We start from the raw sequence: 72,089 nt of genomic DNA, 5'->3' as shown, positions 1-72,089 counted from the left end.
GAAAGAATTAAGCTGAAACGAGTACTGACAATGATCATGGTGATTCACTCAGATATAAAAACAATGATAATCCAGGCTCAAGAGGAAGCATTGCAGGATATCAGTGTAGAAAAAGAAGGGTTGCGTGATCTAGATCAGCAGATGGAGCGTAAAGAGGATGGAGTATTGTACTTTGTAGGACGAATATGGATTCCACTTGCATGTGGATTAAGAACAGTGATTTTGGACGAGGCACATAGTATGAGATACTCCATTCATCCGGGAGCTGACAAAATGTATCACGACCTTAGGGATTTGTATTGGTGGCCAGGAATGAAAAGGGATATAGCCAGTTATGTCAGTGGATGCTTAACATGTTTGAAGGTCAAAGCCGAACATAATAAACCACCGGGTTTATTAGTTCAACCACAACTTCCCGAGTGGAAATGGGAAAGAATAACCATGGATTTTATTACAAAGCTGCCGAGAACTAGTAATAGACATGACAAGATTTGGGTGATAGTAGATAGATTGACGAAGTCTGCACATTTTATAGCCATCCGTGAGAGCTATACAATGAAACAGTTGGCAAGGATTTATATAAAGGGGATAGTGGCAAAGCATGGAATTCCGGTGTCTATTATATCTGATCGTGATAGTCATTTCACATCACGATTTTGGCAGTCATTGCAAAAGGCATTGGGAACACGTTTAGACCTGAGTACGGCTTACCATCCTCAAACCGATGGCCAAAGTGAGCGTACTATTCAGACTTTGGAAGATATGCTTAGGGCGTGTGTGATGGACTTTGGGGGAAGCTAGGATATTCACCTTCCTCTAGTTGAGTTCTCGTACAACAATACTTATAATTCAAGTATTAAGTGTGCTCCATTTGAAGCTTTATTTGGACGAAAATGTCGCTCACCTGTTGTTTAGGCTGAGGTTGGAGAAAGTCATTTGATTGGTCCGGAGATTGTACAAGAGACAATAGATAGGATTTTTCAAATTAAAGAAAGACTGAAAGCAGCTAGAGATCGCCAAAAGAGCTATGCCGACAAACGACGAAGGCCTTTGGAATTCAGTGTTGGTGATAAAGTGTTACTTAAAGTGTCGCCTTGGAAGGGCATGGTTCGATTTAGAAGGAAAGGAAAATTGGCACCAAGGTACGTTGAACCATTTGAAATTGTTGAACGGATTGGTCCGGTATCTTATCGTTTAAGACTACCAAAAGAACTAAGTAGGATACATGAAATATTCCACGTGTTAAATCTCAAGAAGTGTCTCGCGGAAACAACTTTGCATGTACGGCTAGACGACATTAAGATTGATGACAAGTTACATTTTGTGGAAGAACCAGTTGAGATCATGGATCGAGAACTTAAGACATTAAAACGTAGTAAGATTCCAATCGTAAAGGTCCGGTGGAATTCAAAGCGTGGGCCAGAGTTTACTTGGGAGCGAGAGGATCAAATGAAAACCAAATATCCACATCTATTTGATGTTACTACTTCTAACTATAACTCCAACAGAATTTCAAGACGAAATCCTCTCAAGTAGGGGAGACTGTGACATCCGTCACCAAAACTGGTAATTTATTATAGTCTCTAACTTACATTCCAAATTTCTTGACTAGTCAATATACCTATATAGTATAACAAGCATAGAAATGTGGTGATCATTTCCAATATGGGATTTCTATTATTTGAATTTCAATAGTTTAGGATTGAAATATTTGATCTTCCTAAACGTAAATGACTATAACTATCCCCGTAATTTCTAGACTTGTAGTTGTTAGTCATATTTATTTCTAGACATTGATAAATTAGTATACGCTATTTAGTGGTGAACAAAATCAATAATTATAAAAATAATATATAATCAGTGTAAGTAGTAAGATGGTAATAGTAATAGTAAAATATCATATGTTTAGTAAAAAATTTTCGGTCATATATATATTTTAACAATTTACAGTGAGCAACGAATTTTAATTCCATTAGAATTCTTGTTATGCATTAAGTCTAATCATAAACTAACTAAAACACTTATCTCCATATATATATATATAATAATAACTATACCCTAAACAAAAAAAAATAAATATAAAAACTCTTTGGTTTCTCCTGCCGTCGAACAACAACAACAAAGCTCCATCACAAAACACAAAAAGAATCTTGATCACTTTGTCAAAGAAATTTTGGTGAGTTTAAATCACTTGCATTATTATTATAAAGATCTCTTATATAAGTTTATAGTTAAAATTCTTATAGTATTATATTTTATATTTGTCATGGTATCTAAGGAGTGATCATCAATCTTGGGGTAAATTACTTATCTTTTCTTTTTATATATATAACTATATTTTTATTTATTAATCTTTATTTATAAGTAAACTATTTGATGAATATATATTATGGAAAATTTATAATAATGAATGAAATGGTTTTTTTTAGGGTTAAATCAAAAGATTGAAGTATAAATCATATTAATGTTAAAAGTTTATGTATTTATTGTATCATAATAATTAATGTAATTAGAGAAATTCAATTATGAAGGCATGAAAATCATAATAACAGATATAAATAGGTGTTGGAAAGATTTAAAAGTTTATATATTAATATTAGTTGTAGTAGTTTTTAAAACAGTAAGTTTGGGTTATTTCAGAATCTGGACAGATTCGGTTAGTTAACTTTGAAAGGTCGTATCTTGGTCATGGAAGATGGTTAAGTCACATTTTTGGTATCTAAAATAAAGTTCAGGAAGTCTAATTTCTGGTGGAAGTGGTTTCGTGTCAAAATATGAAGTTTAAGGTTGTCAAACGAATTTTATAACAAAACTGCGCAAAGCTAAGTTTTCCGAACTGATTTAGGTCGAATTCAAATAGTCATATCTTGGTTGATTTTACGAACTGGAAGATTATTTTTTTGCCAGAAATATTTTTAAGATGTTAAGAGTGTACAGTAAAAATTTGGATTTTTTTTGAAGCTTCGAAGACCCTCAACTTTTATAAAACTTTTCTGCGCGCAAACAGTGAATTTTCTGACTAGTCTGTGATTATGTAATTTTTAAAAATAGTTAACGTGTGAAATAAATTAATTAAAAATTCAAATAAGTTTATAACACTCTAAAGTTATAGTAGTTAAGATTTGAAAACTTAAATTGGTCGTTTCATCTTAATAAAAAATAGATAAATTTACCAAAAATTTCAGCGAATATGAGCTTATAGATTTCAATCATAAATCATTAAAACAAATACTCTATATTAAGTTATGTGACTTGTAACTTAATAATATATGACAAATCAGTTGTGAATATTTTTGAAAGTAGCCATATATGTACATCATCAAATACGGGTTACAATGGACGGTTCTTGACCATGTCCATAATTGTAACTTGTTTATATATATATGTTGTGTAGATTCTAGCGATCTTGTTGGACTTGCATAACTACTTGCTTGTTGAGGTGAGTTTCGTGACCCCTTTTTATTTTATTTATTTGAGGGAAAATGATGCTCGAAACACTTTTCATTTCTTTAGTAGTTGTGCCAAAACTTATTTGTTTTCTTGAACAAATACGTGTAATTATGAAATGTGTATGCTAGCTTGTTTGTGTTGATTCTATGATGCAATAGATGTCTGTTGATATCTATTGAAGACTATTTGAAATCTATCGACCAACTATATACTCCAGCTGGTAGTTGTTGGTATTACAGTGTGTAATTGAGATGTTGGCAAGTAGTGATGTGATTGTGTTATTGGCAAGCAGTGATGAGTTTGTGTTGTTGGAAAACTATGATGGCATTGATCGGTATTTGGTAGGCATACATGCTAGTACATGTTTATATTTATACTATTGTCCAAACCTCATATATCATGCACAACAAACTCATTTGTATTCCTTTAAACCTACAAACTCACCAACGTTATGTTGACATTTTTGAGCATTCATTTTCAGGTAATAACAATGCTTAAGGAGAGTGAGCTTATGGACTTTAGGAAGACCAATAAAGAGATCCTTCATGGACTTCTAGATTGCATTTGAAACATTGAACTCTATTTGAAATTTGCTACTTCTTTTGATATTTGAGGCATGTTGCCTAGACTTTCCGCTTGTGGAATTTACATTTATTTGAATTTCATTTAGTATGACTCTATTATAAAGTCCATGTGCTATTGGTATATCTTTTCGTCATATCCTACAATTCCGCCTAGGGTGGGGTGTGACATAAACCCCTCCAAAACCTCCCTCCCCAAGCTTGTTTGTCTCTGGAAAACCACCCGCTACCTAAAGACACTGGCAGAACTACACTAATACTAGGGGTAGCCTGAGGTATGTGTCTGTTAAATTTTTGTAGTATAATTTTTTTTAAAAATGATGTATTTTAGATTGGTTCTACATGTCAAATAAATATGAGATACTAGTCAATGCATCAAATTTTAAACTTTTGAAAGATTTTCCTATCAATATAGCTTATAAAGATGCATTTGAGCTAATAAATATGAAAAAAATACTCTAAAAGTGCCAAAAACTCTTAAGAACCCACTAAAAATAGACAAAAATCCTTAAAAGGGTGCTAAAAACTGTTAAAGTCTAGGCGTTATCGTTACTTTGCGACGATACGAGGCTAACGAAAAAAATTTGTGCTACGCGTCACCTACTGATAAACAATATATGAGAATTGTGTGTTTTGTATTGCTTGAATTGAATCTTACAATGTCCAATATATCGAGATTTATACATGAGTTGATAAACTAAAGAAGGAAACTATTGGCTGTAAATTACTAGATGATAACTATGAATTAATGATAGCAATCTTCTTATTATGGAAATGATGAAGAATTCTGATCCTGCAATTTTTGTAACAACCGTCTTAGAAATGTTCTTATTAAGTTCTTAAAAATGTACATTTGCCATTAGAATGGCAGACAGTTCAATTTATCTAAGTTCTTGATGTACTGTAGACCTCCATTATGTGCTTATAAGAAGGTCAATTTGATCTAAAATCTTGATTTATATGACGGGTTCATGATAGTGTGCAATGAGATAATAAAGTTCGGTTCATAAACTTTCATGCTCATTAAGGTTCTAGTTCACAATGTCCGCAAATGGTCCTTTCAATTATGAAGTCAATTAAATATGGGAAATGTATATATTGAAAAGATGAGAACCTTAGAGAGAGAAAAACTATCACTATTCCTTCTCTTCTTCTCTCTACTTTCTCACACTAAAACACCTTGCAGCCACATTTTTCACCCAAAAATTCATCCTTTGATTTTGGATTGTTAAATCGAAATCACTTGTACTTCTAGCATCCTTGTGATAATCAAAACGTGTTTCTGGAATCAAAGCTCAGGTAACAACAACAAATTATGAGTTTTTGATCAAATTAAAAGTGAACTTTTCCAACTTTATGTTCTTGATGATTTGGTCCAATTTTGATATGAAATCGTGTTAATGATTAATGGATTCGTGTCTAAATGTGTTTAATGACATGTTTGTGAACAAATTTGGGTCATAACTTGCTTTAATTTACAAAACCCATTTTGTGAAAGTGAAAGTAAACCTGTTCTTGAGGTTATGACTTTTTCATGTGTTATTTGATCTTGAAAAGCATTAAAAGTGTTACGGGTTAATGTTAATATGCATATATGTGCGAGTGCTATGTTTTAGCAAGTCCTGAAATCAATCTAGATCCTTGTATCACATTTTGTTCTTGTTCAGCTCGTCTGGGATCATGGGACGATCCTGGGTGGGACGATCTTGTCCCAAGATCTTCCGAGGCTGCCTTCCTTGTTCATGGTTCATGTTCGTTCGATCTTGTGTGGTGTTGTGCTGTTATTGGTACGTATTATGGGTAACCGATCCTTTGGATTGGTTTAGCTCAAACATTTGTTCGTGAAACGATCTTGTTCTTATACTTGTCCTTGAAATTGGGACGATCTTGAAACCAGGAACCCAAAACGATCTTGAGCTCTGTCTGATGAAACGATCCTGACTTGGCTTAAACATTAAAACGACCTTGTACTCTATATATACCAAAGCGATTTTGGATCTCCTTACCTTGAAACGATCTTGAACATGCTATCATGGGACGATCTTGTACTCAGACTACTAGGACGATCCTGATCTTGATTCATTGGGATGATCTTGAGCTTGGAGACTATAAGACGATCTTGAGTTGAAAGCTAGGACGATCTTGATGTCCAAAACCCTAGGATGACTTTGTGCACTCATATAACAACACGTACTTGTTTTATAACATACCACACTTGATCCTTAATCATCTAATCAGTTCATAACAACATCATTACTCGATTAAACACATTTAAGGCTGATCATCTACACCAAAGCTAGATCATGGTTCGATCTAAGATAACGTACAAAGTGCAAACCCTAATTAAGTGCAAATAAAACATGTTTTATCTTAATTATCAAAGTACGAGTTCTATGATCAATTAAAATGAGTTCTAAAGACTAAAAGTTCATCATTAAAGACATGTTCAACTCATTAACACGATAAGTACTTATTTGTGAGTTCAAAGACGTTAAGTTCGAGTCCAGTTCATGTACTTAAAGTTCATTTAAAAATCTTTTGAGTCAAAACGTTCAAAGATCTTCAAAGGACCAAATCATCAGTTCATCAAGGGCATTTTGTGATTGAATAATCACATGAACTAATATACATACTTCTTTATGATCATTATGTGCTTAGGAATCCATCAAGACGTGCCAGGATTTGGATAGATATACTCATCTATCTTTGTGCTTGTTCTCTGTACTAATACTACTTGTGCTTGTACCAGATCACTGTGAGTTCACTAATCCCCCTTTCGTACATTTGTTCAAAGTTCTTTATCGGGGACTGAAAAGCATGAAAACTATTTTCGTACCTGTACATGTGTTCGTGAACTATCTTACGTACTATATTATTAGCTTGATCTTGAACTACTTATGAAATGATTCTTAAACTGTTTGAAGGGTATTTAAGTCTTGAATGGGCAGGATCTTAAATATGTTTATACTACTGTACTTGATCTTTATTATGTTCTAGTTCGTACATGTAGTTGTTCAGTTCTTGTTCACTGCAATCAATTCATATCCCACAGTTCAGGGAATGAACCGTAGGTAATTATGGACAGCGCTGTTTAGGGTAGGCCCACCCTCATTCTCCACAGTTCAGGAGGATGCATATTACTTGTTCTTGTTCATGTCATTGTTCTGACATAGATCTTACTTGACGTACTTGAGCTATATGAGCATACTATTACATTAAGGTTCAGTTCTGGCCAATTGGTTTAGCAGTGAAAACTTATAACTAAAGTTTATTATATGTTATTGTTCTATTCATACTATTATAAAGTGCTTGTGTTCAAAGTGTAGTTCTTGACCTAGTTCTTATTATCATGAAGTACTTATGTTCAAAGTGCAGATCTTGACCTAGTCCTTATTATTATAAAGTAAATTTTTTCGACGTACAAAAACTTATGATCTTGTTCTTATTATACATATATACGTATATGTAAACTAACAGTACATTATGTGAATCTCACCAACTACTTTTGTAGTTGACCTTTTGAACTTACATGCTTTTCAGGCTAGGTTCATAGTTCTTTAGCATATGAGTCTTCCTTTCTAAACTCATACTTTTGGAGATTGTTCAAGCGTACAAGTTCCGGAGCTATGAAGATCTTCCTTGCTACATCAGTGCAAGTTTTGTTCTTAAAGACAATTGTTATGTCTTCCAAATATTGACTATTCTAAGTTCATTCATGTTCTGTAATAACAATCATACTTCCGTTCTTTAAATATAGTAATGGCTGTGTTGGAACTTGTACTGTGTGCGATTGTGCTTATCTGTGCATCCCGTATATTCCGCTTTAGCGGGGTGTTATAATCTTTTTCCTTTTCAACACTCCCCCTCAAGTTGAATAGTGGGATCACCAATATTTAACTTGCATAGACACTTGTGAAAGATAGTTGTTCCCACTGCTTTGGTCAGTATGTCTGCTAGTTGGTCTGAAGACTTGACAAACGGTATAAATGGTCCCAGCTTCTAACTTTTCCTTGATAAAGTGCCTATCAACTTCAACATGCTTTGTTCGATCATGCTGTACAGGATTTTCTGAAATTTGGATTGCTGCTTCATTATCACACATGATCTGAGTGCTTTCTTTTGGTGGAAACCCAACTTCAGATACAAGTTTCCGGATCCATAGTACTTCTGCTAATCCCTTGGCTATTCCTCTAAATTCAGCTTCAGCACTGGATAACGATACAACCTTCTGTTTTTTGCTTCTCTACGTTACCAGGTTCCCTCCTACTAATGAGAAGTATCCTGATGTTGATCGCTTGTTTCCTTTGTCTCCATCCCAGTCTGCATCTGTATATATCTGTATTTTCAAGTTCCCATTTGGTCTGAACAGGACCCCATGACCAGGTGTTCCTTTGAGATATCGGATGATCCTCACCACTGCATCCATATGTTCTCTCTAAGGTTGATGCATGAACTGGCTGACTATTTCAACAGCATATGCTATGTCAGGACGAGTGAGAGGTATATCAGTTTCCCTACTATTCGTTGATACCTTTCACTGTCTGCCAATTTAGCTCCATTTCTTATGAACAAATTCTGGTTCATCATCATAGGTGTGTTAGCAGGTTTGCAATCAATCATTCTTGTTTCAGCAAGAACATCTAGTATGTACTTCTTCTGACAGATGAATATTCCTTGTTGTGATCTCATTACTTCAATTCCAAGGAAATATTTTAAATTTCCTAGACTTTTCATTCAAATTCAGCAAATAACCCTGATTTAGCTTCTCTATCTCTTCTTTATCATCTCCAGTTATAATCATGTCATCAACATAAATTATTAGACATGTCACATGACCTTTGTTGTGTTTAAGAAAAAGAGTATGATCTGAGTTACTTTGTCTGAACCCATACCTTTTCATTGCTTGTGTGAACATACCAAACCATGCCCTCGAAGACTGCTTTAAGCCGTACAAGGCTTTCTTCAACCGACACACTTCTCTTGGTTTAAAGTTTTGAGTAAAGCCAAGTGGTTCTTCCATATACACTTCTTCTTTTAATTCCCCATAGAGAAATGCATTTTTTACATCAAACTGGTGAAGCGGCCAATTCTGTTTTGCAGCTATCAAAAACAGGACTCTTATGGTATCAATTTTTGCAACTGGAGAGAATGTTTCAGAGTAATCAATACCATATGTTTGAGTATACCCTTTCGCAACCAATCAAGCTTTATACCTTTCAATCATTCCATCTGGCTTGTACTTCACTGTAAAAATCCACCGACACCCTACTGGTTTCTTTCCTTGTGGCAAGTCACATTTGTCCCATGTTTCATTTCTTCTTAAAGCTTCCATTTCACTTTCCATAGCTTCTTTCCAGTTTTCTGACTTTAAGGCTTGTTCTACGTTTGAAGGAATTATTTGTTCTAAGTAGAGACTCGCAGTGAAAGCTTTTGCTTTTTTGGAGAGAGTTCCCTTGGCTATATTGACCATAGGATACTTAGTGCCTCTGCTGATATTTTCTGAAGAGTATCGCTTTGTTGGGATCCCTCTAGTTGATCTTTCTGGAAGAACATACTTCCTTGGTAATTCTTCAGGTATTTGTTCAACAATAGCAACCGGCTCTTCATGCTCATGTTCCTGTATATTCTCATCACCAGGTTCTAACACAATTTCATTAGTGATATTATCTGATTGTTCCCCTATGAGATGAGAATTACTTACCTCAGAGACTAGGTTCGGGACAGAGACAGACTCTTCGGTGGCACTGTAATTGGGAGGAGATGAGGACTCAGATGTCATGGTACCGTGATTTTCTTTGAAATTCACGCCAGCTTTCAACCAACTTAGTGTGTCACTTTGTTCCTCCCCTTGACCACTGTGTTGGGTTGAGTAGTAATATTTGGTTTCAAGAAAATCACAATTCATGGTGGTGAATACACGACGAGTGCTCGGATGATAACATCTGTATCCTTTTTGATTATTCCCATACCCCACGAAGACGCACTTTTCAGCACATGGAGCAAGTTTATCTCGGTATGTTTTGGGAATATGAACAAATACGGTACACCCAAATACTCTAGGTTGTAGGGTTAGTAGTTCAGGAATGTTGGTGTATTGTTGTAATGTGTTCAATGGTGTTTTACTTTTTAGAATTTTTGTTGGTAGCCGGTTAATCAGATATGTAGCGGTAGCTATGGCTTCTGGCCAAAAGGATTTAGGAACTTGTGATTCAAGGATGAGAGCCATAGTTATTTCCAAAAGAAAGCGATTTTTTCGTTCAGCGACACCATTTTGTTCTGGTGTATGTGGACAAGAGGTTTGGTGAATTACTCCTTTAGACTGAAAAAAAAGTTTTCATTTGTGAATTAACAAATTCTCTCCCATTATCTGAATGAAGAATTTGTATGGTTGTTTTGAATTGATTTTGAACTAGGGTATAGAAGGCAATAAATTTATCACATACTTCACTTTTATGTTTCAAAAAATAAACCCGTGTCATTCTTGTGCAATCATCAACAAAGGTAACATAATATTGAAAACCTTGACCACCTAGTATGGGAGCAGGTCCCCACACATCAGAATGTACCAAAGAAAAGGGTACCTTAACTCTAGTATTATTAGGTCGAAAGGTTTTTCTGTGACTTTTAGCCAAAATGCAAGTTTCATAAGTTACGGGTTTATTCAATGGAAATAAATCGGGAAGTAAAGTATGCAAATAACTAACTGAGGGATGTCCCAGTCTTCTATGCCATAGCCATGCTTCTCTCTCAGTAGATCCATGTGCAAGCATCACAGTACCACCTTGAGTTACCTCATCCACATAGTACAATCCATGTCTTTCAGTGTCACGCCCAATCGTCTGCCCCGTCCTGATATCCTGTAACAAACAAAATGAGGGATACATCAGTACTGAGCAGTTCAATTCTTTAGTCACATGACTTATTGACAAAAGTTTATGTGACAAAGACGGAACATAAAGGCAGTTAGACAATTTAATTTTCGGAGAGATTTCAATTGTTCCACCGGTTTTCACATATTCTTTTGCTTTGTTTGCAACTTCGATGTGTGTTTTCTTGGGTTTTGATGTTTCGGTGAAATCAGTCAAATCATACGTCATTGTATCGGTTACTCCACAATCAAATATCCACGATCCATTAGTGTTCTGGGCTGTGTGAGACTTTGACCCATTCTGTTGGGCCACAAAAGTTGTTCCATTACGTTGGGCCACTGCTTCATTCTGTTGGGCCATAAAGTTTGACCCTCTTTTTTTCATAGCCGACCCTCCCTTTTTTATATAAGGTAAAATATTTGTTAAAATAGGAAAAGGTTTAGAATATGGATAAGAAAAGGAAAGTGGGTATGTGTGAGATATTCTCTCACGTTACCTGTTACCTTCTACCAAAAACCTTCCTCATCTCCATCGCGGCCCCCATAATTCCGACGAAGCCTCCTTCCGATTTCCGGCCACCTTAACTTTTATTAGTTTCTTTATTAACGGGGGTGATGTTTTTCTTGGGACCCGTCCACCAATCCGGATACCCCACTATTTCGAAACACCGATCTTTGGTGTGTTTTGATTTGCCACACTTTTCACAAACAAGATCAGATTTGTCGTCTTTGATTGCCCACTTCTTCTTCCCATCAGTCTGGCGGTATTCCTTCGATGCGCAGCCGATTGCTTTGGTTTCTCTGGCGAACATACAGGAACCTATGCCCTGTGGTTGAATGCTAGTTGCTCCCAGAATTTTCTGGTGAGCGGTTTCCTTGTGTATAGAGGCATAGGCGGTTTCGACGGAGGGTAGTGGGTCGATCTGAAGGATCACTCGTTTAATGGGTTCATATTTCTGATCCAAGCCGCTTAAGAATTGGAACAACTTTTGGTCAGATCTGATTTTTGCATACACTTTGATGTCATCGGGACACTTCATGGGATTCGGATCGATTCGATCAATCTCACCCCACACGCCTTGCAAAGCTATCCAGAAATCTTCAAGAGATTTGCTATCTTGTTTGAGTTCATTGGCCTTGACATGAAGGGTGAAAGCTTGGAGCTTATCTTTGCCGCTGCTATACGTAACCGACAATGCATCCCACAAATCTTTTGTAGTGGGATACTCGGTTAGCTTTGTATTGGCTATCTGATAGCCAATACAAAATGTTTTGTATTGGCTATTTAGGTGACGAGTTCTAATCCCGAGCTGTCGGTCTCGTCTACCATGGTAGGTCTCGTCTGCCATGGTAGCTTGGGTTTTGAATGATTTTTTTTTGTGTTTAATAAGTAAATGATGAGACCGAAAACTTTGTTGGCTTTGAAACCATGATAAACAAAATATGAGAATTGTGTGTTTTGTATTGCTTGAATTGAATCTTACAATGGCCACTAGATCGAGATTTATACATGAGTTGATAAACTAAAGAAGGAAACTATTGGCTGTAAATTACTAGATGATAACTATGAATTAATGATAGCAATCTTCTTATTATGGAAATGATGAAGAATTCTGATCCTGCAATCTTTTTCCTTTTCAACACCTACGATCCTGGTTCCGCCACTGCCCGAAGAATTTCGTTATAAGAGAATCTTTTTGGTCCAGTGGCATGTTCGAAATCTTTGTTCATATCCGCATCATATCCCATTTCATGTCTTCTGTGTTTGTTCCTCCTCCATAAATAATAACACACAATGATAGTGGAAAATGAAAGTACAACAGCTAATCCAACTATAAATCCTACCTTTTGACCTGTTGCCCCTTTTTTCGGGCCAGGGCCTGGTGGTGGTGCCATTCTTTCATCAACCTGTAGATTTGTACTATTAAAACTCCATGATGTAACTGTAACTTTCTCAAACCGTTGACGGCCTCCTGCTGAAAACCCAAAAATAACCCATTTGAGCAGTTCTTTCCTTAGATGAATGATGTAATTAAGGTCAATTACACCATATACATCGTCAGTGACAAAAACACTAAGGTTTTTCGACACAGAATCATACGTTACGCTAGCTTGACAGTGTGCTTTTCTAGTTATATTGATCGACCATTTCTTGTAAATGGAAGATATCAGCGAGTTACTATTGATTCCTGCATGGTGATCTTTTGGAGAAAGCTCTAAATGGATCCCAGATTTTGTTCGTGAAAGTATCAAACTCCACTGCAACAAATGAATTTAAATTTGTATAGGTATTATTATTGACCGGAAGAGCCAGGGCTTCACGTGTCATTTTGTGTAACCCCATAGGCTTAAATGATTTCCGGACATGCGTTTATTATAACGTGATCATATTCCAACATATTATTATTAACCGGAAGACCCAGGGCTAGCTCCACCAAATGTTACAACTGAATTATTCTCAGCAAGGAAGAATGTAAGGCCATCAGCATATATTTCATTAATTGTATTTGACTCAATTACGGATGAGAATTTGGTACAAAAGCTGGCTAGCTCATTAGAGGTTCTGTCCCATATATGAAGCCATTTTTTGTATATTCCCTGACCTGCTGTAAAATTTCTATCAGGAATCAATTGCATTCCATCGGTACGTAGTGATATTGTTGGGAAAAAGTGCATTTTTCCACCACTTTGGACATCAATAAATATATAGTCGTGTGACATATATTGCGAACCGTTTAGTGGGTTTTGTAGTCTCTGGCCAAGGCTACGTAACAAACTAAGATGCGTCCAAATTGGGTTAAAGGTGAATGAGATATCGAGTCTCAAAGTTGTGTGTTTGGTGCATAAGTTGGAGTTGGAAAAGCTTTGTCCCACATTGGTGTGGGATATAAACTTTTACTAGTTTATAAGTGGAGGTTTCTAAGCTATGTCAAGATCTTGTGTTGTGTTTTACTCTGGCTCCTACCCGCGCGCAGGGGGGGGGGTGCAGAAAACGGGTTTCTGGGTCAAAATTCTCTGAACCAATGCGTGTACGCGCGACCTGCGGACTCGAAAAACTGGGGCCCGTGCGGGGCTCCTTTTTGCTGCGACCCGAGATAAACCCGACCCGGTTTTTGACCCGTTCAAGAATGATCTAGACCCACTTGTTCCGTTCGTCTTTCAGAATGGAATCTCAACCCATGTTTTCTGCTATTCCCACTTCGGGTGCTTCCATTTCTGGTGTTCCCACTTCTGGTGTCTCGGCAGCTCCTGCTTGCATGAAATTCATGCTGAAGGAATGACACTGAGCGAGACATTCCAAGTTGCTTGCATGATAGAGAAACTGCCACCAAGTTGGATTGATTTCAAAAATTATCTCAAGCATAAGAGAAAGGAGATGACCATTGAAGATCTCGTTGTTCGTCTTCGTATTGAAGAAGACAACAAAATTGCTCAAAAGCAAAGCTATGTCCCAAACTCAGCAAAGGCTAATGTTGTTGAAAGTGGTCAATCTTCACGTGGTAACAAAGGCAAGGGATGGGTTGAGAGGAAAGGCAAAGGGAAAGGTCCAAATCTTGGAGCCAAAGGTGGAATTGTGAAAAAGAAATTCCAAGGCACTTGCTACAATTGTGACAAGCCTGGTCATAGGGCAAATGAATGCAAGCAGCCCAAAAGAGAGAATACTCGCCAAGCTAACATGGTTGATGTGGATAATCTGGTAGCTATGGTCTCTGATCTCACTATGATGATCTTTGAAGTTAACTTGGTTGGTTCTAATACCAAGGAATGGTGGGTTGATACTGGTGCCACCCGCCACGTCTGCTCTGATAAGAATCTGTTCAACACCTTCAAGGAGGTCACTAATTGTGAAAAGCTCTTTATGGGAAACTCCGCCACTGCTGATGTGAAAGGCGAGGGTAATGTGATCTTGAAGATGACTTCTGGAAAAGAACTCACTCTGTAGAATGTGTTGTATGTTCCAGAGATTCGCAAGAATCTTGTGTCTGGTTATCAGTTGAATAAGTTTGGTTTCAAAATTGTGTTTGAGTCTGATAAGGTCGTGTTGACCAAAAATGGTTTGTATGTTGGTAAGGGCTATGCCCTCAATGGTATGTTCAAAATGAATGTAATTGCTATCAATGGAATGAATAAGACCGGTACTAGTTCTGCTTACTTGCTTGAGTCTTCTAATATGTGGCATGGTCGACTTGGTCATGTCAATTTTAATTCCATTCGTCATTTAATTAAATTGAATAGCATACCAAATTTTCATATTGACTCAAATCACAAATGTGAAACTTGTGTTGAAGCCAAATTAACAAGGGCACCATTTAAATCGGTTGAAAGAGCTACCGAACCGCTTGATATGATACACACAGACGTGTGTGATCTAAAATCCATTCCCACGAGACATGGATTTAAGTACTTCATTACGTTTATCGATGATAACACGAAGTATTGTTATGTTTACTTACTGAAAAGTAAGGATGAGGCAATTGAGACTTTTATTGCCTACAAGAATGAAGTTGAGAATCAACTTGAAAGGAAAATCAAGGTTGTACGAAGTGATAGAGGTGGTGAATATGTCTCACCTTTTGCTGAATTCTGTTCACAAAATGGAATACGACATGAGTTCATTGCACCTTATTCACCTCAATCAAATGGAATGGCTGAACGAAAGAATCGAACCTTGAAAGAAATGGTGAATGCCATGTTGGTGAGTTCTGGTGTCAATCAGAACATGTGGGGGGATGCCATTCTATCAGCAAATTATCTTTTGAATAAGATACCTCACAAGAAAAAGGATGTGACCCCATATGAGTTATGGTGGAAAAGGAAACCATCCTATGAATATCTAAAAGTGTGGGGGTGCCTAGCCAAGGTAGCTGTTCCACTACCTAAGGCCCTAAAGATAGGACCCAAAACTGTGGATTGCATTTTTATTGGATATGCTGATCAAAGTAGTGCATACCGTTTCCTTGTGCATGAATCCAAGATTCCAGATATACATAGAGGATCAATAATGGAATCAAGGAATGCCTCATTCTTTGAAAATATCTTTCCATGCGTTGCAAAAGAATCTGGAAATTCGTCTAGGGTAGTCAATGAAAGTGTCCGAGATGAGACACCTAATGAGCCAGTCCCAGAGGAACTGGAACAACCTGAGGAAGAAGAAATTGAGCCTAGACGAAGCAAGAGAGCTAGGACAGAAAAGTCTTTCGGTCCTGATTTCTACACTTATGTGGTGGAAAGTAAACCTCAAACTTACCGTGAAGCGGTAACTTCCTCAGAAGGGCCTCAATGGAGGGAAGCCATCAAAAGTGAAATAGATTCTATTTTACAAAACCATACTTGGGAGCTAGTGGATCTTCCTCCGGGATGTAATCCACTAGGTTATCGATGGATCTTCAAGAGGAAATTGAAGTCAGATGACTCCATTGACAAATATAAGGCAAGATTGGTGATCAAGGGTTACAAACAGCGAAAGGACTTTGATTATTTTGATACATATTCGCCGGTAACTCGAATAACCTCGATCAGGTTGGTACTTGCCATTGCCGCCATTAGAAATTTGGAAGTTCACCAAATGGATGTGAAAACCGCTTTCTTGAATGGAAATCTTGAGGAAGAGATTTACATGGAGCAACCTGAGGGATTTATTGCTCCTGGGAAAGAAAAGAAAGTGTGTAAGCTTGTTAAGTCTTTGTATGGATTAAAACAAGCTCCCAAACAATGGCATGAAAAATTCGATAATGTCATGCTTGAGTCTGGGTTCAAGATCAATGAATGTGACAAGTGTGTATATGTGAAAGACATACCAGATGGATATGTCATCTTGTGCCTATATGTAGATGATATGCTCATTGCTGGAAGTAATGACAAAATGATAAAGTCTACAAAAGATCTCCTAAAGGCAAGGTTTGACATGAAAGACATGGGTTTAGCAGATGTGATTTTAGGGGTTCAAATCACACGAACCCATGATGGAGTTGTTTTAAGTCAGTCCCACTATGTGGACAAAATACTTGAGAAGTTCAATGCAAATGACTCTAATGTAGCAAGGACTCCTATTGACACGAGTCAACATCTTGCGAAGAACAGAGGAGAGCCAGTTGAACAATTACAGTACTCAAGAATTATTGGCAGCTTAATGTATTTGATGAGCTGTACAAGACCAGACTTGGCATATGCTGTTAGCAAGCTAAGTAGATATACAAGTAACCCAAGTTCAAGTCATTGGAATTGTATGATCAGGTTACTTCGGTATTTAAGGTACACTCGTGATTATGGCTTGCATTATGGCAGATATCCAGCAGTAATTGAAGGACATTGTGATGCAAATTGGATATCTGACACGAATGATTCCAGAGCAATAAGTGGGTATGTGTTTACACTTGGAGGGGCAGCCATATCGTGGAAATCGTCTAAGCAAACGGTTAATGCTAGATCCACGATGGAATCAGAGTTCATCGCTTTAGATAAAGCGGGTGAAGAGGAAGAATGGCTACGTCAGTTTATTGAGGATATACCAAGATGGCCTAGACCGGTGTCGGCCATATGTATACATTGTGATAGCCAATCGGCAATTGGTAGAGCTCATAGCACAATGTACAATGGTAAGAATAGACATATCAGACGTAGACATAATACAGTACGACAACTAATCTCTACAGGAGTTATCACTGTTGACTATGTGAAGTCAAAGGATAATATCGCGGATCCGCTAACAAAAGGCTTATGCAGAGAGTTAGTTCAGAAGTCGTTAATGGGAATGGGACTAAAGCCCATGAAAGGCTAAACTTATATGAAGGAAAACCTAACTCAGCTGACTGGAGATCCCAAGATCTGAGTTCAATAGGAAACCTAATTGTATGAGCTGGCGAGGTCACTGTGGGGGGATTTGATAAAACCCCACGCGTTACAAGGGAGTTTATTATAGGGCATAATAATCTTCCTAGTCCATTCCTAAAAGTGACAAGTTATAAGGTTAAGCCTATGGCTTTTAATGATTCGGGTAGCCTACGTGGTGAATCACCTATGTGAGAGAGAAGTGGGGTCGCTTCTTAGGGTATTGATGGGGGCACAATACTTAACAGCTCTCGCAGAAACAGGCGCATGTCCAGGACCATAATGGACATAACTATGAGGACTTGACTTTGTCAGGGAGAGTCTTGTGTGAAGCGTATTGTCGCCTACACAAATGGCAGACGAGTTCAAAGACATCGATGTCTACTCAGAGCCAGTAGACTAAGTGCGTTTCATGAGCAAAGGTTCAAAGGGTTACACCTACCTTCGTATGCAAGATTCAACTGTTGAAATTTGAATTGGACACTGTTGTTTCTGAGATCGACCTCCATTCATGTGGGGGATTGTTGGGAAAAAGTGCATTTTTCCACCACTTTGGACATCAATAAATATATAGTCGTGTGACATATATTGCGAACCGTTTAGTGGGTTTTGTAGTCTCTGGCCAAGGCTACGTAACAAACTAAGATGCGTCCAAATTGGGTTAAAGGTGAATGAGATATCGAGTCTCAAAGTTGTGTGTTTGGTGCATAAGTTGGAGTTGGAAAAGCTTTGTCCCACATTGGTGTGGGATATAAACTTTTACTAGTTTATAAGTGGAGGTTTCTAAGCTATGTCAAGATCTTGTGTTGTGTTTTACTCTGGCTCCTACCCGCGCGCAGGGGGGGGTGCAGAAAACGGGTTTCTGGGTCAAAATTTTCTGAACCAATGCGTGTACGCGCAACCTGCGGACACGAATGCAGCTCGAAAAACTGGGGCCCGTGCGGGGCTCCTTTTTGCTGCGACCCGAGATAAACCCGACCCGGTTTTTGACCCGTTCAAGAATGATCTAGAAGAAGCTTTTCAAACTCCTGAAACTGATATCATAAGTATCAGTTCTGTAACTCATGAAACTGATAAATAATTAACTCACCATTAGTGCTAGTTAATTATTTGGAGTCACAATTTTGTGTATATAAGGTCCTATCAGGGACTTGAAAGACACAACAACAACAATACATTTCGTTCATACCACACACACATTCTCTGCAATTTCGGTCACGAAACAGCAACCATCCCTGTGCTCCGTTCGTCTTTCAGGCAAGTGTTCAACGTCCGGCAGTACGCTGCTTTTAACCGGTGTACCCTGGGAACAGACGGCGAATCTGTTTAAGGGAATTGTGTCAAACACAAGCCCGGTTCTACTTATTATTATTACATTCTGTTCCTCCATTCTGTTCTTCTTTAATTCCTTTATCATTATTTAATCGTATTGTAATATATATATATATATTTAAGGAATTACATATTGTTATTATACTGTTATTTCCAACAGATATAAGCATCAGCCATATATAGTAACTATATCAGTGTTTTGATTTAGTGGATTGATATTTGGAAAATCAAAACTGAGTGAATCTGCTTTATGAGGGATGATCAAAACAAGAAGAAATTAGTATATTAAGATGGCCATATATGATGTATGACTAGGGAAGTGAAAGCTTAGTTGTTCTTATTAATTATCTAGGTAGTTTTGTTATAAAGCACTTTCTTCTTATAAACATCATATGTACGTTGCCTACTAAAAAAATATATATTTCAGTCCCTTTTGAATCTTCAGACACTTCAAAATCGTTTTCAGACTCACTACACACATGAAATTTTGACAACTTAACTATATGTATACCTTACTATAAATCAAGTTGATTTCATCTGTCATTTTTGTTTGAAAGCCATACTCTATCTAATACTCTAATTATATTCAACATTGATTTAAGATTGTGTTTCAAAGTTTACTTTTACCAAATCCAAATTTCATCCTATTTTGTCTGCATTTGTCATCACATCTTGCTATTCAAGTCCCCACAAGTTAGATGATCCATAGCTTCTTAAATTTGACGATCGATCTGCTAATTAAGTTATCTGTTTGACTCCACTAAAAAGTCCCTTCCTCAACCCATTCAAACTCATTACAAGCTACATGTGGGCTTCTTGGTCTCTACATGTAAATTGGGCATTACATGAGTGAAAAGTTCACATTTTGGAAGAGAATAAAGGATTTTATGAATTGTCAAATTAAGAGTGTAAATTTATATATATATTCATTCTTTATTAATCTAGCATGACCTTTTTTTTCTTATCTTCCTACCTATTAAAATAAACAACCTTAGTCTTAATTCTTATTTATTCCTCCAAGTAATTTCATGTTTACTGCTACTCCCATATGACAGTGGTTGAGAGAAACACAAAACAATACATATTTATAAGAATGTCGGAAAGTTGGGGAGTTAAATCTATGATACGTTAATTACTGAGAGAGAAAAACACGGGTGGGGTGGTGATGATGAACTGATGATTTTTTAAATGGAGAGATCCGGGAACAAAGACGGAGACAATTATATATATATTGACGGTCCAAGAATGCACAACTTATGTTTTAGTTAAGTAGACAAGAAAGAAAGTAAGCAAGCAAGTAAATAACAAGAACAATGTAAAGTTCAATTGTAATACATCAATGCAAGGATAATCATATGTATCATTGATTAAACGATGAATACATGGTTGATCTTACACTTGACTTACAAGAATACAAAAGAACAAAGATAATTGCTAAGTCTAGACACACAAGAAACACTTAAGCAATTACAAGTGACACACACTTTTAAGGTGGCAAAACGCACTTCATACAATGTGGTTGTGTTGCTTTATATAGAGGAAGACTTGGGGCAACACAGCTTGCTTTGATTGTGACTTGATGGTGGTTGTCAACTTCCTATTGGCTCATGGTACTTGAATCATGTGCCCATTGTCTTCTATACCAAATCGGGTAAGAGAGAGAGAGAGAGAACCCTTGCTTTGGTCCCAACTTGTACATTTGCCATTCAGGGTAAATTACAGTTGGTTAACCACCATGTGACCTTTTTGTCTTTATGTAATTTGAATATTTCGCGCCATGACAAACTTAGGTCAGAATGCATCCCGCTGAAGACGTCTCTTCATCTGCTGATGACTTGTTAGAGACTTGCTGACAACGTGTGTCAGTTTTCAAGTCTCCTTCAGCGAATCCCAGACTTAACAATCTCCCCCTATTTGCTGAGGAGACTTGTTGGATGAAAATTACTTTAGACAAAGATAAGGAAGAATGAATGTGAGCTGAAGATGTCTTTTATATCATTAAAGTGAATTACAAGCAGAGCATAAAGCTTTTACAAAAATAGACATCTAAAGATTTGCAGCCTCTATCTCCCAAGCATCTTCCTGCTTGACAATTCTAAGTACTGGATCATCTCTTCTCGCTGGCTTCATCAATTCCTCATCAATCCTGTTGATTACTGAGCAAGCACTAATCATCTTTGCAAATCTTCTTCTGATGCTGATCAGGAAACTAGTGGATGCTTGTTCAATTTCTGCCAGTCTGAAAAAGAGTTGATCATTTCTGAAGTTTTAGAAGAAAATGCCAGCAGGGTCTTCAAGTATTCTCCCTTCTTCAAAAGAACACCTGGGAGGAAGCCTCAGATTTAATGCTGCATCACCAGAAATAGAAGGAAGGTCAGCAGGCAAGGGTTGTGCAACAAGCTTTCTTTTTAGGACACGCCTGCCTGCTGAGGAGGAGACAGCTGCTAGAGACCCAAAGACTGCCCTTAGCATGGGAAGGTCTGCCTTGAATTTTGTTTCGAACTTCAGTGCCTTTTCAAAATAATTCTTCAGCATCCCCTGAAGTTGTTCATAGCTGGCAGCCTTTTTATTCTTGATGATCATATAAATTTCATACCATTCTGAAGCTCCCAAGTTAGTCAACTTTACATCTTCAATCTTAGTTGGGGCACTGTGCCCTTCTCTCAGGAACTTCAGATTGGTTTTAGTTCCCATGGCAGCTTTGTGAACTTCAGCTGTTGTGATTCTCTTTGGCCTCTTCCTATCATTCATTATTTTCAACCACCTGGCCTTTTCCACTTCAAATTTCTCTCTTTTTCTTTTAGTTGCTGCTCTACATCAGCTTGCTTTTGTCTGTAGAGAGCTTCAGGCCCACCAGTGGTTAGCAGCATTCTTTGCTCTCCATCCATCTCATCCTTCTCCAAGAGGGCCAGCTACTTGATATATTCGAGATTTTTCTTCTCATTTTCCTTGTTAGCTTTCAGCCTATCCAGCTCCTCCAGGGCCTCCTCTTGAGTTTTTCCCTCAGCAGTGATTGATAAAATATCGATGACTTGAAATTGATTTCCTGCTGGGGATGTGATGGATGCATTCTGTGCAGTCAGCGGCGAGGGACTCTTGAAAAAACCAGTATCAGTCAGCTGCTTTCTCTGAGCTGCTATTATTCTAGACACTTCAGCATTTCCAAAGAAGCGAGGATGGAAAATATTGGCACTTCCCTGGATGTGTCCCTAGCCATTTGTTGTGCAAAACCGGCTTCCCAAGCTGCCCTGACTGCACGAGGACTCATTTCCTCTTCTTCAACTTGGGGAGCTTCAGCAACTATCAGTTGTTGCTCCCCCTCAGCAGATGCTTCTCCAAACATCTCCCCCTCAACACTAGCAGGGAGAACTTCATCAGTTCTTGTCTCCCCCTCAGTGTAAGCAGGGGGAGAATCCACCTTTTCTTCACTGACGGCCACTATTGCAAGTTCATCAGTGGCCGCTACAGTGTTTTCTTCATTTGCAACCTTGTCAGCAGAAGCTTCATAAATGTCATTTACAACTTTGCTCACTGCTTCACTGACAAGTGCCATCACAGCAGCATCCACTTTCTCCCCCTTGGAGATAGTATCATTAACTACTACCTCCACCGTCGCTGTTGGAGCTGCCTGTTATTGGAGAAGTTGGGACAGCATCTTCTTGATATCCCCAACCTCTTGCTCCAATTTTTGTTGGCACTTACGATCTTCCTCAGTAAATGATACTTGAGGAGGAGGAAGACTGGCCACAGTGGTTTCCAAGGCATTGATAGCCTTGGTGTTTTCTTCAACCTGGGTGGAAAGACGAGAAACCAAGTCGGCCACTGTTTTTACTTCAGCAGCAACGGAGTCACTGCTGCTGCATGCTTTCTGTGCTGAGAACCGTACAGCAGGTCCAATTTTGCACAGCGATCGAGAGAGCCCACGAATGACCTGCTGATCCTTTTTGATAGAGTTTGTATAGGTGCGAAGTTTTTCTTGATCAGCAGCCATAGATACAGATTTTTCTTTTATTGTCTCAATGCTGGCAGTGTTTTCATTCTGCTTGCTATACCAGTTCTCCAAGATCTTCACCAATCTGTCATCTTCATGAGTTTTGAGTTGAACAGCAATTGTGGCAGCCTTGATGAGATCATTCACCTGGTGTTCAACTCTAGTCAGCCTGTCAACGATTTGAGAATCGACAGGTGTGGCAAGAGGTTGCACCTCAGTCACGTCAGTATTAGCTGCTGCATTGTCATCAGCAGCAGCTTCTTGTGCATTTTTGTTAGTCGCTGCTGCAATGTTGTCAGCAGCAGCAACTTCTACATTATCATTTATGGCTGCTGCATTTTCACCAGCAGCAGCAGCAGCCTCTTCATCAACCTCCATATCACTTGCTTCCATTTCATCAGCCTGGATGGAGGAATCCAGCTGGAATTCATCCGCCACAAACTCTCCCAAATCCAGATCACTCTCATCATCATCCCCTTCAATATTTCGACCTTCCTCTACACCACCACCTTCAACATCCATCCTTTCTTTAGAAACATTTAGAGGGGTAGGGGAACCGGGTGCCTCAGCTTCAGTGTGTTGTTTCACCAAAGCATCATCGGCCGTAGTCTTTGTTGTCTCTAGCATCACATGTGATATGGCTGCTGACAACAACTCAGAGGGTTGAGAAGAAGAGGGAATGATTAGTTCGGTTGACTCAACTCTAATGGGCTAGGGTGGCCCTTGATCTTCACCAACCTCGCCTACAGAAGTTTGAGGTGGCTGCTTGCGGTTACCCTTTTTCTCGTCAGCAGCCTCTTTTGAGGCTGCTGATGGGCTAGCTGGGTCTCTATTGTCCTTGGGCAGTGAGGACTTCTTAACCTTAGTAGTTTTGCCCTTTGATACTCGCTGCTGCTGTTTTGGGACAGCAGCAGGAGGTGAAGTGGAAGAAGAAGAAAGTGTTTTGGTTTTCTTGGGAGCTTTGGAGGTTGCTGGGGGGATTATCAGCATACCAGCTCCAGCAGGGTTGGGTCTATATACGTCAGGATATACAGAATAAAGTACCTGTTTCATTTCTGGGGTGAGCACAGCGTACTTGGAATCAAATTGCTCAGGATCACAAGCTGGAATCTTGTATACAGAGCTTGCAACCCTAGGAGAGAGGATGAATTGTGCCCCTTCAGGGAGATACCTTTCCTTCAGCTCCTTCTTGAAAATCAGAGAGAGAAAGCGAGTGAAGGGGACTGAGTTTGATCTATTCTTGATAGTAACCTTCCCCTTTAGATCTTCAAAAATTACGCTGGCAAAGTCAATGTTGCGACCATTTGCCAGCGCATAATTCATCTGCATTTGTGCAGCAGTGGCATGATCAAAAGAGCCACTATTGCCACCCAGACACTGGATTACATGGGTGAACAGCAACCTCCATACACCCGACAGATATTTCTTCTGAGGGTTGCTGTGAACAGGTTGTGCAGGTTCAGTGTTGGTCCCATATCCAATGGTTAACAACCATTCCTTCCACACTCTAATGGGGACCAACTCCACATATGGATGCTCTTCAGATTGTTTGGGAAGACGAAGAGCATCTCTCAATGAGTCTACCGACATGGAAATAGTGCGTTCTCCTTTCAGTACAGTTCCAGTGATGGTGCTACTGGCAACCTTGTAATCACATGTCCACCAAAACTCTCTAAGGAGGTGGACACTCATCTCTTTTTGGTCAGAATAGATGGCCTTTCTGGCCGGACATCCCATAATGAAATCCAACATGGAGAAGTACCCCTTTGTTTTTGATGGGATCTCTACAGATCCCAGATAGTTGTTGGCCTTAATGACCAGTTTTGATGCTTGGAAAGATACTTGATTTGAAGGATTGATGCCTTCATTGTCATATACCTTAGAGTTGAGATAAGAGAAGTTTTGTTGTTCAGATGAAGAAGTCATTTTTGATGAAAGTGAAGAAAGATTAGTTGAATGAATGTTGTAAGGAAATGAGAAAGATTTGAGAGAATATGAAGAGTTTAAGAGAATGTGAAAGATTATTAGAAAGAAATGAACGTAAGAGAGGGTGAAATGGAAGAGATTTGCATATATATGGCATGGATATGGGTCCCATGACTGCAAAAAGTAAGTTGTAGTGTGTACTCTCTTTCATACGTGGCAACAAAAAATATTATTTTGAAATAAAAGGACACTGTACCCATATATGTATGAGAGATGTATGATGTGACCATATGAATCATGATTTCAACTGTACTCAAGTTCATACGGTGCATACAGTGTACAAGTTGCCCATTTGGGAGGAAACCAAGGTAACCGTTTGAGATATATATAATATAATATTAACAAAGATATGTAGTGGAATTCACTCAGATAGCTTGAGGTATCCACTGAAGAGTTGTATGGTTTTGAAGAAATAGTGGTTACCAAGTTTTGATCAGCACCACAAAAACAGAAGAGGTGGATGCTGATGAGCATTAAACAATTTTTGGCAAACTGTCATCCATCAACGGATTTTAGATGTCTTTACCAGCAGCCGTTTGCTGCTGGACTAGATAGGGACTTTCAGCACCCTATTACTTTTGTTATGCTTTTTTCCAAAACATCAGAGATCAACGGATTTTAGACGTCTTTACTAGCAGCCGTTTGCTGCTGGACTAGATAGAGATTTTTAGCACCCTATTACTTTTTTTATGCTTTTTCCCAAAGCATCAGGGATCAACGGATTTTAGACGTCTTTACCAGCAGCCGTTTGCTGCTGGACTAGATGGAAACTTTTGGCTTTCCATTGCTTTTATTTTGCTTTTTCCCAAAGCAACAGGGATCAGCGAGTAGAAGGAAGAGCTCGCTGATAACTTTGACTTAAGAAGTCACTGCTCATCTTCATAAAAGGAATATGGGCAGCAAAACATGAGTGATCATGTTGAACTAGTAAAATCACCATTTAGCATACCCAACCTGCTGACAAGATCCTTGAATCTCTTTTCATCTAAAGGTTTAGTGAAGATATCAGCAAGTTGGTCATCAGTGGGGATGAAGTAAATTTCAACATCCCCTTTCATGACATGATCACAAATAAAGTGATACCTAATGTCAATATGTTTAGTTTTGGAATGCTGAACAGGATTATGTGTGATAGCAATAGCACTTGTGTTATCACACATGATCGGGATCTTGGAAAAGTTTAGGTCATAGTTAGCAAGTTGGTTTTTCATCCAAAGGACTTGTACACAGCAACTTGCTGCAGACACATACTCTGCTTCAGCAGTGGAGATGGAAACTGTATGATGTTTCTTACTAAACCAACTAGTCAGCCTTCCCCCCAACAGTTGACATCCACCACTGGTACTTTTCCTATCTAACATGCAACCAGCATAGTCAGAGTCAGAGTATGCAACTAAGTCAAAGGTAGAATCCTTGGGATACCAGAGACCTAAAGAGGAAGTCCCTTTGAGATATTTGAAAATACACTTGACAGCGAGAAGATGGGACTCCCTTGGGGATGCTTGATACCTTGCACAAAGGCAAGTAGCAAACATAATGTCAGGACAACTTGCGGTGAGATACATCAGAGAGCCAATCATGCCACGATAGAATGTGGGATTCACATGCTTACCATCAGGGTCAGCATGGAGATTGTTTGGAGGAGACATGGGAGTAGACTTTGTGGTGATATTAGACATATCAAATTTGGCCAGCATGTCTCGAATATATTTTTCTTGGTTTATGAAGATGCCATCAGGGAGCTGGCGAATTTGTAAACCAAGGAAGAAGGTTAGCTCACCCATCATACTCATTTCAAAATGAGAGGACATTAGTGAGCTAAATTTCTTGCAAAGTTTCTTACAGGAGGATCCAAATATGATGTCATCGACATATATTTGTACATAGAGAACATGAACACCCTTTCTATAGATAAAAAGGGTGGAGTCTATAGATCCTCGTTGAAACTCATGAGAAAGAAGAAATTCAGAGAGTGTGTCATACCAAGCTCTAGGAGCTTGTTTAAGACCATACAATGCTTTGTAAAGACGATAGACGTGGTTTGGCTTGGTTAGATCTTTAAAACCAGGTGGCTGCTCCACATAAACTTCTTCTTCGAGTGTTCCATTTAGGAAGGCACTCTTGACATCCATTTGATATACTGTGAAGTTTCGATAAGCAACATGTGCCAGGAATAAGCGTATTGCTTCAAGTCTAGCAACTGGTGCAAAGGTTTCGTCATAGTCAACTCCTTCTTCTTGAAGGTACCCTTGAGCAACTAACCTAGCCTTGTTGCGAATAACAACACCATCTTCATCCATTTTATTCCTATAAACCCACTTAGTTCCAATGGGTTCTTTGCCTAGAGGAAGAGGAACTAAGAACCAAACATGCTGTCTTTGGAATTGAGTTAGTTCTTCTTGCATGGCAGCAACCCAAGATGGGTCAACCATGGCTTCTCCAATATTCTTAGGAGTTATCATTGACAAGAAATTGACATATAGACATGTATTTCTAGTCGCTGATCTAGTCACAATGCCCTGCAGAGGATCACCAATAATTTGGTGAGCAGGATGACTTGAAGTCCATTTAAGTGATGGAACACTTGATGAACCTAGAGTGGCAGCGGAAGATATTTGTATGGGATCAGCTGGAGAAGAATAAGAGGAGAAATCAATGGTAATGGAAGGATCAAGAGAAGTTTGATCAGTGGAGCCATTTGGCTGATTTAAGTTATCAATGATGGGGTCATCAGCAGACACCATGTCTTCAGTGTAAGCTGAAGCATCATGAAACTCTTCATCAGCAGCAACTTGCTCCAACTCAGGGTCTGCTGAACTATCCTCAGTGAGCTGCTGATCAAGAGGAGGCGAGCAAGAAGCATCAACATATGAGTCAGCATCCTCCATAGGAGGGTTACTGAACTCATTGAAGACCCCTTCAGTAGAAGATGGCTGGATATCTTTAAGAGCAGAGGAACTTTCATCAAAAGTGACATGAATTGATTCATCCACTTTTTGAAGACGAGTATTGAATATTCTAAAAGCTTTGCTGACAGAAGAGTATCCAACAAAGTAACCATCATCAGCTTTAGGATCAAATTTCCCCAAATGATCCCTATTATTAAGAATAAAGACAGGACATCCAAATACATGAAAGTATTTGATTTGAGGTTTCTTTCCTCTTAAAACTTCATATGCAGTTTTGTCATGTCTTTTGACAATGAGACATCTATTTTGGGTGTGACAAGCAATGTTGACTGCTTCAGCCCAAAACCTACTAGGAAGAGAGGACTCACTGAGCATAGTACGTGCTGCCTCTATAAGAGTTCTATTTCTCCTTTCAACAACACCATTTTGCTCAGGAGTTCTGGTGGAAGAAAAGTTTTGTGAGATCCCTTGATCAGCACAAAAAGTCTCAAGAGTGTGGTTTCTAAACTCAGTGCCATGATCACTTCTGAGTTCTTTAACCCTTATGTTGTTGAGATTTTCCATTTTCTTAATGAATTTGATGATTTCTTCAGCAGCATCACTCTTAGAATTAAGGAAAATTGTCCAAGTATATCGTGAATATTCATCCACAATTACTAAAGTGTATCTGCTACCCTTTAGACTTTGGACATTTACTAGACCAAAAAGGTCCATGTGAAAAAGGTGAAAACAACCCTTAACAGAGTTGGCTTGTTTAGTTTTAAAAGTAGCTCTATGGCATTTGCCTTTTTCACAAGCACCACAAAGCCTATCTTTTTCAAAAGAGAGAGGAGGAAGGCCACGAACAAGGTTCTTTTTGGCCAGTGAGTTTATGATTTTGAAATTCACATGCGACATACGCTTGTACCATAACCAATTTAACTCAGATGCTGACTTGGCAAAGAAACAAGTCTCACTATCAGTTTTGATGGGAGTGAAGTCTACAAGATATACATCTCTTTTTCTTGGAGCTACCAAGACGACTTCCTTGTTGATGTTTACTACAGTGCCTTGATGTTTATCAAGGATAACTTTGTAGTCAGCATCACATAGTTGACATATGCTGATGAGATTATGCTTTAATCCATTTACATAAGCAACTTTCGAGAATTTTATGAGGCCATTTGAAAGAAGACCATATCCTTCAGTCTGTCCAGTAGAGTTATCACCAAACACCACTGTAGGACCAGGTGCCTTAGTATAGTCATCCAGCAGGGATTTTGAGCCAGTCATGTGTTTTGAACAGCCACTGTCCAAATACCACACTCCTTTTCCTAGTGAGCGCTGCATGGATGAAAAGAGGATAAGGATTACTTTATTCATCCAACCCTATGTCAGCGGGATTCTCTTGAGGTACTTCAGTGGAGGAAGTTGGCTCTACAGAGAGAGCCTCCACCAAAGTAAGGTGATTTCCCATAGAGACAGGGATAGGATTTTCTTCATTTGTGGGCAGGATGTTGGTTTCATTAATATGAAGGTAAGCAAAATTGCTCACAACATCAGGAGCACTGAGTTCAACCAGCATTGAGGGTTGCCCCCAAGCATTTGAAACAACCCTTTGAGAATGGGGAATTTCAATGCGCTGAGCAGCAATGTAGTCAGCAATTCTTGCATTTGTGACAGAGGAGGTGTCACTGATAACTGGTTTAGTAAAGAGGTTCTCAATGATCCTGTTAGAGGAGGAAGATGTTCCAGCAGCTGTAGCGGTTTTAGGTTCACATATAACTGCTGGAGCATCTTTTGGACAGTATAGAACACATTCAGAAGCAACATGTCCTCTGCTGCTACAGAGATAGCATTTATTGTCAGAGGAATTGCCTTGACTTTGAATGAGAAAATCCCTCAGTTGAGATGAAAGATCATTCACTCGCTGAGTGAGTTCATTTATTTGAGGAGATGAGGAAGAGGAAGCCTTGCTCTTTTGCTTAGACTTGGACTTATTCCTTTGTTTAAGCTTAGGAGGGGGCATTTGAGGAACAGGACCAAGTATAGATTCACCATCATGATTTTGAGGAGGCTGATGTCCTCTAATCATGGTCCATGCTTGCTTCCCAGCAGGATGAGAAGAGGAGGAACCCTGCTGAGGCAGATTCTCACGAATGGGAGTTGTGGATCTGATTTGACGTTTTGGAGTGATCGACCTCATTTGCCTATGAGGTAGATACTCCCTGTTGGAAATTGAGGATTGACAGTGCTGAGAGGGCACATGTCCTCTTTGAGGAGTAATAGACCTTGTTTGCTGATGAGGCAAATATCCTTGCTGAGGGGTTATAGGCCTTACCTGCTGATGAGGAAAGTGTCCTCGCCGAGGAGTGTCAGATCTATTTTGAGAAGGTTGTCTTCCCTTTTTAGGAGTAACATGCCTTAGATTTGATTTAGAGGGCATAGATTGAGATACATCATCAGCGTGTACAACCTTTGTAGGAGGTACTTGTTGGTGTCTTTCATCAGCGAACCTGACCCTTCTGTTTACTTGTTCTGACATAGAATTTGTATGAGAAGGTTCAAGTTGAGAAGATTTAGCACCAGAAAGTTGCTGACTGACATGATTATTCAGCTGAGGGATACCATAGTCATAGGGAGCAGCAATGGTGCTTCTTTTAAAAGGCTCAACACCTTTTATAGATAGAGGCTGAGGAGCAATAAGTACATACCCATCACTCGAGATATCTCCTTTAAAGGTTCTAGGTGGAGAATTTTGAATTCTCCCTTCATGTGGCATCATGCCAACGATAGGGAGATGGGAGAACATGTCAAAAGTACTGGTAGAAGTACTAGTACTTTTAGCATTTAAAGAAGAGGGATCACTGGAAGATGCTGAAGCTTTAGATTCCATCTCAGCATGATAGTCATTTTGTCCCTTGACAAAATACCACTTTTTCATTTCATCCAGTGAGATGGAAGATGAACAGGGTGGAGGAATGGAGATTTCAGGCTTTACATCATCATTAAAGGAGTCAGCGATAGAGGTAGCAGCATCAAAATTGCCACCAATTACCGCCTGTACTTGAGCAGGGACTTGTTCGCTCAAGCATTGATGATGAAATTTAGAAGCCTTTGACCAGGAGGTCACAATCTTCTTTAGATTAGAAACTTCAGCCTTGAGAGATTCATTTTCAAGTGGAAGTTTTTGAGTCATCAACTCATGAGATTGAAATTCAACATGAACATTTTTCAATTTCGTAAGTTTTTCAGATTTTTCACTCAACTCTACTCCAGCAGAGTTAAGTTTAGATTGAAGTTCAGCACGTAGACTTTCTACGAACTGAAGATCACAAGACAAAGACTCAATGATTTTGGTCTTGTCTTGATTTGAAGAAGAGAGAAGAGAGTGTACCTTTTTAACAGTGACGTTCACCCACTAACTAGAGGAGACTTGATCCTTGGTCAGAGCATCACTGTTAGCAAGAGCCATAAGGCACATGGCATAAACATAATCGTCATCATCAGAATCATCTAAGTCAGCCCAATCATGTTCTTCAGCAATTAGTCCTTTTGCGGGACCTTTATCCTCCGTTTCAGCAACCTTGGCCTTCAACTGATAATATTTGTTCCTATATTCATCAGCAGATTTGGAAGGATTAGTTTTAGAAGCAGCAGGATTGGGTAAGGAGACTCTGCACTCCTTCTGATAGTGGCCTTTCCTGCCACACCTCCAGCACTCTTCCTGTGATTTGTCAATAGGAGGTTTGAGGGGAGTAACCGTTTTGCGATTATTCCACCTTCTGGAGTATTTTCTTCCAGCAACCAGGGCAAAGCCCATGAAGTCATTAAACATTTCTTGTTTTTCTTCATCATCCAGCTCATTAATGAGAGTGTGAATTGATGCTGGAAGATTAGAGGTACTGGCACCATCATAGAGATCGATGGGCTCAGTAGAAACAAGAGCAATGGGGTCAGAAATTGGATGAGGAGAGATGCTGACAGAAGATGAAGAAGAGCCAGCATGTCTTTTGGCATCAGCAGAGGCTCGAATATTTTGAGCCAGTGCTCTTTCTTCAAATTGAAGAGTGCCAAAGAGTTCTTCAAGATCAAAGTCTTGGATTTTCTTCGTTGTACGAAGAGTTTGTCTTAAGTTTTGTCACTTAAGAGGAAGAGAGTCAATGAATTTGTGACATACCTCAAAGTTATCATGGGTAATGCCAACATTTGTCATATCATTGAGCAACCCTTTAAAGCGAGTGTAGGTGCTCTCAAGACTTTCATCGGGGAGGGAGAAGAAATTTTCATACGCTCTTTTTAAATCAATTTTCTTGATTTTAATCAGGTCAGCAGAACCTTCATAGGTGCTGACAAGTCTATCCCATACTTCTTTTCAAGAGGGATACTTGATGACTAGTTTCATGATTTCGGTAGGAAGAGTAACTATAATCATGTTTTTCAGTCTAGCATCAAGATTTACCAGCTTTCTTTCTTCATCTGTCCATTGGACCTTTGGTTTGACCAGGTCAGTGACTATCTCAAGAGCTTCAGGTGTAGCTCCTGGAGTCCTTTGGACATACATCGGTACATATGGACCCTTAGTTAATATGGTCATTAAATAGGGTTCCACACCAGCGATGTGTAGAAGCATCCTCTCCTTCCAAGAAGGCAAACAGATCTTGTTCCAATGATTTAGGAACGGTGGCTCTGATACCACTTGATGGTCCAAGAATGCACAACTTATGTTTTAGTTAAGTAGACAAGAAAGAAAGTAAGCAAGCAAGTAAATAACAAGAACAATGTAAAGTTCAATTGTAATACATCAATGCAAGGATAATCATATGTATCATTGATTAAACGATGAATACATGGTTGATCTTACACTTGAATTACAAGAATACAAAAGAACAAAGATAATTGCTAAGTCTAGACACACAAGAAACACTTAAGCAATTACAAGTGACACACACTTTTAAGGTGGCAAAACGCACTTCATACAATGTGGCTGTGTTGCTTTATATAGAGGAAGACTTGGGGCAACACAGCCTGCTTTGATTGTGACTTGATGGTGGTTGTCGACTTCCTATTGGCTCATGGTACTTGAATCATGTGCCCATAGTCTTCTATACCAAATCGGGTAAGAGAGAGAGAGAGAACCCTTGCTTTGGTCCCAACATGTACATTTGCCATTCAGGGTAAATTACAGTTGGTTAACCACCATGTGACCTTTTTGTCTTTATGTAATTTGAATATTTCGCGCCATGACAAACTTAGATCAGCATGCATCCCGTTGAAGACGTCTCTTCATCTGCTGATGAGTTGTTAGAGACTTGCTGACAACGTGTGTCAGTTTTCAAGTCTCCTTCAACGAATCCCAGACTTAACATATATGTATATACATATATATATAGGGGTGAGTTATTTTGAGAACTCTTTAAAAAATAAAACTCAGGAACCAATCTGGACCACACATTATTTTCATCTTTCTCTTTTTTCAATTAAATAATAAAATTCACCCAAATCATTCAAAATGTTCTAACTCACAAACCGTAAATCGTTAGACGAAACAAAAAGCATGGGTAGTCTTAAAATTTCGTCCTCTTTCATTAGAGATCCAATTCGGTATACTTTTGACGACTTTTTAATTTTCGTTTTTTTTTTTGTAGTTACACATAACTTACACATGGGTAGGTTGAACTTACACATGTGTAGGTTGAACAAAAATTGTAATTCGGAACGGGCTTCGCCCTTAAGGATATTCATAAACCAAAGCTAGTGGGGGTGATAGGTCATAGAGGGTGATAGGTCATTGGGTGATAGGTCATCAAGGGTGATAGGTCATAGGGGGTGACCAGTAAGGGGTGATCTACCTAACGGGCTCCGCCATGGACTGACGGGCTCCGTCCTTGGCCACCATGGCTCTGCCATAGATTGATGGGCTACGCCCTTGACCGTCATTGTTGTGTACATATGTTCATTTACTAATTTACATGTGAAAACAATGATCCTACACATGTGTAGGATGAACGTGATGAGAAAAAAAATGAAAATTAAAAAGTCATCAAAATTATATCGAATTGGATCTCTAATGAAAGAGGATGAAATTATAAGACTACCCATATTTTTTGTTTCGTCTAACGATTTACAGTTTGTGAGATAAAGCATTTTAAATGCTTTGAGTGAATTTTCTTATTTAATGGAGGAGAGGGAAAATATAAGAAAATGAATGGTCCAGATTGGTTCTTGAGTTCTTTTTTTTTTAAGAGTTCTCAAAATAACTTTCCTATATATATATATATTAAAAGAGTAAGAATCCTAGCATTTTAAAGTCCTCTTCAAAATTAAACCTATTTTAAAACATTGCCACCTAGGATTACATCATATGTGTCATCTCCATAATTTTTTACAATATTTATCTTATTTATATATGTCAAAAAAGAATTTAAATATTAAAATAAAGACTAATATACAAATACAAAATTAAAAATATAATAGTTTAACTTTGGATATACGTAGGATTTCCTACAAGTACATTAAACTAAATAAAAACTTTATATACACATAATTATAAGAAAAAATTATAAAATCAAATCCTATATCAAAATTAAAGCACGTACATTAAAAAAAATAACATAATCAAATCCTATACCAAAACTAAAACAGGTATAAACTTAACATATATTTTTAAATTTGGAAATTATGTATTTATCAAAAACATATAACTTTTTATGAAAACCTATAATTTGTGTTTTTATCCTTTTTCTTATTCGATGGGTGAGAAACTATTTTCTTTTTATGTTTTATACGGGTTTTTAATATTAAAAATATTTACAATTTTGACTTTTTTTTCAACTTTTTTACCACGCGCACATCGTGCCGGGTAAAAGACCTAGTATATATATATCTATATAATTATTAAAAAAGTAGTAATCCAAGCTTTTTAAAGACATCTTCAAAACTAAACCTATACTAAAAAGTTGCCACATAGGATTTTACCTACATGGGATCTCTATGATTTTTTTACAATATTTATATATCTTTAATCAAATTAAATATCAAATACAAAAATAACTTATTACTTTAAAGTTAAATACAGTAAATATTAAAAAAATAAATGAAACTATATAATACAAAATTAACAATGGAAATCCTGTTAATTTAAAAAAAAAAAGCATCGTACGTGTATGGGGAAAAAATATGGCATCTCTATGATTTTTTTACAATATTTATATATCTTTAATCAAATTAAATATTAAATACAAGAATAACTTATTACTTTATAGTTAAATACAGTAAATATTAAATAAATAAATGAAACTATATAATACAAAATTAACAATTGAAATCCTGTTAATTTAAAAAAAAAAAAGAAGCATCGTACGGGTATGGGGAAAAAAATGCAATCTTGGAAGTTATATCATGAAATCTCAAGATTATAGAGAATTATATATTTCAAGTTTTAGTAGTTGATATTGTTTACAAATTGCATTAATATAAAAACTATATATTTGTTTCTCAAATTTGTATATATTATTTTGAATGATACAAGAACGAGCAACACCCCATGGAATTATAGCAAAAGTATTTAAGATCAATCTAAACCAACCATTTGAAACTCTTTCGTGACATAGTTTTATTATACATTATAAATATAATTGCATAACCATAAAATATAATTGCATAACCATAAGTTTATTGAGTATGTTGTCTTTTGTTGATAATATTATTGATCTTTTACATTATAAGTAACGAGTGAGAATGACTTGATATGATTTGAAACTTTATGTTAACTAGCTTTATCACTATTTGTGATTTGCAAGTGATAGTTGTTTACCAATCCTAGGACGGAGCCACAAAGAAAAAAAATTGGAATACAAGTGATTGTCGTTAATGTTTTTTTTTTTAGAAATATCTTATGAATTGTGTATAATTTAGAAATATCTACCAAATGGTTATGTATAATATGGTGATATAACAATAAAAACAACAAAACATCATGAACCAATCATGAATGCATGTATATCTGAACTTTTATTTTTAAGTTTTTTTGGACACTAATTATAACAGCTTGCGCATCGCGCGGGTAAAATACCTAGGATTAAAACAGTAAGAATCCTGGTCTTCTAAAGCCTTCTTTTAACTTAATGTTAGCTTTAAAAATTGCCACATAGGATTTTGTCTTACGTGGCATCTTCATAATTTTTTTACTATATTTATCTTAAATTAAATACATTACTAAATTTTAAATACATAGAAACTATATAGATACAATATTTAAAAAATAAGTTACGTACGTAAATAAAAAAAGAAGCACCCTTTGTATGAAAATTTAGATCCACTAGATCTAAATTTGGTAAACATATTTGGCAAACTGTTTATGGATTGTGATCATTCACATATTTGCTATATACAACATAAAATTGATTTCCACAAGATAAACCTGTAGATTAACTATTTACTAATGTATAAAATAACTTTTTTAACTAGCCGCGCATCGCGCGGGGTAAAATACCTAGTGTGTATATATATATATATGTTTGATTTTTTTTACGATTACATTTTATTTCTTTTGATCTGACCATATATAATTAGGATTTATATTTTCTCAAATATATTAAGTGGCATCTGAGATGGAATGACTATGTAGAGGTAACAAGCTTCCACATATATAAGCCATCAATCGGGTGCCTTCGATCTACTTCGTACATTTAGTCGGGTTTTTAACATACAATATATAGTAGCTTGGTTCCCATTATAACCTTTTGACCATAATTCATTATGTTATGACAGCACTTTATGTTTTTTAATTATATGAAAAGTATCCTTTATTTAAAATATTGATCAATCATCATATACAACATTTCATTTGCAAGAAAATTTTCAAATAACTAACACTCGTACATGAATTAAAATCCAAAAAACACCTTCTACAAACACGTAAAATCTTCAAGTGACTACAAATTACATTATTTCAAATCAATCATTTATTCTAAATACATGTACTATATATACAATTACATGAACTCACATCAAACATATGCATGCCAAGTACATTGAAGATATAAATAAATACCTTTAATTAATTACATTTAACTGAAGAGCAACTCAGCTGGAGACGAATTTGCTGATACAGTGAGCTTTGACTGAAGCATGATAGAACCAGTAGTACTTGAAGAATAATCACCAAATTCTGAAAGAGACGGAGGTGCGTTCAAAGTGATTTTTGGCATCTTTAGTGGGAGTATGGGAAGGGAAGCTTCGGAGTTCAATACTTGAATGGCTTGCCTCATTGTTGGCCTTTGGTTTGCGTGAGGGTGTGCACACCATAACCCAACAATCACCAACCGCTCTATTTCTTCTGTGTAGTCTGACCCGAGAGACCGATCAAATGCTTCTAGTATACTCCCAGTCCCATAGAGATCCCAAACCCATTCTACTAATTTTACTTGTCTTTCTTGAGCCTTGTTATCAATAGATTTTCGCCCACAAGCTATTTCAAGTGCTACAACTCCAAAGCTATATACATCGGATCCTTTGCTTGCTTTGCCAGTCACCACATATTCGGGAGCCATGTAACCCAATGTCCCAGCCAACATGGTTGTCTGGGAGCCTTTCTCGTGGTCAACCAACTTAGCTAAACCAAAATCACCAAGCCTTACGTTGAAATTTGAGCCCAACATAACATTGCTCGATTTAATATCCCTGTGCAAAATACATTCTTTGCATTCTTCATGAAGATACAACAAAGCAGAGCCCAAGCCATATGCAATTCTTTTCCTCTTGTCCCATGTCAACAAGCTTTTCTGCTTAAATAGATGTAGATCTAAGCTCCCATTTTCCATAAACTCGTAAACAAGCAGGAGCTCGCTTTTCTCATGGCACCAGCCCTTGAGTTCCACCAGATTTTTGTGCCTCAATCGGCTAATTATTTTAACTTCCGCAGTATACTCCTTGATCCCCTGTTGAGAAGTCTTGGACACCCTTTTGACCGCGATATACGTATCACTATCTTTCAGAAAACCTTTATAAACCCCTCCAAAACCTCCCTCCCCAAGCTTGTTTGTTTCTGCAAAACCACCCGTTGCCTGAAGAATTTCGTTGTAAGAGAATCTTTTTGGTCCAGTGCCATGTTCGAAATCTTTGTTCATATCCGCATCATATCCCATCTCATGTCTTCTGTGTTTCCTCCTCCATAAATAATAAAACACAATAATAGTGGAAAACAAAAGTACAGCAACTAATCCAACTATTAATCCTAACTTATGACCTGGCCCATTTTTTGGGGCAGGGCCTGGTGGTGGTGTCTTGTGTTCAGCAACCTGTAGATTTGAACTACTAAAACTCCATGATAATAATGTAACTTTCTCAAACCGAAGTCCGCCTCCTGCTGAAAACCCAAAAATAACCCATTCGGGCAATTCATCCCTTAGATCAATGATGTGACTAAGGTCAATTACACCATATAGATCGTCAGTGACAGAAACACCAAGGTTTTTCAAAACAGAATCATACGTTATGCTAGCTTGACATTGTGCTCCTTTTGTTATATTGATCGACCATTTCCTGAACACGCGAGACGTAAGAGAGTTTACATTGATGCCTGCATGATGATCTAAATCGGTAAACTCTGCTGGATCCCAATTTCCATTCGTGTAAGTATCAAACTCCACTGCAACAAATAAACTTAAATTTTTGTAGGTGACGTTAGCAACCGGAAGACCCAGGGCTCCACCGATTGTTGCTACTGAATTATTCTCAGCAAGGAAGAATGTGAGCCCATCGGCATAAATTGGATCAATTGTATCTGACTCGATCACGAATGAGAAATTGGTAGAAAAGCTGGCTAGGTTTCCAGAGGTTTTGTCCCAAAGATGAAGTAAACTGTTGTAAATCCCCCGGCCTGCTGTATAACTTCTATCAGGAATCAATTGCATTCCGTCGGTAGTGATAAAAGCATCAGCCATAGTAACTATATCAGTGTTCTGATTTAGTGGACTGAGATTTGGAAAATCAAAACTGAGTGAATCTGCTTTATGAGGGATGATCAACACAAGAAGAAAGTATATTAAGATGGCCATATATGATGTATGACTATGGAAAATTGCAAGCTTTTTTGTTCTTATTAATTAGCTAGGTAGTATTGTTATAAGCACTTTCTTCTTATAAACATCATATGTACGTTGCCTAATAAAAAACTTATATTTCAGTCTCTTTTGAATCTTCAGACACTTCAAAATCGTTTTCAGACTCACTACACACATGAAATTTCGACAACTATATGTATACCTTACTATAAATCAAGTTGATTTCATCTGTCATTTTTGTTTGAAAGCCATACTCTATCTAATACTCTAATTATATTCAAAATTTATTTCTTAATACAATTTGGTATTAAAACATAAGATTGTGTTTCAACGTTTACTTTTACCAAATCCAAATTTCATCCTATTTTGTTTGCATTCGTCATCGCATCTTGCCATTTAAGTACCCACAAGTTAGATGATCCATATAGCTTCTAAAGTTTGACGATCGATCTGCTAATTAAGTTATCCGTTTGACTCCACTGAAAAGTCCCTCTCTCAACCCATTCAAACTCACCACAATTTACATGTGGGCTTCTTGGTCTCTAGTCTCTACATGTAAATTAAGGATTTTATGAATTGTCAAAGTATGTACGTGGGTAAACTTATATGTATCCATCCTTTATTAATCTACGATGGCTTTTTTTCTTATCTTCCTATCTACTCGTATTAATAAGAACAGCCTTAGTTTTCAAGTGATGACATGATAATTAATTAAATATTTAGTCTTAATTGTTAGTCTTCTAAGTGTTTTCATAGTGCATTTTTTCTTATAGTTTAATATTTAAATATTAAATTATTTCTTATGATTAATCATTGAGTGATTCTGTAGCTGGAGATAATTACTAATTATATATAAACTTTTGAGAAGTCTTTGGCGACCTCTGCCATCATGGATTTGTTGGATAATCAAAGGATTGAAACGAATTGAAACAAACTTGTATTATTGAATCAAAGTAGTATGTACAACAATCTGTTGTCCAAATCGAATGAAAAAACTGACTCCTAACGACCTATTTATACTTGTCTATTATGGCGGTTTTCTCCCAATCGACATGATCCTTCAGAAAATCATCTCTCTTCTTCAATCAGTGTGTCGCTTGGTAGAAGAGAGGCGTTGCTCTGTTTTTCGTGTCCATACCCATTGCTACGAACTGACACCCTCGTTTCTTTGTTATGGCCCAAATAGACTTACAGACTTGTACATAATTGAACGCTACATTATCATCTTATTTACAATAATTAAACTTAAACTAATATTTAGTTTATATATTTAACACTCCCCTTAAACTAAATATAGTTTAAATGAGGTCTTCATCTTCATCCTTGTAACTCGAGTATAGGAGCATTGGCTCGTCATCTTCATACTGAATCAGATTTGCCTCAACCCTTTCAGTATTTCATTTTGAACATGGAATAAGTACCTAGGAATATAATAAACTATGCACGAATGTTTATGTTTTGTAATGAACTACCTGGATGTTTATTGTATGTAATGAACTTTCAAATCTCGGTTATTGGATAAACCCGGGTGTATGTGGCAACCATATAAGCTGCCACTTGTAAGTTTTTGATTGGTCGAATACATTCAATAACTTGGATTTTGAAATTTCATTACATACAATAAATATCTAAGTAGTTCACTACACAATGTAGACATTCGTGCATAGTTCATTACATTTCTAATTACTTATCTCTTTTGGACATTCATTACTAAAATGCCCAAGTTCATTGCATTTGAAACACTTCACGTTGCTCTTGTCCCGTTGTGCTAGACCATCGCCTTGACTTCTCCCGGACCCCCGGCCTCGTCCAAAGTCTTTCTGGTTTGAGTTTCCACAACCGCAATGCTCACACTTATGGTGTTTATCCTTCTCCTTAGTGTCTTCCTTTATATATAGAAGTTACTAGACATATCTTCCTCGTTAGTTTGCTTCTTTGTGCGTTTTTCGAAAGCCTTTAGTCTCCCTACAGCCTCTTGGATGCAAATTGCTCAATTGCTGCTACTATTTTAATAAACCTTTCGGTCACCGAACTTATAAGTTTGCGAATCTGTCTTTTTTCATCCAAAGTATGTCCAAGACTGCTCGCTTGTGAAGCAATCTCACTAATCTTTCTCGCATAGACATCGAGTAGTTCATTTGCACCCATCTTTAAAGGTTTAAAGTCTGTCTCAAGTGTCTAAACGCGTGGTTCCTTAACCCTTTCAATTCCCACGTGTCGAACCTTTAATGATTCCCAAATTTCTTTTGCCAAAGTAAGGCTTGCAATTTGCAAAACCATATTTTCTGGAATTGCTAACATTGCAATTGCCATGCTGTTTTTCTTTTGATCAACTTCAGCGTCGTCTGTTGGTTCAACTGCTTCCCAGATTCCATGGACATTAAAATTTTCTCTAATTTTTACTGCCCAAATTGTGTAATTCGTTGAATTAAGAACCGGGCATTGGAAAGTCATTGATGTTCCACTGTCCTTCATAAGCTCGTTGTTGTTTTTCTTGGATCCGCTGTCTGCAATTCTCTTATTTTTCTTCATAGTTTCTTTGATTTCTGGGTGTTTCATCAAACCCGCCTCGCTGTTGAAAGTAAAATCCGCCTTGCAAATGATTGTCACTTCCGCCTCTTGCTAATGACAACTATGTCCGCTATTGACAATCAAACCCACTTCTCCGCTGTTGATCTAGATCAATCCCGCTATTCCGCAGTAATAATCAAAACCCGTTACCCCGCTATTGATTATCAATCCTGCTAATCCGCTGTTGATCTTATATTACTTTAACCCAATCTTCTAAATCCGCTTGTTTTTGTACTTTGTTTTTTTTTTCTAAATTAAACCCACTTGACAAAATAAAACTATACAAAATCGCTCTGTTAAATAGAACCCTTTAATCTCTCTCTGTTAAAAGATCGCTCAGATCAATTTTCCTTTTTCCTCGAATCACAAAACCGCTCTAATGCCACTGTTGGATAATCAAAGGATGTATTGGAATGAATTGAATAAACAAACTTGTATTATTGAATCAAAGTCGTATGTACAACAATCTGTTGTTCAAATGGAATGAAAAAACTGACTCCTAACGACCTATTTATACTTGTCTATTATGGCGGTTTTTCCCAATCGACATGATCCTTCAGAAAATCATCTCTCTTCTTCAATCAGTGTGTCGCTTGGTAGAAGAGAGGCGTTACTCTATTTTTTTGTGTCCATACCCATTGCTACGAACTGACACCCTCGTTACTTTGTTATGGCCCAAATAGACTTATAGACTTGTACATAATTGCACCCTACATTATCATCTTATTTACTATAATTAACCTTAAACTAATATTTAGTTTATATATTTAGCAGGATTAAAATGTTGATGGATTAGAGATTATTGTTGATATTGGCATGAAGGAGGTAATTTAATTGGTTATGTTTTTACTTTTTTCAACATGTACATGCTTCTAATAAAAGTTATTACACCATAAAATGGTGTCATTTACATTGGCTTCTTTCTGAAAATATGACTGCTGGAAATTATGGTCCGATGATCGAGTATTAATCATAACTTCAAGGTTAATTAAGGATATGGATACACCTTATATACTTAAGATTGGGGTCCAATGGCTTTTTCACATTCTAATCATGTATGCATTAATGCTTAACTTCCTATGGATCTGCATTTGAACTTCTCTGAAGTAGGGAGTCATCAGTCGACCGGTTTTTTATTAGATTTAACCCTATAACCTTGTTCTTCACTTGATTATTCTGTTATCAGATTGTTTATGCTTTCCAAGTTTCCAGACACATAAAGTTAGGAAGAACACTCTTAAATATCTTGAACGCTTAACACATGTATCATAGAGATCGGATCCCAAATCTGTTCTGAATGCATCTCCAGGGGTTTTGTACCATTATATTTATACCTGTGGTCAGTGAAATATTTTTATGACCAAAATAACTTAAAAATTAGACCAAGGCTTGGCCACTTGTTTTGGTATAAGCGTGTTATAATTAATTAAGGCTTTTCCGAGAACAAGTACTTGATGAAGGTAATCTGGTTGACTTTGGACAGATCTGCAGATATTGCTCACCTGAGACTTTAATTAGGACAGCTTTTTGCAATTTAGCAAGACCATAAGCTTCCTGCTGCGAATGAGTATTGGATTATCTTCAGCCAAATTACAACTTACGGCATGTATTATGGACCATGGAGCAATGTGGAGTCGTTTTAACATGCTGCAAAAGAGTCACGGTCATCTTCAACCAGAGTGTTAAATTAAGGGCCCGATTGCGAGTGTACTTAGCCTGCAGACCTTCAAACCTAACCTTTGAAAACCACTTCCGTCCTAATTTTTACTACAAGACAATTCACCTTTAAAATATACCAAAAACGACATCTTCGACAACAAAGGACTCTCTAGCAACTGCATTTAACCCCAACACAAAATGACTGACCATACCGATCTTCTTACAAACACAATCAAAATACAACATTATAGTATTTTAACAAAAATGGCACACATAACTGTAACAAACTAATCAACACAGCCATGATTCAAGATATGAACATATAAAAACCTATAACATATGTAATCCACGGCTCAGCTTTTCACCATGCCTTTTCCCTCCCTTTGGCCATCCTTAGCTTGTAGCTATATCCATAACATCTATAATAGTAAGTGAATGCACCTAGCTAGATAGGTACATAAATTTACAGCCATAAACTGCAAAGATCCATTCAGCCATATAGAATGCATCGTCTTTCTCTTAAACAGGGAAATCACACAACTATGTCGATCCTACACATATAACAAGTAATTCATACAGCAGGTAATCAGCCAAAGAACATTCATATGAGCCTCATAATCATATAAAGCCTCTTGCACGTATGTAATCTGACGCTAGAGTCTAGAGTAGACAACCACCCCATTCATTTAGCTAAGATAGTCACTTTCACTTTTACTAACATCAAAACAATCCTCTTTTAAGTCGTGACAGGTTTAACTTTTTTAAAGTAAACCTAGTTATCAGCTTCATTAGAGCAACCAAAACCGAGCAAACTTCGATGGAGTTACTCAACATGATTTTAACCACTCCAATAACATTTTATCAATCCACTTATGTCAAGCAGTCAATAACGAGTTAGTCTCGAATATGATCCGTGTAAAAATCAGGAGACTATACATATAATCAAATTTTGTATAAAACTCACGTATAACTCAAAACTTGCTTTTATACAAACAACCTTTACATCAAAAATCCATATTTCTAGTGTAAACAGCGATATCGATTGATACTAACCTCACTTGAGACTCAACTTAAATATTTGACCAGTTTGACTTAAAAGTCAGACTTCAATACTACTACTACTAGTTTACTCATAATTGATAATTTATCCTGCCATCTTACGTGTTCTGACACCAATTTAATCATCAATATTGTCATCAAATGAACCCTCTCAAACTAATTAATGTTAATCCGTATTATATATTTTATCAAATATTGAATTAATGTTGACTACACATAGAGTAAACGATGGCAACCAATGAATGACCCACATATCGAATTTATTTCGGTGACAATTTGCATCGCCACTGTCATTGAGTTCGTTGCAATTAATAGGAATTACTAGTTTGAAAAAGAGTAGTATAGTTTGAAAAACTTGTAGGTTATTGTATTGAATTGTTATTAATAGGGATTACAAGAGGTTATAGAGTAGCCTAAATCAATACAAGGAAACTAATGTTATGAAAACTTGATAAATGAAAACTAATCATATGTCTAATACGCCCTAACAAGCTAAGGCCGTTGTGCGACTCTTAACTTGGATCGCAGATAGTTTTATATAGAAAACCTACAAACTCCCAAGAGAAAACCCGTAGAGTGGGTGAAACTCCAAGAACAAGAGAAAAGACTAAACTTTCATTTAATTCATTCATTTCCAATTCAAGGCTACGTACAATAATATATAGTGAAAAGAAATGTGAACTACTTAATAACTAACTCTGCCCAATACTCTAAATAAAAGGAAAATATGCATGTAATTTAACTAAACGTGGCAACATAGAAACTAAATTTAAAGCAAGGCAAAACTGAAAAGAACGTGGGCTTAGACTTCTTCCATAATCTTTGAAGCATGGTGCAGACACGTAACAATACTCCGCGCCTCAAAACAAGCCTTGTCCTCAAGGCTTACAAGTTTGTATCTCGGTTTCCATGGTGGCTCGTGTCCGAGTTAGATAAAAACAAACTTGGGCAGTTTCCATTCGGGACCAGGAGGAAACGTCACCAAACAAGGACGATGAAGTTCCCGACCCTTGTACAATGACAAGAAACGGTTGTTGTGGCTTACATTTATGGCAGGTGAACTTTTGGTTTTAGGGGCTGGTTGGCAAGGTCGATTGGTGAGGTTGGAGGCTGGTTTTGGTGACCTTTTAGAGGCAGATTTGGGTGAGACTTTTCGCTTTGACGAGGGGATTGAAGTGGTTCGTTTGGGGCTATTTTTCGGGGAAACCTGATGTGTTTTTTGGTTGTGGATGGTGGTTTGTTGGTGTATGCTTGTGGCTCTGTTGGCAATGATGGTGGAGGTGCTTGCGGTGACTGATGGCTTGAGGGACTGTCAGAAACAGCCTCATGTTTAGGCGTAGCATTAGTGAACTTAGCGGTTAGAGCGGACAACGAGGGAGTTTGGGTGGCGTCGTCGGTGTCAGTCTTGGTGAAAACAACCACAAGTTTGGCTGTTAAGGCGGTTTGAGAGGTGACAAGTTGCACGGTGGTTTCTAGTGCGGTGTTAAGGGAAGTCATGGTAGTGTTCAACTTTTCCATACTTTCGGCTAAGGAAGCCATGGAACCTTGTGGTTGAGTAAGTGTAAGAGGCATAGTTCGATGCAATGAAAGCACCAATTGATAGGTTTACGGAGAAAACCTACAAACTCCCAAAATAAAACCCGTAGAGTAGGTGAAACTCCAAGAACAAAAGACAAGAAAAAGACTAAACTTTCATTTAATTCATTCATTTCCAATTCAAGCCTACGTACAATTATATATAGTGAAAAGAAATGTGAACGGCTTAATAACTAACTCTGCCCACTACTCTAAATAAAAGGAAAATATGCATGTAATTTAATTAAACGTGGCAACATAGAAACTAAATTCAAAACAATGCAAAACTGATACGAACGTGAGCTTAGACTTCTTCCATAATCTTTGAAGCATGGTGCAGACTCGTAACAATCGCAACAACAAAAACCGATCTGATGATAAGGCCTTCATAAAAACATCAGCAATCTAATCATGTGAATATATTAACTTTACTGACAAACTTCCTTGTGCAACCTTCTCTCATACAAAATGAAAATCAATTTCTACATGCTTTGGGTCTGTTTGGCAATGGGATTTTAAGAGCTTTTAAGGGTTTAAAAGCCCTTAGCTTTTAAAAATAAGTTTCTTTAAAAATTATAACCCTGTTTGGTAGTACATAAGAAATTAAAAGGCCCAGCCCCGAAAAACTCTTAAAAGCCCCAAAAGGTCTTTAAAATAAAAGCTCGTAGGAAAAGAGTTGAAAAAAAAGCCCCAGCCCCTAGCCCCTAGCCCCTAGCCCCTAGCCCCTAGCCCCTAGCCCCAACCTTAAGCTTCAACCCCAAATCCTTAACTACAGCCCCAACTTCAAGTTTTTGTGCCAAACATACCCTTTGTATGAGCATGAAAGACGGGATTAGTTGACAAATAAGTAGTGCCTAGATTGTCACACCACAATGTTGGAGTCACTACAAGAAATTTGTGTTTTGGGGCGACAAAGTCACTTTTGTTGTCCCCAAAAGCCTTTTGTGACGACAAGTCACTAATATCTCAAAAGTTAACCAAAAATCCTATAATATAAATAATAATAACAATAATAATAATATATGTAAATAATACTCATTGAAATCTAACAGCGGTGCCGGTTAAAGGTAGCAGTGGCAGTAGTGGTTGGCTGTGGTGGTGTTTGAGGGCAGCCGCGGTGGAGAAAAAAGCGACAGCAATGATGGTTGGCTGTGATGGTGGTTGGTTGTTGTCACTATAAATATAACAAAGATAACAAAATTAGTAACAAAACTTAATTAAATTACATATTAATACCACTATAGAACAAACCCTTACATGAAAAAGAAGAAATGAAGGTAGAAGAGGATAGGAGTAGCGGGGGAAGAAGGCAACGACGGTGATAGTTGTGGTGGGTTGAGCGGCGGAAGACAGCAAACGCGGTTAGAGGTTGTCGTCGGAGATGAGAGTCGACGTGGGCTGGAGGGCGGCAGGGGGTGGGTTTAAGGTGGGTGTGAGTTGCGACTTGTGAGAAATGAGAGGATAAGAGTTTTTGGGGAGAAATGAAAGGATAAGAGTGGAGAGAGATTTGGGTTTTTTTTTTTTTTTCATTTGTGTATGAATGTGTTCAAATTTTCTAAAGGTAAATGGTGGGAAGTTCAAAAGTTTTGGGATAAAATGGAGGGATAAAGTATAAGTAATATGAATATATAATTTGTTTTGTTAAAAAAATTTTAGTTACTTGTATAATACGGAGTATATGGTATTACTGATTGTTGATATCTATTAAAATTTTACTTTTCAAAATTTGTTTATGAATTAGTATTATTATGATTATGAGTTTATTATTAATGTTTATTAATAATACTAATATTATTTATTTATTAATAGTCAGACGGTATTCGACATCAAAAACACGTCACCGTATAGTGGTGAAGCTCTGTACATAACCTAAACTACGAGATGTAGACCATAAGCCATTAAGTGATTCAGAGAAAAAAACACACGAACTTGTCACTCCTAAAAGTTGAACCCAAAACCTATGGAAAATCAATGATGCATATGCAACTTGAGCTATTATTATAAGTTTACTAATAATATATATATATATATATATATTTGTTATTTATATATATACATTTAATCCATTAATGCATGACTATGGTACATCACTTATTTGTTATTTATTGAAAGATTTTTATCAGATTAGAAATATTATCTTGAATTATATACTAATATAATTGAAAATTTTAAGAATGAAGTAATTCATATTGTAATAGTATAATATATAGTGAAGGTTCACAACATTTTCAATTATTATTAAAAATAAATAAAATAAAAAATTTAAAGTGTAATTATTAATCTAATTATTATTTTGAGAAATGTTAAAAAGTGTAAACTAATGATGTGAGTTTATTAGGCCTTTATACTCGTTTGTTATCTCATATGGGCCCATATTGGGTCATGTGTGTTCTTCATTCGTTTGAATGGGCTTGTCGGGTCTTTAAATCTGTTTGTTATATGACATGAGCTTATTGGGCCTTTACACTCGTTTGTTATCATATATGGCCCCATATTGGGCCATGTGTGTTATTTATTCGTTTGAATGGGTTTATCGGGTCTTTAAAACTGTTTATTATATGATTTGAGCTTATTGGGCTTTTACACTCGTTTGTTATTTCATATGGGCCCATATTGGGCCATGTATGTTCTTCATTCATTTGAATTGGCTTATCGGGTCTTTCAACCTGTTTGTTATATGATTTGAGCTTATTGGGCCTTTACATTCGTTTGTTATGTCATATAGGCATTGGGCCATGTGTGTTCTTCATTCGTTTAAATGGGCTTGTCGGGGTCTTTAAACATGTTTGTTATATGGTGTGAGCTTATTTGGGCCTATTGGGCCCATTACGTTCATCAATGGGCCATATGTGTCGTCATTTACTTGAATGGGCCTAATGGGCCAATTATGTGTTCGCTTGGACCTAACGGGCCAAATAGGTACATAACTTGTGTATACGAGCATGTTGTGCCCAATACGTTTATCAATTGTGTTAATGGGCCATACGTGTCTGTCTTTCACTCGAATACGCATATTGGGTCTTAAACCTCGTTTGTTATCTCATGTGGACTTAATAGGCCCAATATGTGGGTCTAATAAGCCTATCGGCCGACATAACTTACTACTCTCTCCGTCCCAATTTAAATGTTCAAATTTGAGTTGCTGAGTTTTTTTTCTTCTAATTTTGATTGTAAGTATGTGTGTTTGTATAACATAATATTTAATGAAAATTATATCAAAGAAAATACATCGAAAAATCAATCTATTCATATATTTTACATCAAATATTATATAACAGAAACAAAAAAATACGCTCAAAATTGCGAATAATTAAAATAGGACATTTCAATTGGGAAGGAGGAATACGTATTATTCATTTTTCTAAAGTTAATAATTATTAAACGAATTAACACTTTAAAAAATGGTTAAACAAATTAATAGTTAATGTAATATATTAATAAATAATGAAAACACTTAAAAAAAATTTGTGTTATACACTTAATAAAATTATAAAGCAGCATGGTTGGATCAGTGGTAAACACCATTGTCTCTGGAGATAGAGGTCATGAGTTCAATCCTCATCCCATGCAAAGGTTGGAGGGCCTTTTCTACCATTTAGGTAGAAACTGGAAGCAGTCTCTTTACTTATGTAGAGGTAAGGTCTGCCTACATCTTAACCTCCCCCATACACCGTCGAGGTATTGAGACTCAAAACCTGCAGAAGGCGGCACTGAGCAGTTACTTACTTACTTAATAAAATTATATTTTACAATTAATACTTATTTATACTTCAATATAATTTTTAAGACGAAGTAAAAACATATTATAATTATATAACTGTTTTTGTGACGACTATGTCGTCCCTAAGCATTGGAGGGAAATATTTCGTTATGTACGGAAGTGAAATTTTCAAATTTTTTGGGAAATATATTTGGGGACGACTTTGTCATCCCAAAAGTCGTCCCTAAAAGTATGGCGGGAAATTTTTGTTTAGGCGGAAAAACGGAAAAATAAAAAAATAAAAGAAAAAACATTTGGGGGCGACTTTTGTGACGACAAAGTCGTCCCCAAATTTTTTTTTTTACTTTTTTAGTCAAAGTCTTGAAATTTTTCGGTTTCAACAAAAATTTAATTCAAAAAGAAATTCCAAAAATATTTAGGGATGACTTTTGTGACGACAATGTCGTCCCCAAATCTTTTTTTGACTTTTTTAGTCCAAGTCTTGATTTTTTTGTCGTTTAGCGGCTTTTTCGTGACGACATTTGTGTCGTCCCTAAAAGATTCGTCCCTAAAAACCAATTTTCTTGTAGTGAGTAGTCTGCATAGGAATGCGCAATTCTTGAAGAAGAGATTGAAGCCATGTAAGTTCGGCAACAGTGTTAGCCATAGCCTTGTACTCAGCCTTTGTGGATGACCGACATACACTTCGTTGTTTATTAGCAGACCAAGAGACATGATTGGATTCGAGATATATAGCAAATCCCCCCTCCCCTAGATCGATGGTCATCTAGGCAACCAGCCTAATCAACATCAGAGTAGGCATTAATAACATTGAAGGAGGCATTGGGATAAGCATGTAACTAAGTTGTTAAATTGCTAGAGATGTGTAACCCATAACCAGATGTCCCTTGTAAGTGACGAAGAATACGCTTAATAGCTAACCAATGATTCTGAGTTGGGGAATGCATGTATTGACACACTTTGTTCACAAAAAATCTGATATCGGGCCTAGAAAGAGTAGCATATTGGAGACCCCAACAATACTCCGGTATTTGACTAGGATTCAGATGGTGGCGGGGGTGAAGCTTAACTCACCGGAAAATGAAGTTATTGCCTGAATTCGATAAATTCCGGTGACTTTAAGGGCGGCACGTGGCGAAAATTTTTAGGGTTTCCTCGGTTTTTTAATCCGCTTCTAGTGTGGTGGTGGTGGTGGTGTATAATTTGAAGAGCTAAAGAGTAAATTGAAGTTGGCCGGATTGTATATGAATATCAGGGTTGTTGGTCAGAATTTTGGCCGGAAATGTGTCCAGAATTGATAATGGTCGAACTTAGCTCTGATAACATGAAAAATTGTAGGTTATTGTATTGAATTGTGATTAATAGGGATTACAAAGGCTATATTTATAGAGTAGCCTAAATCAATACAAGGAAACTAATATTATGAAAACTTGATAAATGGAAACTAATCATATGTCTAATATAGTTAACATGTGTCGTATATTATTTATGTAATTAAGATATAAATTTACAAAAAATTTCCAAATGACGAATACACATGCATGCATGAGCTAAAATCAAACATTTCCTTCGCTACAAACACGTCCTCGTATTAAATTTTCAATTGACAATCACAGGAATTCAAATCAAACATAGGATATTGAATATATATATATATATATAAATATATAAATACCTCCATTTACATTTAACTAAAGAGCAACGCAGCTGGAGAAGAAGTTGTTGATGATGTGGTGAGCTTTGAGGGAACTGTGTTAACACCCGACGTACCTGAAGAACTTTCACCCAATTCAGAAAGAGTTGGAGGGGAGTAAAAAGTAATTTTCGGCATCTTTGGTGGGAGTATAGGCAGGGAAGCTTCAGAGTTCAATACTTGATTGGCTTGCCTCATTGATGGGCGTAGGTTTGCATGAGGGTGTGCACACCATAACCCAACGATCAACAGCCGCTCAATTTCTTCTGTGTTGTCTAAGCCGAGTGACGGATCAACTGCTTCTAGAATACTCCCAGTCCCATAGAGATCCCAAACCCATTCTACTAAATTTACTTGTCTTTCCTGAGCCTTATTCTCGATGGATTTTCGCCCACAAGCTATTTCAAGAGTAACAACTCCAAAGCTAAATACATCAGATTCTTTGTTTGCTTTGCCAGTGATCATACATTCTGGAGCGATGTAACCCAATGTCCCAGCCAACCTGGTTGTCTTAGAGCTTTTGTCATGGTCAACCAACTTAGCTAACCCAAAATCACCAAGTTTTGCATCAAAATTTGAGTCCAACATAACATTGCTTGATTTGACATCTCTGTGCAAAATACATTCCTTGCAGTCTTCATGAATATACGACAAAACAGAGGCCAGGCCATATGCAATTCTTTTCCTCTTGTCCCACGTCAACAAGCTTTTCTTCTTAAAGAGATGTAAATCTAAGCTGCCGTTTTCCATAAACTCGTAAATAAGCAGCAACTCGCTTTTTTCATGGCACCAGCCCTTGAGTTCCACCAGATTTTTGTGTCTGAGTCGGCTAATTATTTTAACTTCTGCAGTATACTCCCTGATCCCCTGTTCAGAAGTCTTGGACACCCTTTTGACCGCGACATAGGTATCTAGATCTTTCAAAAAACCTTTATAAACCCCTCCAAAACCTCCCTCCCCAATCTTGTTTATCTCTGCAAAACCATCAGTTGCCTGGAAAATTTCGTTGTAAGAAAATCTTTTTGGTCCAGTACCTTGTTCGAAATCGTTGTTCATCTCTGCATCATATCCCACTTCATGTTTTTTGTGTTTGGTGCCCCACCAAAAATAAAAAAAAACAGCGATACTCGAAACAGAAAGTACAGCAACAACTAATCCAGCTATTAATCCCACCTTACTTGTTGATGGTCCCTGTTGGACTTTCATAATGTGAAAAACAAGTAAGAAAATCAGTCATTAGGGGGTAAAAAAACAATTAAATTTGAGATGTTTAAAATAATAAGGAAAACTGAAGGGCATTTAGGTATATCAAATTTATATTTGATAAGAAAGAAAAAAGAAAAAAGGGGGGGGGGGGGGGTTGCTTTATATAGTACTAGATGGATGTTCACGTCATGCGACGACAATGGTGGTAACGGTAGCGGTGTGGGGGTGGCAACAACTACTTGTGGTGATGGCAGTGGCGAGTAGTGCAGATTATTGATGTAAAAATTAATTGATATACATACAAGGGTTAGCATATTTATTTTAGAAGTTGAAGGATAAATGTTTTAAATTATTTGATTAAAGGCATTTTTGTTTGAACATTATTGGTAGTTGTTAGGTAGGGATAATTTAAGTACATTAATTCATGATTTGAGATCTAAAGGAGGTGAAATGCTTTATTTACAAATATAGATATAGGGGTGTGTTATTTTGATAACCCACAACAACAAAGAACATGAAAATCATTTTGGGCCATACATTTTCTACCTTTATTAAAATAATAAAATTCCATCTAAAACATTAAAAAAAACTTTTATCTCAAGAGCCGTACATCGTTAAACTAAAAAATATTTATAGGTAGTTTTAAAATTTCGTCCTCAAACGATACAGATGCAACTCGATATATTTTTGACGACTTTTTTATTTTCGCTTTTTTTACACATGTGCAAGTTATAGACCTTGCACATGTGAAAGTTAGATATCTAAATAAAATTGGTTTATTACACATGTGCAAGTTAACTAGAAATTGTGTTTTGAAGAGGGCTCTGCCCTTAAGAGTTTAAATAAAGGCTAGCTGGTGGGGGTGACAGGTCATATGGGTAATAGATCATAAGATGATAGGTCACAGAGAGTGATCGGTGATGGGGTGTCTACTTGATAGACTCCGCCTAAGCAGCTATGACTCTGCCATCGACTTACGGGTTCCACCTTTAGCCGTCATTGTTGTGTAGATATGATCAATTAATAATTTATATGTGAAAACAAAGATTTTACACAAGTGTAATATACAAGTATAAACAAATGAAAATGAAAATTAAAAAGTCGTCAAAAGTAAGTCGATTCGCATCTCTAATGAAAGAAGACGAAATTTTAAGATTACCCATATTTTTTTTGTGTCTAACTATGTACGGTTTTTAAGATAAAACATTTTGAATGAATTAGATTAATTTTTATTGTTTTAATAATAAGGAGAAATGTGTGGTATAAAATGGTTTTTGCGTTTTTTTTTTCTTTTTTTTAGGGGTTCTTAAACAACCATTCCTATATAAATATAAATATATCGATGAATGTTTTTGGCTACAAGATTTTTTACAACTTCAATTTGAAAATTAATAATATTAATATTAATAATTTTAATTATAGATATAAACTCTTATAATATTAACATCAAATTTGGAGTTTTATATGTTTTGCATATATTTACATAACTAGATTAAACCCACATGTTGTGCGGGATTGATAGAAAACGTAAATACAAAAAACAATAAATCATAGTTACATTATTATTCATAATTTATGATAATATAAAAACTAATAGATTTCGACTGATACAAACAATAAAATTATAGTTTATAAATATATATGATTCAAATATGTTAAAATGTGACTAATGAAACATAAATATTTATAAACAACAAAAAAAATTAGAACTTTTTTTAATGATATATTTATTACAATATAATATATAAAATACTTTCCAAAAAAAAAACATAATATAATAAACAATCTCATTTAAACAAAAATAATTATCATTAGATTATAAAAAGTATAATGTATATATGTAAATATTTTTTACTCAATAGAATAGGTTAACAAATATTAATGATTATGATTATGATTCATGATTAGGGTTATAGATAATATAAAAAACTGATAGATTACGATTGATGCAAATAATAAAATTATAGTTTATGAGTATATGATATATGTCAAATATTCAAAAACGTGACGAATGAAACGTAAATATTAATAAATAACAAAAAAAATAAAACTTTTTTAATGATATATTTATTACAATATAATATAATAAATAATTTTCAAAAAAATAAACATAATATAATAAACAATCTCATTTAAACATAAATTAATATCATTAGATTATAAAAAGTATAATGTATATATGTAGATATTTTTGTACTCATATAGAAATAGATTAACAAATATTAAAGATTTTATAAAAAAATTAACAAATAAACCAAAATTTTACGTGCCTAACAAATAATGATAATGATGTTAACTAAGTGAAAACTTATACTTTATTAGTTATAGATTAAACTCGTACGTTGTACGGTAAAAATATATATAACTATTAGTTGAAAATAAGATTTAACTAATCAAAATATATTTCCATGCATAAACTATATAATGATAAATTATTTTCATCTTATAAGTTTGTTATTAAGAAAACTATTTAAACAATAATGATAACTTAATAAAATCATTAAAGTAGTCATAGATACTTAATAGAAAATTACATTAGTTGAATTGTACTAAGAAAATCTATGCCGTTGTATTATAAAAAATTAACTATCCAATTAAATATAAATCTCTCAATATATATAATAACAAACGTAACTTTGTAAAGAAGAAAAAAATCCATCCATATTAATAAGTCTAAAAAGATATATAAAGATTTGGTTTAAAAGGATTTATTAGTTAAGATATAATAAAAATATATTTTTAGCATATACACATACATATAGCTGTCCGTAACTAAAGATAGAATATAAAATAACAATGATATAACAATGATAATATAGCATTATCATTAATTTTGATGATTCAAGATAGTAACTTTGAAAATAAGAAAATTAACTAAAATAATGTAATAATAAGATATTTTAACCATATATACGTATCCATATATTGCAGATGTTGAAGACTAAAAAATAGTACATGGTTTCTAAACTTTCAAGTTTGTACGTTCCTATGATTTGTTAAATTATTCTGGATCGAATGTGAAATTTAATTAATAGTAATATTTAAAAGATGATTAGATTTAAAAATTAATAAAAAGTAATATTTAAGAGATGATTAGATAGCAATATTTAAGGGAATTTTAAGGAAAATAAACTAAATTTTTACACATAAGCAAAACGCTTACTTGACAATTTCATAAGACATCCACTTAAGCAAAAAACTATCCTCTCTTAGTTATATAGAGAGATGATCCTACGGTTAAATATAATGACGATAAATACTAACAAAGTAACAATGACTTTATATTTAGCGTTTTGTTAAATGTAGTTAAATGTAGCCTTAAGAGCTGTAGTTAAGATGTATTAAATAGTTGTATATATTTATCATAAAATTCAGTAAGTGAAGTTTTAATATGAAAGGTGAAAAAACTTTCCCTAAGGTTTGTATTAAGCATTTTTCTTAATTTTATTATTAGTTATTTGGTATAAAAGGTCATTTTATTGTACAAAAATATATACTCCAAAACTGAGTTATTATTATTTAATTGATATATAAGTTATATTTGACGTTATATAAGGTAAATAAAAGTTAAAAATTATATATATATATACTAGCACGGTACCTGCGCAATGTCACGGTAATTGTGGCAGCAACGGTGTGTGTGTGTGTGTGTGGAAGCGGCGACATCGAGTGGTGTAGATAATTGATGTAAAAAGTTAATAGAGATATTTTAGATAAATGATTGATATTTTAATTTAATCGTTAAAGGTATTTTAGATAAATTCTTCCATAACTTTTAAAGGAATGGTTGTTTTATTTATTAATTAGCATAAAGGTATAGATTAGGTGTATAGGGGAATTGAGATTAAGAAATAAAGGTATTTTGGGTATAAAAATGTTGAATTTCCTAAAATAGGAAAGGTCAATATGATTTATAAGAAGTTTAAGATATATATATATATATATATATTGAAAAGTTATTTTGAGAATCTTTTTTTTTTTCAAGAACCTTTGAGAACTTTTCAAATCAAGCCCAACTGATGATTATTCTTTATATGAAAATTGTTTTTTGATTGTTTTCTGAATAACTTATGTATAATTTTGAAGTTTATAATTGTGTAGAGGCATGGATTATCATCCGTTATACAATTATGTGGAGATTTGGATTCTTGATCACATGTGCAAGAATATTGATATGATTACATGTGATTGACTTGCATACATGTGATCATAGCAATATTCGTGCACATGTGATCAAGAATTCAAATCTTCACATAATTGTATAACAGATGATAATCCATGCCTCCACACAATTATAAACTTCAAAATTACACATAAGTTATTCAGACTACAGTCAAAAAACAATTTTCATGTAAAGGACAATCATCGGTTGAGCTTGATTTGAAAAGTTCTCAAAGATTCTCGCAAACGAAAGGTTCTCAAAATAACTTTACCCTATATATATATATATATATATATTGTTGTAAAAAGAAAAAAAAAATAAATTCTAGCATTTCATCATAGCTACTTAAATTAATAACCAAATCAATCACAGCCTTTGAAACTAAGATCAACTTTGACTATTTATATATGGTAACTATTGGATGTTATACAATTTTTTTAAAAGAAAATGATTAATTTTCTTAATTTATTAGCATACAAATCCTCTAATTTATTAGATGGTGATATGTAAAAATTCAAGAAAGAAGATTATGAAAAAGATTAAATGGAATTCATTTGTCACATTTATAAATAAATGTACATTTATAAAAAACATGTTTTGTAGTAAAGCATATTTTTTTCCCTCAAAATACCTTTCATCAAAATAAAACCCTACCCTACTTCCTCCTTTCCTGCCTAATCATAACTCACATTATCCACCACCACTGTCAACACCATTACTGTCGTTCATCACCTCCGTCTTCGATCTCCACCATCGCCGTCCATCCTCATCTACATATTTAAAAAAATAAAATCATCACCATCTCCCTCCATCTCCACCGCCGCTATCAACACCATTAGCGCCATCCATCACCACCGTTGCCATAAATTGGCATCACCATTGCAAGGAGCACTCAAAAAGATCAGATCTTTTGTAGATTTTTCATATTTGCCACTCGGTTCGTTCCTCCACCATTATTTTTATTATTATTGTTGTTTTTGAATTGCGATGATTTAATGTACGAGTATGAGCGTGCGCTTCATTATCTTTTGATTTTATTAACTAATTCTTTGTTTCTAATGTTGTAATTCAATTACACTTAATATATGTTTCTATATCTAAAACCCTAATTCCTAAAATTCATTACTTCCTGTCAATTGTACTCATGATTTTGATTCGTGAATGTGGGTGTCAGGATTTTGATTTTCTGCTTAAGTGTAACAGTTAATAATCTAATTGTAAAGGTTCTCAAATGCCGTCTCCTAATACTGGTGCTATAACCCCCAGTTCTCCTGTACCTGTTGCGACTACACCACAGGTTCGGCTTAAACCCCAACCCATGACAGTTGATGGAAAATGTCTTTGTGTGCCCATGACACTTAACCCCAACCCACCACTTACTCGGAAAAATTATGCATGCTTTTCGACAACTGAATGTATTGCGATTTTGTTTGTCCTTTTTGAGTTTAGATTTTACTTCACAGATTGAAGAAATACCAATAGATTGAAAATGCCTTCTTTTCGACACCTCGATTTCAATAAATATGCTTACACAGAATTAAGATATAGAGGGTATTGAAAAGCACAAAATGCACCCATGACTTGCTGCTTGAGATTGATCAAAATTGATGGAGTGTTCAAAGTTGACTTTGACTTAGTCGCATCTAAACATTATAAATCACATGGTAACTTTGCATTATTTGTTTGGATGGTTTGTAAAACATAAAATTCAATAGATAGTAAATTTCTTAAGGGATTTTGAGAGTTAAGTGGAAGTTAATCTTTTTTTTAATTTTTTAACATAGAAATCAGTAAGTGTATAGATAGAAGTGACATAACTTAAGTTAATTGTCATGTAAGTGACACCTGAATGTATTGTGATTTGGTTTGTCCTTTTCGAGTTTACATGTTACTTCGTAGTTCATCAACCCATCTCGACCCATTACTACACCTAAACCGAAATTCATTTAATATGCATAAAGGGTTATATGATGTATATATGGTGTACCAGAAGGGTATAACAAATAAATATATAGATACTATGTATTATGGTTTATTCCTGTTTGTGATTTTCTGATTTAATATGAAAGTGAAATGAATTTCTATATTCTTGAAATGGATAATGTCAGGACTTACGTAGCTAAGTCATAAGTGGCTATATTCAAATGCTGTGATGGATTTCAAATGGCCCAAACTTGTGATTCTCACCAGACTATGTTTCTAACATGTATTTTTGATATGTGTATGTAACTATGTATAGATGTATGTATTGTTAATAGCTAAGACTATCCCTTCTACCATGGCCGTGGATGATTGTCAAACAAATCGTCAAAGGGGCTCAAGACCTTGTGGAAGAGATGAATGATTAGATCGGTCAAAGTTGTTGGTGACCATGTGAAGGAACTTAATAAAATATGCTTTTTCTTTTACCTACTTTGTTTTACTGTTTTAGTCTAATTTCTTTGAAAGTCATCAAATCTTATTCTTTATTTTCAATTCATTTACCAGCTCGATTTTATTTTTCTTTAGTGTTTGATAGAATAGAATTATTATAGAGCAAATTATATGATCGTTATTCAAACTTATATAATATTTTTATTTTTTAGTTTTAACTTATGTAATTTTTCTCTTCCAACGTTCATATGACATTTCTTTGTTTGCCACATTAGCATTTTCCTGATATGTAATTTTCATATTGTTTTGGGCTAAAAATTTGGGATTGGGATATAAAGTTATAATAACTTTATATATAAAATTAGGATGGTCTTGATCTTGGATTAAAATCAAAGGTTTAAAAAAGGTTTTTTAATATTGTTCATTGATTTTAATCTAATAGTGGTTCATTGTAACTTTAGAGGATCTCAATTCAAAAAATTTACATAAAATGCTACATCATATGATGCACATACATAATGTCAAGTATTCATCCATCTCACTATTAATAATTAATCTTTATCTGTATTTATCATATCTAAATTCTTATCTCTATTTATCGGAGATTGCCACATAAGATAAAATTCTATCTGTCTTTTCATGATCTTTTCCATTTATTATATAACATTCATTTTTCATTACAATATGTCAATTTAATCAATATGTCAATATCTATTTGTGTCTAAATAGATAATTGCTATCAACTTTTTTTCTATTTTGTCCACTAAACAAACCTATCATTATTTATACTCAAAACTAATTAAGCAAATTTAATATTTTTTTTTTAATTTTCACAATGTTATCTATGGACCAGTTTAATTCAATAAATAATTAAAAGAGACTCCTAAATAAATAAAAAGGGTAATATTATAAAGTTCATATATATGATTGGCAAAATTATAAACATTTATTTACGAATAAATAAAGTAATCATAAATACGCATGCTTTTTATTTTATTTTAATACATGTGCAATTATATATCTTACACATGTGAAATTACAATATTTAAATAAATACAATTTGTTCATTTTGATTCGAAGTAGGCAACATTAAGAGTATTAGTTGGTGGAGGTGATAGGTCATAAGAAGTGATCGATGATGAGGTAATCTACCTGACGGGCTCCACGCGGATACATAATTAAAAAATGATTTGTAATATATCATTATAGATTCATCACATTTGGAAAAAAAAAAGCAATAGACCTTAATGTTTATAATCAAATAACTAGGTTATTATTTAATCCGATTAACATTGTAATGAAAAAACCTTAGTAAATATACTCATGATGAGTTTAACTAGATTTTTACATTTGAATATATATCAACTTTTACTTTATAATATGTATATATTTACCTCAACTTTTGCTACTTTTGTTTTACTATATATGAGGAATCGGTATGAAAGAAGATATAAACATGCAATGCACGGGATCTAAACTAGTATATGAGTCATTGGTTCGGCTTTCCTGTGATAATTATTGTAATTATAATAATATAATATTTTATTTTCTAATCTTAAAAATATAAATAAATAATTACTAGCAATTAAATTATTTACAAATCAAATCTACACATACCTGGACCTCGAGGACCTCCAGGCCTATAGTTTGGATTATAGACTGGAGTTTGGACTGGAGGACTATAGTTTGGATTATAGATTGGACTTTGGGCTGGACTCCAGTGTATAGCCATTGGATGGTTGAGAAGTTTGATAACTCCAAGATTTACTGTAATCACATATAAATATCAAAAACAAAAAAGCTAACTAAAAGAAAATAATATATATATATATATATATATATAGTGTGTATATATATATATAGCTTTTCCTTTTTTTCATAATTCCTATTTTTCAAAGCTATGAGAAATCACAAATTATGTATTTAATCACATATTTTTAAAGCTTATTCACATGTGAAACGTTATCAAAGTTAAGGTTGTTAAAAAGTTCTTTTTAAAACCTTATATAGCTGTTCGTTCATTCACAAATAAACAAATACTATTTTGAAGTTCTTAAATTCTTTTTGTACAAATAAACTTTTATAATATTTTATATTTGAATGTAAATTATCTGTATAACATGTCATCTAATACACAATTTAAATAATTTTCCACGATTATTGAAAATACAAAGGTCATATAAATACAAGCCCCTTATATGCGAGAACTCTCAAATTATGTATTTGATCACATAACTTTAAAGCTTATTCACATGTGAAACGTTATAAAAGTTAAAGTTATTAAAAAAAAATTTTTAAAACCTTATATAGCTATTTGTTCACAAATATGTGAACAAATTCATTCACACGTGAACAAACACTATTTTAAAGTTTTTAAAATTCTTATTGTACAAATAAACTTTTATGATATTTTATATGAGAATGTGAATTATCTTTAAAACATGTCATCTAATACACAATTCAAAAATTTTTTCCCGATTATTGAAAATAAAAAGGTCATATAAATACAGGCCCTTTATATTCGAGAATTGTCAAATTATGTATTTGATCACATATTTTTAAAGCTTATTCACATGTGAAACGTTATAAAAGTTAAAGTTGTTAAATATTTTATTTTAAAACCTTTTATGGCTATTTGTTCACGAATATGTGAACAAATTCATTTACACGTGAACAAACACTATTTGAAGTTTTTAAAATTCTTTTTATACAAATAAACTTTTATGATATTTTATATGTGAATGTGAATTATCTTTAAAACATGTCATCTAATACACAATTCTAAAAGTTTTTCACGATTATTGAAAATAAAAAGTTCATATATATACAGGCCCCTTATATCTATACTATATTATAAAGTAGATTTCTTCTAGATTTTCAACATTGAGTTGAAATTTTCAATATTGATTTTAAGTATATCCCCAAAATACTCGTCTCATCTATTCTATATTTATCTAAAATAACCATAATACCCTTTCTCTCTCCTCAAATCTCAACCAATCATCTTTTTTCGCTCTCCTCCATAAACCATTTATTCCTCCAATTCATTCAAAATCTTTTATCTCAAAAATCATACGTTGATAAATTATAAAAATTGTATGGGTGTTCTTAAAATTTCATGCTCTTTCATTAGAGATGTCATTCGATATACTTTCGACGAATTTTTAAATCCGAGGGCGGAGGCCGTAGGCATTTGACTATCACACTCTCTGACCTAGCTATCACCCCCACCCTTTCACCGCCGCAACGCGCGGGTACTTACTCTCGTATTAAGAAAAAGAAAGAAAAACAAGTGAGAACCATTAGGACCATTTTTTAAAAAAAATAATCTTTTCCCAATTAATTATTCCGCCATTCCCTTTTTTTTCCAATGATCGAGCTCCATCATTACCAATCACCACCCTCTCCGTTAACCACCACCATCTTCGTCGCCAAGGGCGGATCTTGTTAATGTCCCGCGGGGGCCTGACCCTTAAGTTTTTTCGCAACGTAATTTTATTATATTCGTATTTCGTTAAACTTTTTTTTCTCTTGGTATTATTTTTTATTCCTTGAGACTTTTGGCCGCCTCTGCAACTTCTGGCCCCCTCTATGATTTTCCTCAAGATCCGCCATTGACTGGCACGCCACCTTTGTCTTCCTTTTTTTTGATGATGATAGAGTAAGGGCTACCCTGCTCTGCTCTTAGTTTTATTTATAAAAGGGAAGTGTGGTGACGCAAAATGATGGTGGTGATCGGAAGATTCTTGTCAGATAATTTGCATATGTGTTAAAAAGTTATGTAATAGTGACCTTTTTAATATTGGTCCCTTATAAATAACAACAAACTTTTTTTTTTTATTGTTAATAAGAGAGAGGACAACTCACATAAAAGACAACCACCAATGCTTGAGGTTCGACTGGTACTCTGTACCTTTTTCCTTTCATGTTTATCTAATCCCAATGGTGATTCTAATAACCAGAAGTAGTTAAAGCAGCTTGGGACATTTGTATGATCCTAAGTTTCATCATAACTGACTTCTACACCCAACTTGAATACAAATTATTTGTTTAAATATTTTTACCATCATATTTTAACATGTTATTATAATTACTAATTATGTTATTATGAAAATTTAATATGTTTATCTCGCGTATTACGCGGGAAGATAATCTAGTTAATAATTAATATGTATCTGTATTTATCATCTCTAAATTCTTATCTCTATCTATAAGAGATTGCCGATAAAATTCTATCTGTCTTTTCATGATCTTTTTCATTTATTATATAACATTCATTTTTCATTACAATATGTCAACTTAATCAATATGTCAATATCTATTTGTTTCTAAATAGATAATTGCTATCAATTTTTTTCTATTTTGTCCACTAAACAAACCTATCATTATTTATACTCAAAACTAATTAAGCAAATCTAATATATTTTTTTTTAATTTTCATAATGTTATCTGTCTATGGACCAATTTAATTCAATAAATAATTGAAAGAGACTCCTAAATAAATAAAAAGGGTAATATTATAAAGTTCATATATACGATTGGCAAAATTATAAACATTTATTTACAAATAAATAAAGTAATCATAAATATGTATGCTTTTTATTTTATTTTAATACATGTGCAATTATATATCTTACACATATGAAATTACAATATTTAAATAAAAACAATTTGCTCATTTTGATTCGAAGCAGGCGCCCTTAAGAGTATTAGTTGATGGGGTGATAGGTCATAAGAAGTGATCGATGATAAGGTAATCTACCTCACGGGCTCCGCGCGGATAGATAATTAATAAATTATTTGTAATATATCATTATAGATTCATCACATTTGGAAAAAAAAAAGCAACAACCCTTAATGTTTATAATCAAATAACTAGGTTATTAGTTGATCCGATTAACATTGTAATGAAAACACCTTAGTAAATATACTCATGATGAGTTTAACTAGGTTTTTACATTTAAATCTATACCAACTTCTACTTTATAATATGTACATATTTACCTCAAGTTTTGCTACTTTTGTTTTACTGTATACGAGGAATCGGTATGAAAGAAGATATAAACATGCAATGTACGAGATCTAAACTAGTATATGAGTCATTGGTTCGGCTTTTCTGTGATAATTATTGTAATTATAATAATATAATATTTTATTTTCTAATCTTAAAAATATAAATAAATAATTACTAGCAATTAGATTATTTACAAATCAAATCTATACATACCTGGACCTCGAGGCCTATAATTTGGATTATAGACTGGAGGACTATAGTTTGGATTATAGATAGGACTTTGGACTGGACTCCAGCGTATAGCCATTGGATGGTTGAGAAGTTTGATAACTTCAAGATTTACTATAATCACATATAAATATCAAAAACAAAAAAGCTAATTAAAAGAAAATAATATATATATATAGTGTGTGTGTATATATATAGCTTTTCTTTCTTTTCATAATTCCTATTTTTCAAAGCTGCGAAAAATCACAAATTATGTATTTAAACACATATTTTTAAAGCTTATTCACATATAAAACGTTATCAAAGTTAAGGTTGTTAAAAAGTTCTTTTTAAAACCTTATATAGCTGTTTGTTCACGAATATGTGAACAAATCCATTCACACAAGAACAAACACTATTTTGAAGTTCTTAAAATTCTTTTTGTACAAATAAACTTTTATAATATTTTATATGTGAATGTAAATTATTTGTATAACATGTCATCTAATACACAATTCAAAAATTTTTCCACGATTATTGAAAATAAAAAGGTCATATAAATACAGGCCCCTTATATGTGAGAACTCTCAAATTATGTATTTGATCACATAACTTTATAGAAGTTAAAGTTGTTAAAAATTTTATTTTAAATCCTTTTATGGCTATTTGTTCACGAATATGTGAACAAATTCATTTACACGTAAACAAACACTATTTGAAGTTTTTTAAATTCTTTTTGTACAAATAAACTTTTATGATATTTTATATGTGAATGTGAATTATCTTTAAAACATGTCATCTAATAAACAATTCTAAAAGTTTTTCACGATTATTGAAAATAAAAAGTTAATATAAATACATGCCCCTTATATATTAAGAAAAAGAAAGAAAAACAAGTGAGAACCATTAGGACCATTTTTTTAAAAAAATAATCTTTTTCCAATCAATTATTCCGCCATTCCCTTTTTTTTTCCAATGATCGAGCTCCATCAATACCAATCACCACCCTCTCCGTTAACTACCACCATCTCCGTCGCCAAGGGCGGATCTTATTAATGTCCCGCGGGGGCCTGACCCCTAAGTTTTTTCGCAACGTAATTTTATTATATCCGTATTTCGTTAATTTTTTTTTCTCTTGGTATTATTTTTTATTCCCGGAGACTTTTGGCCGCCTCTACAATTTCCGGCCCCCTCTATGATTTTCCTCAAGATCCGCCACTGACCGGCACGCCACCTTTGTCTTCCTCTTTTTCGATGATGATAGAGTAACGGCTACCCTGCTCGATCTGCTCTTAGTTTTATTTATAAAAAGGAAGTGTGGCGCAAAATGATGGTGGTGATCGAAAGATTCTTGTCAGATAATTTGCTTATGTGTTAAAGATTCCAAATGGTACGGTTCCCGACTGTATTTTTGGTTGGTATTGGATCACGATACTATATATTTCCTTTATCCCAATAAATGTGTCCATGTTTCTTCTTTAATTAGTTTTCATATTCACTAAGTTGTGATATTGGTAATACACTTTTTGTTTCACAATTATTATAAGATTTATATATCTTAAGACTACCCGTTCAATGGACGGACTGAGCACTAGTATATATATATATATATAATTAAATAAGTACACTTACTTCCGCAATGAAAACGAGAGGGGGCATCACAAGCAGGAGGCAAAGACAGGAGTTTCGTAATATTAACCCCAAAATAATGTGCATGTTTAAAAACTGCACACAAACACTCTATATCTGCAGATGTACCCCACCTAGATTTGAAATCTGAACAACATGTTCCTTCCGGTGTCATAAGTCCACTACCTATTTGCACAAATGACAAACAGGCACCCATGATCACTGTTGTACAGTCTGATGCCAGCGCCGGAGCCGGAGCCGGAGCTGGACTACTGGCGGACTTCACTTGGAATAATGTGGCGGAGAAGATCAAGATTAGAGTTAAGGTTACTACGAGTTTTTTAGATTTTGCCATTTTGCCGGAAAACAGTTGTGTGTCGAAAGGAAAAAAAAAAAAAAAACAAAACAAAAAAAAACTTTTCAGCGTTTTTGGAGGGAGACGTGTGAGAGTGAGAACTCAGAATAAGGTGAAAGATATTTTATGTAGACTTTGGGTTATGGTGATATGGCATAATTGGTCCATGTATTTTTAATGTTATTCTTTTTCAGCCTTTGCTCTCGTTGCATTTTATTAGATCAGGTGGGAATGAATTTACCTTTTTTTTTATCTATATTACATAATAAAAAAAATAACCTACGGTAATGGTATTATTGGTGGTGGTGGCGGTGTTAAGTGGTGTAGGTTGATATAATTATGATAGTGAAAATTATTTTAGAAGATAAGGACTTAATGTGTTAATTATTTAAATAAATGTTTAGAGTATAAATTATAATTCATTAAGGGAAAAACATAAAATGTCAATGATAATTCTGATAATTCAAAGGTAGAATTACCTAAAATAAAAAGAAGTTATTTTTTTTATAAGGGAATAAAGATAATGATAATTTTATATTGTTAAACCCCTATATACAAATTTTGAAAACATGAAAGTTCAAATAAAAAACAAAAATATACTCATAATAATTTATTACTAAGGGTGATTTTCACAGGCTTAGTGCCGCCAAACCCCCTTTGATCGGAATTGAATCAAATGATCAAGATTTGGAAGCCAATCGGGCTTATGTTGCTGCAAAATACAATATCATATCATCATCTTCTAAATCAATTCTGGGTGGGGATAATTTTCTACCCGTCACTAACCAATAAAAACATCACAAAATTACCATCAATTCCGACCACTGCACACATGAATTTCAACAACTATTTGCATACCTTGATTATTTTAACTCAAGTTTATATCATCTGTCACTCTCGTTGAAAGCCATATTCTATCTAATGTATTCAACATTAATTTCTTAATACAACTAGCTTGTTTTTAAAACATCGAATTTTGTATCAACGTTTACTTTTACCAACTCCATATTTCTTACTTTTACCAGCAAGTCATCGCATCTTGTCATTCAAATCCCCACTAGTTAATTAGATGTCCCATGCTTCTAAAATTTGATAATCGATCTGCTAACTAAGCTATTATTTCAAATTTGACTTGCTGGGTCTTTTTTATTTTATTTTGACTGTAAATATTTTTATTTATATAATATAATGTTTAATGAAAGTTATATCAATGAAAAATACATTTAAAGTTCAATTTATCTATATATTTTACATCAAATATCGTATTAAAAAAAAATTACAGTCAAAGTTGCGAAATAAAAACTTTAAAAGTCAAATACAATATTTAGATTGAGACGGGGAGAGTATATGTATATATAATTATATATATATAAATATTAAAAGGTTAATTCGAAAAGCATATACATAGCCGTGAAAATTAATATAGGTCCGTTCATAATCGTGATGGTGCTTTTGTAATTAAATGGAGAAAAACTTTTATTTACCTGAAATAAAAGGGTATTGAAAGGAATTTACGTTACTATAATACAATACTATCTAATGAAGTTGTTCAACTTTTTCTAAATTCTAGTTTTTATTACTCCTCTCTGTTCAACTATTGAATTATACTCCTCTATAAAGTAAATTGGCTTTAAAGAAGTAAGAACCTAATGTAACTAAAATGCCCTTCAACTTACTACATCTATACACCCATCTCAACCCGATTGGACTAAACTACCCTCACCACCAATACTGACACAAAAAAAACCCTCTCTGTCTCGATCACTTCCATCGGAAACACACACACACAAAAACCCTAAATTCTCTCGAATCTACCTCTCTGTCTCGAATCTCCCGCTCTCTCTCCGCTTCTAAGATTTAATTTTCCTTTTATTGTTAAAGTTCCATATTAATTTTCTAACATTTTTTTTCCAGATCTAAGGGTATCATCAAATTGATATGTTCAAGAATTATTATTATTATTATTATTATTATTATTATTATTATTATTATTTTCAGATTTATATGTTGTTTATTATTATCTAACTAAAAGCTTTTATAAATTTTGCAAGGAAGAATTAGTAAAACGAGTAAGTTGTTGCAAACCATTGTTATATTTCACATTTTGTTATATTGTGTTGCCAATGTTCAACTCTCCTTAAACAACTGTTGTCTTATGAGTTTTTGATATGGATCCGATATGTAATGACCAGGGAAAAACCCTGACTGCGTGTGTTGACAATGTCGTCTGACCCGACCTGATTAGAAAAGTATTAAAACATAATCCTTTTTGTAAATGGTAGTCGTAGCATGATTGCTGAAGAAGGCAGAGTTTGATAAGAAATTTATAGCCTTCGATCAATATATGAAAATCATGTTAAATGATTTCTCATATTATGTGAGGATCTTGGAAAGTTCTACCTTTGCATTAAGAACCTGTCAGGTACCAACTTTGTGTATCCTTTTTCAAATTACAAAGGTTGAATTGCACACGGTTTACAAAGGTTGCACAAAAGGTTAATGAAGTAAGCTTATGTTTTTTTTAAGTGTTATGTTTCATGATTTTTATGTTTTAGGTACTAATAATGTGTTTAAAATGTTATGGAGGTTATAAAGCTCAAAAGCATGTCTCAGTATCGGGCTAAAGACATGTTAATGCCTGCAGATCTCTTCTTTTTGCAAGTAAGTTGGTTTTGTGTTTATTTTGTTACACTATTTTTAATTTGTATTATTATAATCGGTCCAAAGAGTTGCGTTACCTAACTTACATCTCAAACCGTTGCCTTTGGCCCTAGAAGTCTTCAACCCCATCTGGTACCTCTAAACGCTCAACTGCTAACAGTTGGATCTGTCAATGCTTCCGGTAAGCCTTTTAACTAATTACACTACAAGAAATCCTGCTTTTAGCGACGCCCAAAGTCGTCGCCAATAGTCACAATTGTCGTCGCAAAATCCATTAGCGACGCCCTTTGCGACAGCAACGCAGCGTCGCTGAAACTTCGTCTCCTATGACTTTTAGCGACCAATTTTGCGACGCCTGAAAGTGGGACCCATAAACAAAAAAATAAAGTAAAAAGAAATTCGATTTTTTTTTCGCGACGCCATTGGCGACGACAAAGTTGTCGCTAAACTTTTTTTAATTTAAATTTATTAATAAAAAGAACAAATTAAAGAATTTTTTTTAAAACAATAATTTGTTTGCGACGCCATCGGTGACGACTTTGTCGTCGCTAAATAATTTTTCTATTAAAAAAATGCAATGCTAATACAACATTCTGTATGTGCTGGATTTATATTTATACTAGTGCTTAGACCCCGTGTGATGCACGGACAACCCTAAATAATTTTTCTTAAACTTTATTTTAAGATTGTATCAATGAATAAATATAACTGAGTTGGATATAATAAAAATATTCTTATGAGTTGATTAATTTAAAGAAAAAGAATGCTAGATATACCTTGGGATTTATTAATGATACACGAGGGCTTAAAACGCGTACATTGCACGCCGGAGAGAAATTATAAAATTGATTGCCCATAGTAGGCACATATAAGAAGAATTATGTTGGTTACATGGATGTGATAGGTATTATGAATTTTCCCCCACTTTGATATATAGACCCACGTGGATGAGCTATAACCTTAAATAATTTCTTTAACACCAGTTCAAGCATGCATGTAGCGAAGTAAATGTACTCCTATTACAACTAATGACCATTTTAAAAAAAAATTAATGACTTAAAATGCATAGAAAAGTCTTATTTAGCACTAAAATAAACCAAATATACCTCATAATTTTCATCACAAATTTGATAGGCTGTTCTTTGTATAAGATTTGAAATTTGTTGATTATTCATTTTAACTCCAATAGCACTAGTGACATCTACAATCCTAACTTGCACATTAAACCTACAAAAAAAAAAGAACAGAGAGTTACAATTTTACCACACAACTTAATGATTATAGAGTTTTAATATGAAATATAAACATATACCTACGATTGATGAGAACTCCTTCCTTGTTACATGATCAACAAATCCACATTTTGTTGTCCCTTAAAGCATCAATAATGTCGACTGCATCCATGTAGAGATCGGTCAACTTAACTTCTTGAGAACAGTTCACACATTCCATTGAATACCATAACTGGTCGGTTGGAATAAAACCGATTGTTGCAACAACAACCACTTTATCAAACTGTCAAAATGAAAATGTTTATACATTAGAATGTTAAAAAGCTAGTTATAAATTCGAAAGAAAGTTATGTTAAAAAGTAATCTAATCAAAAAAGAAAAATTCACAAACAATGAATACTTACATGTTCGTCCATCAGGATCATCTCAATACTACCTATGTTATTAACATCTCCATATAGAGGTTGCTTCCATAGCCGCAAATTCTAACCGTTACTGTACATGGCTTATTATTTGGACGCAAGTTTCTAATTGAAACATGGTTTAGTGAAGCCATGCTAAAATTGATCTGTTATGTGTTTACGTTTTGAAATGTCTTAAAACTGAATGGAAGTGGCCTTATATAGACATAGACATGCAAAGAAGTAACCGCCACACGCAATAATACACGAACGATTACATATTCAAATTTTTTAAAATTTGAACTATTTGAAAGCATAACTAATCCGTTTTCGAAAATTTGAACTTCTTATAAAAGTAACTAATCCGTAGACCTTCCAAGGAGCAATATTGTAATGATTTTTGGGTTTTCTTGTATTTTTAAGCATGTCACATAGGCAATAACTAACAAATTTTGAAGTGAGATTTATATAATGTAGAGATACAATATTTTTTATAGAAAAACATTTTGTATATTTCTTTTAGTCAAAATATAAATAATATATCTAAAATTAACAAAATTCATCAACACAAATCAATAAACAAATTATATTCAATAAAAACTACAAAAACTATAAAAGTTTCATACTATACCCAAATATAAAATCATACAAACAAGACAAAATTTGAAATTCAATATATAAAATTAAAAAAATACTTCAAATTAAAACAAAGTCACACACATACATTATACATATTAATAAATTTCATTCACAAAACAATAAAAACTATAAAAAATTATAAGTAACAAACAAAAAAGAAACCTTGAAAATCTAAAACCTGTTCGTGGTGGCAGGTAAGCAGCGGCGACGGCGGTTGGACGTGGTGGTGTTTGGCTATTGTTACTACAAATTTAACAAAGAACAATTTAGTAAAACAACTAACTATAATTACAAATTTATTCATATCAATATAAAAACCTTTATAAAGAAAAAGAAATTAACTTACATTGATAAAGGGAAAGAAGAGAGAAAAGAATTTTCCGGCGATGGTGTTGATGGTGGAGGTCGGCGGTTTATGTGTGTTATATGAAATTTCCGGCGGATGAAGATAGGTAAAGAAGAAACAACGAAAAATGAAAAAGGAAGGTAGGGTGTTTTCCGGCGGGAGATGTGGGTGATGTGTAATTTTCCGACGGTTCAGCGGTGGAGTTTTCTTGCGGCGGTGACAATTTCCGGCGGCAGTAAATATATGTCCGGCGGGTTGGGGTTCAAAGAGGTTGGGGAGAAGAAGAAAGAAAGAAAGAAAAAGAGGGGAGGGGAAGAAAGAAAGAAAGGGGAAGGTGTTGTAGGAGGTGTTGGAATGTGTGGTGTGGGATTTTTAGGATAGAACTAAAAAGAGGGATTTTTGGTGTGGGGTTCAAAATTTTTTAGGTGAAAATGGAAGGGTTTTTAAATTTTTGGGGTAAAAATGGAGGATTGTAATTTTTGATGCATTTTTAATTTTGGGAAAAAGTGAAAGATTTTTATTTAAATTAATTGGTATTATATGTTTTCTAAACAATATTCATTTACTTTATTACTATAATTATATATTTTATTGAA

General features: G+C 34.9%; 3 protein-coding genes and 1 long non-coding RNA gene across 4 annotated transcripts; all 4 read right to left on the bottom strand.

Annotated features, from left to right (window-relative positions):
- Positions 1-12,543: 12,543 nt before the first annotated feature.
- LOC122589563 (L-type lectin-domain containing receptor kinase IX.2-like) lies at positions 12,544-13,575 on the bottom strand. The gene is made up of 2 exons (XM_043761868.1): positions 13,345-13,575; positions 12,544-13,158 (listed from the first exon to the last, which is right to left on the bottom strand). Exons 1-2 carry the CDS (start codon positions 13,573-13,575, stop codon positions 12,544-12,546), a joined length of 846 nt encoding a protein of 281 aa, XP_043617803.1.
- A 23,420-nt stretch (positions 13,576-36,995) lies between these two features.
- On the bottom strand, positions 36,996-38,984 carry LOC122589548 (L-type lectin-domain containing receptor kinase IX.1-like). The gene has a single exon (XM_043761845.1). The coding sequence runs from the start codon at positions 38,982-38,984 to the stop codon at positions 36,996-36,998; it is 1,989 nt and encodes a 662-aa protein (XP_043617780.1).
- A 7,706-nt stretch (positions 38,985-46,690) lies between these two features.
- LOC122583267 lies at positions 46,691-47,410 on the bottom strand. The gene is made up of 2 exons (XR_006321315.1): positions 47,112-47,410; positions 46,691-47,028 (listed from the first exon to the last, which is right to left on the bottom strand). It is a non-coding gene; the product is annotated as an uncharacterized LOC122583267 (long non-coding RNA).
- A 3,852-nt stretch (positions 47,411-51,262) lies between these two features.
- Positions 51,263-52,474, bottom strand: LOC122589536 (L-type lectin-domain containing receptor kinase IX.1-like). Its single transcript, XM_043761837.1, has one exon. It carries the CDS (start codon positions 52,472-52,474, stop codon positions 51,263-51,265), a length of 1,212 nt encoding a protein of 403 aa, XP_043617772.1.
- Between the last annotated feature and the right edge of the window lie 19,615 nt (positions 52,475-72,089).

Source organism: Erigeron canadensis, chromosome 1 (genome assembly GCF_010389155.1).
Source record: "Erigeron canadensis isolate Cc75 chromosome 1, C_canadensis_v1, whole genome shotgun sequence".
Taxonomy (NCBI): domain Eukaryota; kingdom Viridiplantae; phylum Streptophyta; class Magnoliopsida; order Asterales; family Asteraceae; genus Erigeron; species Erigeron canadensis.
Note: the sequence above shows the minus strand (reverse complement) of the source record. Positions and strands in the feature narration are given on the sequence as shown.

Coding starts and splice junctions, on each gene's coding strand:
- LOC122589536 (XM_043761837.1), bottom strand. CDS start 52,474: ATGAAAGTCCAACAGGGACCATCAACAAGTAAGGTGGGATTAATAGCT.
- LOC122589563 (XM_043761868.1), bottom strand. CDS start 13,575: ATGCACTTTTTCCCAACAATATCACTACGTACCGATGGAATGCAATTG. Junction 13,159..13,344: donor TTGCTGAGAATAATTCAGTT/GTAACATTTGGT, acceptor CATTTGTTGCAG/TGGAGTTTGATACTTTCACG.
- LOC122589548 (XM_043761845.1), bottom strand. CDS start 38,984: ATGGCCATCTTAATATACTTTCTTCTTGTGTTGATCATCCCTCATAAA.